Below are 72,089 nucleotides of genomic sequence, written 5' to 3' on the forward strand. Positions count from 1 at the left end.
ACTCCATTGGACACTTCCTTCCAAACAGAAATGGAACCTGGACATTTTTCATTTATGATTCACCTTAGGAACTAAAGGTGGTTTAAAGGGCTGGAGAACATGAGTATTATCATTTTACCTCTGGCAAAAGAGGATGGACAAGTACACTTCTGTTTTTCTTTCAAATAATCAAAGCAAATTCTACTTCTGTAGATATCAACAGGGTGAAGGCCACAGCAGAAACAAATCCATTTGTTAATCAATCAGTTACGTTATGGCTAACCAGAGCTCAGACCTCACCCCCAACACCACAGAAGCTGAATTATCCTATAGGTGAGAGGAAGGAAAACAGACAGGAAAATATTCTAAGATAAATATTTTATATAAAATATTTAAGGCATGTAGTAAACTACAAAGGTCAACGGGAGAAAATTATATAAATAATTTGAAATGGGTAGACAATAATTTGAAGAGAAAAAAAAAACTGCTTTATGTTTATCTGACTTGAGAGTGGATTTCTTGTTCTTATCTTCTTTTAAAACATTCCAGAAAGAAAATATATTCAGGCACGGTAGAGATCCATGAAATTCTAGCCTTTATCATTTCCCCACGCAAATATTCATAGGATATTTTCTTAGAGTCCTTATTGCACAGAAGAAATTTGTGAAAGGCCAAAAATTATAAACTTCCCCTAGTAGCACAATTTTAACCTTAGGTTGGATGACTCAGAGTACATGACTTGGAATGTTCTGAATGTGAAATACAGCAGTAGGAAGTACAAGTGGGAGATGGTACAACGTGGTAAAATGAGAACTGTAAGTCAGTCAACAAGCATTTTTAAGCAGTTAGTGCCAGGCACTGTGCTAAGCACTGGGCTACATTTGCAGTCAGAGCATCTGGCTTCAAATTCTCTTTGCCACCTTCAACATGTGTAACTTTAGGTGGGGGGTGGTACCCCCAAGGCCTCAGTTTACTCATCTGTAAAAAGAGTGGGGTTGAACTAGTTAACCCCTAAGTTTTCTTCCAATCAACCAATCAACATGCATGTATTAAGTGCTTGTGTGCCAAGCCAGTACCTGTGGTTCTAATTCTAGCCCTATCATCCTTCATTTCCAGATGACTTAAAGCCTTGAGTTCAAATTTTCAATTGTTGTCTCTATTCCATGGACTGAATATTATATCCACGAAGAGAAGAAACATCACATTTCCTGGCTTTAGGAAGGAGAGAAAGGGAGTGTGTGTGTGTGTGTGTGTGTGTGTGTGAGAGAGAGAGAGAGAGAGAGAGAGAGAGAGAGAGAGAGAGAGAGAGAGAGAGAGAGAGAGAGAGAGAGAGTATTCTGGCTGTTCTGCATTCAAATTGAACCTCAAACATTTACAAGCTGTGTGACTGACCCCTCTCTGTGCCTCAGTTTTCTTATCTATAAAATTAGAGAATTGGACTGATGACTTCTAAGAATCTATCTTTCTCTAAATCTTTGTTCCTATGACCCAATGATCCAATGATATCTTTAATACTCCCATCTGGGAGCTAATAAGTGACCTAGAAATGGAAAAGAGGAAAAAAGAAATGGAGTTAAAAAAAAACAAACACCTTTTCCAGAGTTGGCCCCAAATATGTATTAGTATTAGGATCCAACTGTCAAAACAACATGGGAATTCCCTGAGCATACTTGCCTACAAGGGTCTTCTCAGTGGGTAGGAAAAAAAAATAGTAATATAAGAAATACTTGGGGCAGCTAGGTGGTGCAGTGGATAGAGCACTGACCCTGGATTCAGGAGGACCTGAGTTCAAATCCGGATTCAGACTCTTAACACTTTCTAGCTGTGTGACCCTGGGCAAGTCACTAAATCCCAATTGCCTCACAAAAAAAAGAAAGAAAAGAAAAGAAAAAAAGAAATACTTGAATCCTGAATTTTACCCCATATAAACCATGTCTTGGGGTCCTGACAACCCAGGGTAGTGGAAAGAGCTCTAGGAGTCTGAGAACTTGGGTTTAAGTCATGGTTCCAACAATCCATAATTGTTTGACCCTGCACAAGTTGCTTTCCCTCTCTGAGCCTCAATTTCCTTCTTTGTAAAATACTTTCGTGGCCTACCTTGGAGGGTTAGGGAGAGGATCAAATGAGCAAATGTAAAGTGCTTTATAACTGTAAAGCTCTCTATAAATGTCAGCTGTTAATTTTTACAGAGTTGCCACTAGCCAGCAGTTAATCACAACACTGAGCTGATGGGTAAACCCCAAGTGCAGAGAAGAGTTGATGCATAAAACTCCATTATGTAGGATGATCCTAAAGTTATAGGCCAATAAAAATCACTGCTGTGTTTTCTCTGCACCCAGCACAGCTGAAAGAAAAACAAAACTGAAAAGTCCAATTGATGAGAAACTGCCTGTCTGCTTTTGGTCCCAATCTGGGATTTCACTTAGGTGGTCTGTCTTGCCACTAGTAAAGATAAGCAACTGGCTTGGTAATTCTGGTCCTAAAGAGTTGCTTGGGGGAACTGAGACGTTAAATTAGAGTGCAATGTAGTGGACAGACCACCAGGCTTGGAGTCCTAGGACCCGAGTTAGAATCCCATGTAGGCTATTTACTTCCTGTGTGACCTTGGACAAGTCACTGTGGACCTCAGTTGCCTCATCTGTAAAATGAAAGAGTTGGGCTAGATGGCTTTTAAGATCCTTCCAATTCACTATCTATGGTCCTACAATCAGAGAATGAATGACTTATGCATGATCCCATAGCTCAGAGACAAAACTTTAACCTGGTTCTTCCCAGCCCCTCTTCGCATCTGTTGTGTCTCACTGCCTCTTGTATTCATCTTATTGTCTGCTAATATGGAAATACATTTATAAGAAGGGAGAACAAAGCAAAGTTATAAGATCCACATTGTCTTTAAAGGGGCAAAATAATAATTGGCATTATATTAAACTTTAAATTTGGCAGAGTAAAAAAATGCTTTTATTTAAAATTTAAAAGGTTAAAATTGGTAAAAAAAAAAATGCCTTTCAAACATTCTTACTCCTGAAGTTTGAAACCACTACCATGTGAGCTAAGAACTACTAGCACCCCTGTTTTACAGGTGAAGAAATTGAAGCTTAGAGAAAAGAGGGAGCTTGTTCATTAGCACACAGCTTGTGAGCATCCAAGGCAGGATTTGAACTCAGGGCTTCCTAATTTCAAATCCTAAACACTATCCACTGTGCCACCCAGCCCTTCCAGGTGTATCTGTGTCTGATGGGTGCTGCCTCTCCCTCTCCCATTATTCCTACTTCTTTTTCCAATAAAAACAATAAGCAAAGTGGGTCGGAGCCTACTCCTCCAAAAGCAGTATGTTGGGTTTAGATTTCCCCAGAGGAAAATAATCATAGCAGATAATTACATGGTATTTTAGGCAACTGGTTTTGTTTCTTTTCTTTGTGTCTCTGATAACTCACCCAGCAAACAGCAAAGACTTACAAAATGCTTGTGAGTTGATTAATTTATTTACCTCAGTAAATTCTAAGACCCTTGAGGGCAGGAATTATTTGAGTTTCTTCCTTGTATTCCCAGCCCATAAGCCAGTACATACTAAGGGCTTAATTAATGGTTTGGGGTTAATTGATTACAAAACACTTTGTGTCAACTATTTTATTTGAGCTTCACCACAGTCCTGTGAGGTAGGTGCAATTATCAATCCCCCTCCCTCCTTTTAAAAAAATATATTATGAAACCAAGGCTCAGGGAGACTGGAAATATTAATAGTTACAATGTATGTGGTTCTTAAAGATTTTACAAAAGGCTTTGCATATATCTCACAACAAACCTCTAAGATCCTATTTCCATTTTATAGATAAGAAAGCTGAGGTTGCAAGGTTAAGTAACTCACCCAAGGTCACAGAGCTAATTAGGCAGTATTAGAATGTGTATCTTTCTGACTCCTAAGCCAGTGCCCTACCCGTTGTACCTCCCAGCGTCTTTGTACATTTTGTACCAGGTTTGCATCACCATGCATTACCTGATTGATACTGGGCACTACAACAACAACCACCACCACTAATAACAAAAACAATAATAGTAATTGACAAAGATGAGGATGATATTGACAAATCCCTTTTAGAATTTGCAAAGTGATTTACCCACTTGATCTCATTCAATCTCCTTGTACATCCTTCGCCTCTCTGGACTAGCTGGCACCCCCTTCCCCCAGCCCTTACAAACCCTACAGAAGAGGGCCTAAAAGCTCTAAAAATGCATTCAGAAAGCCTTGGCAAGTCTCCGATTGGGATCCATCTGAAAATCTGCTTACGCCAGTCATACCCTTCTTCATACTGAATCTATTTTTGGAGACTTGATGCTTGTTTTCCTGGAAGAAAATATTTAAATGTGAAAATAATGCCAGGAGCAAATCCACAATAACACCCAGCTTACAAGAAATGGAGGAAAATATGCAACGTAGAACCTGAATTCACAGAGGCATTTTTAGAAAAAGAGCTACTATTTGGCCCTCAGTGATTAACTAGGCACTGGAAATGCCTTGCTTTGTGAAGTTGACGGGTTCCTTACATTCACATAAATATTATATTCCCACTCTTAAAATTACGATGGAGGTTTATAAATGCAACCATTAGTTTCATGTGTAATTATATCTTCATGTTTAAATAAGGAGAGAGAGAAGAAAAAGAGGGGAGAGAGAGAGAGAGAGAGAGAGAGAGAGAGAGAGAGAGAGAGAGAGAGAGAGAGAGAATGAGAGAGAAACATATGCCTAATAGCAAGCAGAGAATGTCTACAAAAACTGTTCCTCTCACATCTCCATGGAATGTCATGTTGTGCGGAGATTTTGAGATAAAGTCCTCTGGCCCAGCTGTTCTTAGGTCACACCCAATTCAAGGCCACCCCCTGGCTTATCTCTAAAAACCTTCTCACTCCTATGATAATATAGGCAAGAAGAAAATAATACAAGCTACCCCAGATGTTTAGCAAAAGTTTTTTTTTTTCTCAAAAAATATGTGGTTTGAAAATGTTATTACCATATTCATAAAAACAGGGATTTAGATCTGAGAGGGGCCCTAAGATTCATCTTGTCCAGATTTCTCATTTTACAGAAGAGGAAACTGAGGTCCACAGAGGTGAAACTGCTTGATGAAGGTCACTGAGGGATTAAGTAACAGAAGCAGGAAAGGGGTGAAGGGACTGGGGCCCACGAGGGTTGGGATTATATTTAGAATCAGATGACCTGAGACTGACTCTCAGCCTTGCTCTTTAATATTATAATTTGGGGCAATCTCTTCATCTCTCTTGGCCTCAATTTCTCTTTCTGTCAAATGAAGATGACTTCTGGCCTCTACTCCAATTCTCCATCTATGATTCTGTGAATCTTGGTCCTTTGTCTCCAATACCAGAATCAAACAGAACCAATGCAAGAGCCTTCACTATCTATGAAAGCTTTTGCTTGAATACTTCCAGGAACAGACAATTCACTACCCCATAAGGCAACTCCTGTTGGTTTGGGGCACCTATAATTGTTACTCTTCAAATTGAACCAATATCTGAATTCGTTGGTATTTCTTGCCATTGGTAGAACACAACATATTATAATACACATTAATTATTGGGAAAGACTCTGAAATCAGCTAGGCTGAAAGGCACACAAGTTAATGAAAGAAATAAGAAGGATGTTTCCATGTCAGAGAAACAAAGGCTCATTTTGGGGGCTGGGGGGGGTGGGGGGTGGGGGAAGAGATGAATACGAGGCCTTCCTTCCATATATCTCTGACTGGCTTTCCCTAAATTTCTGGCTAGGGTAAGGGCTGCCCCAACCTACCATGAACGTCAGCCCAGGGGAAAAGGCACTTGTAAATGGTGGTTCAGAAAGAACCTCAGTCTCATTCTCCCTTGGCAGTAGTGACAAGGGAGACTAGAGGGATTCAAGAAGAATGTAAAACCCTAGTCAGCTAGGTTGAACAGTACATTTGATGTCAGGAAGACCTGAGTTCAAATCTTGCCTCAGACACCTTAGCAGCTGGGTGATTCTGAACAAGTCAGGCAAACCTTTGCCTTAGTTTGCTCATCTATAAAAGAGGGATACTTATAGCACCGACCTCACAGGTCATTGTGAGGATCCAATGAGATCAAATGTAAAAATGCCAAATAAAGGCCAGCTATTAAATTCCACATTCTTTGTACAAGCACTTTCTATAATGATTTGCTTATGGCTCCAGTTGAAATGGTACAGCAAGGCTTTAGGAGGCAAGAAGGTCTAGAGTATTAGATCTTGAGTCAGAAGACTTGGGTCTGAATCCAGGCACTGAAGCTTGGGCATTTAACTTCTGCAGGTCTCCACTGCCTCATTTCTCAAATGTGGGGCCTAAGCTTGATGACATTAAGGTCCCATAGAACCCTCTATTTATGATCTTATCATCCCCCAGGGCCTCAGTTTCCCAATCTGTACAATGAGAGGCTTGGACCCAACGAGTCTTCATAAATCAACCCTAATCTATGATTAGGAAATTCAGTGCTGTATGCTTCAAAGAGCAAAACCAGCCACTTTGCTTGGCAGGAAGGAACCAGCATTTCTGATGCAGAAGCTGGTGTTCCCACCCAATCTATATAAGGAGACCTGACTCAGGCTGTTTTGCAACAATATCATTGATAACTTATAACCAAACTCCACCATGAAACTGTGAAAATTCACTGTGACATTCTCTGGCCAACCATCCATTCCTGATATTGTTGCCATGGGATGTTGGTCCCTGTAATATTGTTTCACCTACCATGGTGTTTTTAAGTAGAACCAATAAATAGCACTGGGCAGGATGGGCCTGTACATGGAAAAGAAGGGGCTTCCACTGAATTGTTTCCAAGTATCATACTATTTTTTTCATACTATTTTTTGAGAGTCCAGATACCATTGTGAAGGAATCTATAGGTCCAGGAACAAGATTTTTTTTTCCTGGGATGACCTATGCAGCTATGAATGGGCAGGGGTTTCCCCTAGCATCCTGCCCACAATGAGGTAATTTTTAGGACATTTTAAAAATCTTTCTTTGATCTGTTCTGCATTCACTGAATATAACCTTTTATGTCACAAAGACATTGGTGGAAATTGAAAAGGAGACATTCTGTTGGTGGAGACAAAGTCCAAGGCTCTGTATTTTCAGGTGACCTTTTTGATATTTCATCTTTCTATGGAATAGTTTCCAAGGATGTGTAACCAAAACCCAATGACATCTCTGCATATTGTTCATATGCATTCAGAGCTCTTGCATCTCTGGACTGGTACTTCCTGATTCCATCAGATGAAAGTTAGAATGATAGCAATCAGCCAAAGAGCCTTCATTCATCACAGTCATTTTTTTTTTAAATCTCTTGGTGATTCTTGAAAATCTTTTCTTCCTCTTTTTTTTTAATCTTTAAACAAAGTTCTGTGCTAAGATGGGAAAAAAGATCAAGTCACAATGACATATTCAGATGTTACAAAAAAGATTCAGAAATAAAAAGAGAGAACTTTACAGAAGTTTACTTTCTAGTAGACTCAAAACTCCTTGTGGTAAGAGATTCATTTCAGTCTATTTCCCCAGTGCCTGGCAAAGAGGAAGCACTTACTAAATGCTTGGAATGTTGCTGAAATACCTTACTATTTGGGAAGACAATTTCTGAATTCAGCAACACTCAGCTGTCCCTGGGGAATCCACTAGAGGAATAGGTGCTTCCTCTGTGGTTTCACTATCTCCAGTACAGGGTGAAAGCTCCCTTTCCCTAGGCTTGGTTGGAAAGCTGTCTTCTCCTCTCAGGCTGTTCTGCCGTTCCTTCAAGGAAGCCTGAACATCCAGCGCCAACACGATTAAGCGGTAAAGTTGCAACATCACAACAAGGAAGTTCTTTGCAGCGAAGAATACCAGCATCTGGTTGATCACTTCAAAATAGGTCATCAGGATGAGGCGGACCACCAAAAAAGGCCCATCCTGGATGAAGAGACTGATTCCAATGTTCCACACGTCAGCACTATATTGGCAGAGGAACAAACTGGTGAACCTCTTAGATGTCACAGTTGAGGGGCAGACAAAATGCTGTACTGTAAACACAAGATAAGGCCATTAGTATACATTCTGGGGGCAGGGGCACAGACAGTGATAGACTACCAACTGCTGGAGGACAGAAACTATTGCATATTTGTCTTTGTATCTCTAAAGACAAACTCTCAATCAGATGTGTTTCATTATCCTCTCCTGCAGAGGTTCCTGATACTGTTACTGTATCTTTAAAGACAAATGGGATTTTGTGAAAAGGGCATTTTAGACTGGTGGTTTGGAGTAAATTTCAACTATCTTAATGTTAGGTGTTTTGCCTATGGAGGCAGGCAAAATTATGATGTATGAGAAACTATGAAGAAAAGGTAGAAACCTGAGTAAAGAGATATAAAATGTTGAATTGGTTGGTATGATTTTAAGGTGTTCTAAACCTTGTATGTATTTCACACATCTGAGCCTTGCTCTGGGAAATAATGTTAACAATGGATTCTTTAAATTTTGGCAGTTAGGATACTTATGATTTGACCCCTGACCTAAGATACAGAGGGGAATTATTATCAACCAATAATTCAACACAACTAGATAATTCACACTCAAAAATGATATTCATATTAACTTTTCATTCAAACCCTAAACTAATAAAGTGCATAGAAAACAGTTTTCTAGTGTACTTCCACTTCAGAGCATTACTTGCCAGGTAATAATACTCAAATGTTCATTTGGTGTGGGATACCTTGAAGTGTGTAAAAGAAACAGAAGACATCGTTCTGACCCCACTCCCTAGGATTTTTCAGTTTAACTCTGCCTAGGATAAATAAACAAGTACAGGGATACAAAGCAAAAAATGCAATTGTCCCTACCCAGGAAGCTTATGATATACAGGAAATAAAGCTAGGGCATATGTATAGGGAACCTCTGAAGAGGACTTAGGGATAGCCCATACCTCATCAACATTAGCAATGAGAAGTCAATCAATGACAAAAAGGGTGACTGGGGACAAAAGAAGAGGACCAAGTCATCAGTGTCAAGGAAGCTGGAGATAAAGTGTCACAATAGAGAAGGTTAAAGGTGTTTGATGCTGGAGAATGCTTAATAGATACTACCACCCCAACCCACCACTCTCCACCCAAAGTTCACTACAAAGCTTCATCTATTTATATCTAGGGAACAGTTTTAGTGTAGTGATGAAGAAAAAAGTTCTATTTCAAAGAGTTGCAAAGTAAGTGGAAAAGAAAGAGGCCCAATGGATGGGAATCCCAAACTTCTCACTGGACATCTCTAAGCAGAGATTGAGTGACAGCTCCCTGCATATGCTCTAGAAGGGACATTTTCCAGAGTAGGTTTAAATGGCCTCTGCAATCATTCCATCTCATAAGATCATTGTTCTAGAACTGGAAAGGACCTCAGAGGCCATCTATTGCAACCCCTTCATTTTCCAGATAAGGAAATTAAGGTGCAAAGAAGTTATATGACTTATACATGATCCCATGGGTAGCATGTGACAGAACATTGATTTGAACTTGGCCCTCTTTCTACTGGACGACATCCCTTCCAACTCTGAGATTCTAGGTTTCTGTGATTCCCTATTCTGTTCAAACAAGCAACGTAGCCAAGGGAGTATAGTGATATGTAATAACTTTGCATCAATTCAATAAATCAGTCATTATTATTAATATCCCTGAAAGTGTTTGGAAAGGAAAAAAATGAAAAAATGATCATTAACATGATGCCAGTGATCTAATATAAATATAAAGGGCACATGGAGAAACAGAAGGACTTGGAGCCTAGAGCTAATTACAGAATGTTGAGTCAAGAGATTCTGAGATGGCTCTAAGCTTCACAGTTTGTAAAGGGAAGAAACTAGGCTCAAACCCTTGGCCAAGTCCAGCACCCTACTTTCACTACATTCTATGGGAGCCATGGAGGGTACTCAGCATCATTCAGTTAAAATAAGTAGGACTAGGAAGAAAACCTATCTCCCCAGGAGACAGGCTATGGCATAGTGGAAAAGAAGAGTGACCCTGGTTTCGGGGAAGACTTACTTTGGATTTGGCCTCTGAAATATACTAGCTATTTGACTAGAGTCTATTTTCTTTATCTTCTTGGGTTTCAGTTTTACCTACCTATAAAATGAAGATAGGTCATACCTACGGTGCCTAACTTTCCGGGAAGTGTACTAGGGGGCGAAATGGATAGAGCAGTGGCTTTGGAGTCAGGAGGACCTGAGTGCAAATCTGTCCTCAGACACTTGACACTACTATCTGCGTGACCCTATTGCCTCAAACATACACAGCATTCCCAGTCATCCTGATGTATATCTCGCCACTGGAACCAGATAACTCTGAAGGAGAGAGTGAGGCTGATGAATTTGCACAGATTTCTCTACTTAAATCCAATTCATTGCAAGTTAAGACATCACCTTCCAATGTCATGGTTGTCATGGTCCTCTTTGAGAACAACGGACTAACAACAACATTCTGGGAGAGAGGAGGTAACTAAAGAGGGCACATGAGATAAATCTCTACATGTGTTGTTATTTCAAAGTTCTGCCCTCTCTAAATAGGTCTACACTCCAACAATGGCCTGAAAGATAAGACAGTCTTAAAAACCAACTGTCTGCTCTTAGTAAACATGTTTTTCTAATGTAAACCAAAAAAAAAAAAAGGCAAGCTTCTTCATGATGATCACAATGGTTGTTTTATTGTTTTGTCTTCATTTCTTGTTGTATTTCACAGTTTAAAGGGAAGACTGGACATAATTACCACACAAAAGGCAATTTAATCAACAGCTGAAACTTTTTGTTTTAATTTCTCTCATGTAAATTGAATTCAGGGTCAAGGGTAGAAAATAATCCCTTTCATAACAACTGTGGCTCCCATTTGGGCCTCCTGAACAAAGCAAGTAACTCCTTCTAATGAAGCCTGCAAAGATTCTCTGGTGGCTTCAAGTAGTGCCAAAAGAATGTGCCCTTTGCTGGGAGGACAATAGCGGCTGACTCAGAAGTCCCATTGCTCTCCATGCCTCCCACAGCTGCATGACATTATCATCCTGAAAGTTTCTAAAATCTCCTTCTGAAATAAAAGATTTTCTCAGCGAGCCTTCAAACCACAAGATGTGGCAAACAGCAGGGTAAGTGCCTGTGGGCAGCCCAGCTGGGGCCTGGCATTGGCCCTTCCTAGCAACTGGTTGGGTAACGGTCATTTGAGAGACATCTGGGGATGATGGGGCCTGACTTCGACAGCAGGAAAGCCTCTGGTTGGGTGGGCACACATCCAATGGCCCCTGCTTTGGTTCTCTAGCAATATACATGTTTGGAATTCCAGCTTATAGCTTTGTTTTTCATGTTCCTGGCATGAACTTGCCATTAACTTAAGGCATGAAGAGTGTCATCAATGAGAATTATGACCTGAAAAAATGAAGGGTGTCAAATTAGTGAGCATGAGGGATAATTGATGGACAGCCAATGAGATTCATTGGCATCCATGCAATCCTCATTACAACCCCCAAGCAGTCATTAAGAACCTACTATGTGCCAAGTATTGGGTGTTAAGTGTTAGTGAAAAGGGGGAAAAGGCCCTGCAGGAGCTCACTTTCTAATGGCAGGAGACAACATTGCAAATACTGGTATATATAAGATCTATACAGTGTAATGGGGAGGAGTATAAAAGGCCTCTTGCAGAAGGTTAGATTCTAACTCAGGCTTGAGAGTAAGCAAAAAGCCAGCAGGCAGAGATGGGGAAGGGGCTTACAGTTTAGAGGACAGCTATCAGGCTCTTGTTTTTTGTTGTTGAGTTTTGGTCCTTGGTTTTTTGAAGAGAGCTAATGGCAGGAGTTAGGGAGCTATAGGGTTGTGTGTGAAGATTCAAGGAGGCAGAAGGGGTGTAATGTATAAAAAAAGATTCAAAAGTTAGGAAGGATCCAGGTTGTGAAGGGGCTTAAAATCCAAAGAATTTTGTATTTGATCCTGGAGGTAAAGGGGAGACAATGGAGTTCATTGAGTGGGGGTTGGGGGAGGGAGGGGTGACATGGTTAGAACTGATCTTTAGGAAAATCACTTTGACAACTGAATAGTGAATGGATAATAATAGGAAGAGGCTTGAGTTGAGAAGACCAACCAGCAGGCTATTGCAATAATCTAGGCGTGGAGTAATAAGAGCCTGCTACAAGGTGGGAGTTATTTGAGTAGAAAGAAGGGAGGTGGGAGAGATGCAAAGGCAAAAATGATGAGACCTGGCTATGACAAGAGAACTTGAGAAAGGCCTTCATGTTATTGGAAGGGGAAGACAAGAGTGACTCGGGATAAGAGAGCACAGAAGAAACAACTCTCCTAGCTTTAAAGCTAGAGGAGACCTCAAAGGTCATCTAGTGTAATCTCATTTTAGACATGAGGAAACTGGGCAGGGTGGGGTTTACCCCTACAGATGGGGTAAAGTGTATAGGTTTTTTTTATTTTGTTTTGGTTTTTGTTTTTTTGTGGGGCAACGGGGGTTAAGTGACTTGCCCAGGGTCACACAGCTAGTATGTGTCAAGTGATTGAAGCTGGATTTGAATTCATGTCTTCTTGAATCCAAGGCCAATGCTCTATCCACTGCACCACCTAGCTGCCCCAGAAGTATACAGTTTTAAAATGGGAAGACCTGAGCTCTAATCCCCCATTGGACTCTTAATATTCATGGGACTTGGAGCCAATCCCCTCCCCTCTTTGGCCCTCAGATTCCTCAAGTGTAAAATGAGGGGAGTTGGAGAGACTTCTAAGGTCTCTTCCAGTTTTCTATCGAAGTTCCTTTGTGCTGGGAGGGTAACTTGCCCAGGGCCCTGTAGGTAGAAGGTAATCAGAGGCAAGATTAGAACCAAAGTCCTAAGATGTATTGTGAGCTGCAATGTTAGAGGGAGAAGTCTCATTGATGAGATGACAAATTCAGCCAAGCATCAAAGTATCCTTTTTGAGGTTTCAACAAAAGTACTACTATCTTCTCATCAATTCTGGCAAGTGTGCATATGAGTATAATGACATTTAAGGATTATTCCCTTTTTTAGGAGGCCTTTCTTGAACCCCCAAGTTGCTAGTGCCATATCCTCTAATGTTAGCTTCCATCTACTCTGCGTGTGTGTGTATATATATATATATATATATATATATATATATATAGTCACTCCATCGATATGGAAACTCCTCAAGGGCTGGGATTGTTTCCATTTCTCTTTCTCTTTCTGGAAACTCACAGTTTCTAGAATACAGTAAATAATAAATGCTTATTGATTGATTGATTTTAGCAAAAGGGTATGGTATGAGATGTGATCCATGGGGACTTTGGGAATTACCCTGAGTTTTTTATTCAAGGATGGAATCACAAGATATTTTTGCAGAGTTGGAAGGGACCTCAGAGGGCATTTCTTCCAATCCATATGCAAAAGGAATCCCCACTACAACATATCTGACAACAGATTGGCATCTAAACTCTGATTGAAAACCTTCAATGAATGCCAAGTCTCTCTTCCTTAAATGGTATGTGTGTACGTGCACTGTCCCCCCCCTCCCCCACACACACACAAGTACATGGGAGCCATTTGTTTCAGAGACATAAGCTCTGTTATCTCCAGGCTGGAATCAAAGGGGAATTTTAGTGATGGAGAAAATAGAGTGAATGAGGGAAAGGGAAAGAGTCAAACCAAGGCTGGGGCAGACATGAGGGAAATAAAGACTCAGGCAGGCCCTGGGAGATGGCCACTGTGGGATAGAGGGGCCCTGAATACTTGGGTCCAGCCCTGGGTCATCAGTATGGAAGAGAGGTTAATAGATTTGGGATCATAGGAACCAGGTTCAAATCTTGGCTCTGTCCCCCCCACCTTCTTGCAGCATTCCCTCTCAGTGTCCTCATCAGCACAATGTTGGGGTGGAAACTAGATGATCAATTAGGTTTTTTATGGCCCATTATCTATCCAGTAAGTGGGGAGTCTTAGGTCATTTGGGGCTCAGGGTGAGCAGTCTGGATCCATTCTATAAGAGATCCAATTGGATTCCAAGGGTCCTCCCTGTCCTTACTCACATTCCCTCTTGAAATCACTCCAAATCAACACTTAGAGAAGAAAACTAGTGAGTGACAATTTCCAATATTTCAATGCTTGGGCAGTGATAATGGCTCCCTTGCCATGCCTAGGACCACAGTAATAGTAATGACAGAATAAGGGATGCCATGCCGCCCTCAGGGTCATTGTAATCATTTGTTTCTTTGGGTTCCCGGCCAATTCAATTAAAGAAATAAGAGATGCCTACTATGTGCAAGGCATTATGCTAGGTACTAGAGATACAAAGGCATAAAAGCAGCCCATGTCTTGGGATGTTACATTCAGAGAGAGAGACACACACACACAGAGAGACAGAGACAGAGAAGTAGACAGAGACAGAGAGACAAAGACAGAGAGACAGAGTAAAAGAGAGAAAAGAGAGACAGAGAGAAACAGAGACAGAAAGATACAGAGACAAGGAGACAAAGACACAGAAAGAGAAAGAGGAGGAGAAAGACAGAGAGACAGAGACAGAGAGAGAAAAGAGAGACAGAGAGAAACAGAGACAGAGAAAGATATAGACAGAGACACAGAAAGAGAAAGAGGGAAGAGAGAGAGAGAGAAAAAGGGAAAGGAAAAGAGAAAGGGAGAACTTGCATATAAGTAAGTAAAGACAAACCATGTACAAAGCAAAGAAAACAATTTCAAATGGATGTATTGCTAATGGGATTTCAGGAATGGCCATGAGAAAGAGGTGGTAACTGAGGAAAGTACAGGAATCTGAGGTAGGAGTAAAGAAGAGGAATGCCAGGTATGCAGTCCATTCAGGAAGAGGCATGGAAGAACTTATGACACGATCGCTCTAAAAAGCATAGAAATAATGCCATAGGACAATGCCTGGAGCAGCAAAACCCACAGAAGAATGTGCTGAAAACATCTGCTGACAAAGAACGGCTTGGAAGGTCAGAAGGAGGGAATTGCTGTGCCAAGACAGGAGTGGAGCCCAACCCCACAGTCACCCTGACACAGATCCAGTCCCAGGAAGGCTTTGCGAGAGAAAGAGACCCCTAGAGCCTCTGAATCAGCTGAAGCGCTAGTGTCATCTGGAACTAAGCTCACAGTCTGGTGAGAGGGCTGAGCCCTGGGAAGGGGTAGATTACAGGGGTCTATGCTGGTGCTGAGGCAGAACTGAATAGCAGTGGCCCAAGTGGGGGAGGGGCACAGGCTTGTCGGAGTTGACAACCACAACACACAAAGCTGGTTGATTAGCAAGTTGGTCTGGGGTTATCTACAGACCAGGGAACAAGCCAGGCAAGTGAAGAACCTGATCCTCCTTAAATCATACCACCTGGGACTTCTGAACCTTGGGACACTGCAGCCTGGAAAAAGTGTCCCACTTTAAGGAGATAAAAGTCAAGTAAAAGAAAGGCAAGATGAATAGACAGAGAAAGGTGAGGACCATAGAAAGTTTCTTCAGTGACAAGGAAGATTGGGCTGTACTTTCAGAGGAAGATGTCAACATCAGGGCCCCTATATCTAAAGTTTCCAAGAAAAATATGAATTGGTCTCAGGACATAGAGATGTTCAAAAAGGACTTTGAAGCTAAAGTTAGAGATGTAGAGGAAAAATAGAAAGAGAAATGAGGGTGATGCAGGAAAGACACGAGAAAAAAGTGAACAGTTTGAAAAGTCAAATTGGCCAAATGGATAAGAAGGTACAAAAGCTCTCTGATGAAAATAATTGCCTAAGAATTAGAATTGAACAAATGGAAGCTAGTGACTTTATGAGAAACCAAGACACAATAAAGCAAATTCAAATGAATAAAAAAATAGAGGGCAATGTGAAATAGCTTCTTGGGAAAACTGCTGACCTGGCAAATAGGTCCAGGAGAGATAATTTGAAAATTGTTGGTCTGCTTGAAAACCATGATCAAGGAAAGAGCTTAGACATCATCTTCCAAGAAATTGTCAGGGAAATTGCCCCAATATTCTAGAAGCAGACAGTAAAATAGAAATTGAAAGAATCTACTGATCACCTCCAGAAAGAGATCCCAAAAGGAAAAGGCATGGAAGCAAGAGATTGAATGTCATTTACAGGGGAAAGCAAACACTAACCTGCGAGGTCAAGTGGAAACTGTAGCATGCTCCAGGTCCAAATGGCAAGTATTGCATAAACAAGTCCAGGGTTATTTCTGGAAGAAATACAATATTTGAGGATGTTCATAAAAACATTGCAAAACACTCAAAGAAACACAAAATCTTCCCCACCCAGACATGGCTTCATGGAATTTCTTTTGGGGGGGGGAATGAGGGGTGGTCTATACATTTAGAGCTACAAAACAAATGTGCAATACACTGATGATATGCAGCAGTGAGATAAAATGATGACCTTTCACCTCATTGCTTCAAAGATCCAATTTATTACAACTGATCAAGTTTGGCCTAAGGATTTTCTCTCTTGCCCTCTGTTTCCTTCCCTATAAAAAGATGGAGCAAGACTAGATGAGAACCGATGACTCTTACGGCCCTAAATCTTTGGATGTGTGGAATAAAGAAGTTACTAAGTCTATTTTATATGAATGGCACAGTCAATGGAGAATTGGCTTGGAGATCAGAAAAAAACCTCACATAAGAGATAATGAATTGAATTTCATCTGGGTGATTGATCCTTCAACCAATGTAAATCATGAGCTTACTATAGTTATAAAGATGGTCTTTGACATCAGAATATTATGAAATGAAGATGAATGACTTTGATTACATTAAATTAAAAAGGTTTTGTACAAACAGAAGCAGTGCAGCCAAAATTAGAAGGGAGGCAGAAACCTGGGAAACAATTTTTACAGCCAGTATTCCTGATAAAGGCCTCATTTCTAAAATATATAGGGAACTAAATCAAATTTATAAGAATGCAAGTCATTCCCCAATTGAGAAATGGACAAAGGATATGAACAGGCAGTCTTCAGATGAAGAAATCAAAGCTATATATTAACATATGAAAAAATGCTCTAAATCACTATTGATTAGAGAAATGCAAATTAGAACAACTCTGAGGTACCACCTCACACCTATCAGATTAGCTAATATGACAAAAAAGGAAAACAATAAATATTGAAGAAGCTGTGGAAAAATTGGGACACTAATGCATTGTTGGTGGAACTGTGAAGTGATCCAACCATTCTGGAGAGCAATTTGGAACTATGCCCAAAAGGCTATGGGACTGTTCATACCTTTTGACCCAGTAATTCCACTACTAAGTCTGTATCCCAAAGAGATCATAGAGGAGGGAAAAGAACCCACATGTACAAAAATATTCATAGCAGCTCTCTTTGTTGTGATAAAGAACTGGAAATTGAGGGGATGCCCATCAATTGGGGAATGGTTGAATGAACTATCTTATATGAATGTAATGGAATATTATTGTGCTAAAAGAAATGATGAGCAGGCATATTTCAGAGAAACTTGGAAGGACTTACATGAACTGATGGTGAGTGAAAGGAGCAGAACCAGGAGAACATTGGACACAGTAACTAAAGATCATCTTTGACAGTTAGTATGACTGAGTAGGCCATTACCCTATAGTCAGTCTTGGAATGAGCCCTCTCTGAAGTTGGTTGTTAATTTGTTTCAGATGTTTCTGATTCTCTGTGGCCCTATTTGGGGTTTTCTGGGCAAAGATAAAAGTGGCTTGCCATTTCTTTTTCCAGATGAGGAAACTGAGGCAAACAATGTTCAGTGACTTGCCCAGGGTCACATACCTAGCAAGAGTCTGAGGCTGGATTTGAACTGAGACCTTTCTGACTCAAGGACTTTCATTTTTTCCATTGCACCACCCAGCTGCTCCAACAATAATCACACCAATTTTAATTACAGTGAGAAAATTAAGGCTCTAGGATTTGCCTAGATTTAGGGATCTTCTTCCTCTTCTTTTTCCCCTTGCCTCCAAATCTTCAAGTTCCTCAACTAAACAAGTATTCCCAATTAAGAGGAAAGCAAGATGCAAATTCCTTCTCTTCTTGTCCCTGCATCACAATCAATGGATGCGATCATATTTCTCAGCATTGAAAAGCTTCATGAACAGGTTGGGATGGTTTTAAAGGGCTCATTCCATGTACACCAGCAATTATAAACATAAGCCTTTGTGTGCGCCAATGACACGTGAATCCACCCAAAACATGAGTGCATTTGGGAAGCCTGGGGGTTGGGAAAGGTCACAAAAGAATTCAGAAGTCATTTTGGAAAGGACAGTTGAGGTGCCGGGATGTTTGAGGTAGCCAGATCTGAGGTTTGAGGTTAAAGAGGAGACAGTACACAAGCTAATTCTAAGCTGATGGAGAGAGAAAAATGATAGAAATAAATCATTAATACTAGATGGCATCTGATTAAAAGTTCTGAGAGAACTTCAGATGGAAATTGCCCAATACAGGTGGGTTGCTGATGTGACTCCATTTGATGTGTACTGTTTCCTCCACGTTGGGCAAGATGAAAGAAAATTTGATAAAAATGACTGATCAGAGGTGCAAATGCCAAATATGAGGATCCTCTTCCCCTTTGTCTCCCCGCCCCCTAAAATTATCATTCATTGGTCTAAAAAATAGTATAGTCTTTGCAGAGGAAAATCATGCTCATTCAATGGGCTTGTTTTATATGTGTTCATAAATAATAACAGTTCACTTTTCTATAGCACTTTACAATTTGCTTTAGAGATGTTATCTCATTTGAGCCTCACCAATAGCTCTACAAATTAGATTTTATCCTTTTCCACATTTTATAAATGAGGAAACTGATGCCTGGAGACATTTTGACTCTCAAATTTTTGACCAGGGTCATATCATGTTATAGTTATATTTATGTTGCAATATTTTAGTATAACTTTTAAGTACTAAATTAAATACATAACTTTCAAAGTTGTCCTGCTTGTCTGTGCTTCCTTCTCAAAATCCTTTGTTCTCTTCTGAACATTAAAAAAAATGCTTGAATGATCTTCTTTTGTTTCTTTTATTTTTGACAATACTGCCTTAGCTTCTTCCTTCTTTCCCCCATTAAAAAAAGAAAGAAAAGCACAATCCTTATACCAAATAAGTAAAAAAAATTAAAAATCCATACATTTGCTATTTCCCCCAAATGAACAAACATTCTAATAAGATCTATACCCGGGATGTTAACTAGGCAATTGTCATTTTTCTGGCTGGAGACCTGTTAACAGTAAGCTATTTCTGGCACTGACCCTCGCATAGGTTTAATTTGGCACTTTTTAAAAAAAGAAACCAATATTTTTGCCTCTGCCTCCCCACTTACACTGTACCCTGGGTCTGGAATGTCTCCTTCCCAGGCCTGTCTGCTGAATTTCTAGCCATTTTTTTCCTCACCCCAGTAGGAAGGCCCCTCGGATCTCCCTCCTCCTTCCCAGCAACCATCTCATAATTAGACAAGGCCCCCTTCCATGGCCCCCCTGACAAGAATTCGCCATGGCTTTTTGTGAAGACCTCCAGTGAGAGAGAATCAAGCACATGTCAAGAAGCCCCCTTCTACTTCTGGATAGCTTTCCTGGTTAGGAAGCCAAAAGCTGCATCTCCGGAACATCCGCTCGTTGTTCCTAGTTCTCTAATCCCTTTTGCATATGACAACCCTTTGAGTACTTCAAGTCAGACATCACATCCCCTCACCCGCCCTTTTCCAGGCTAAACTCCCCAATTCCTTCAACTGAGGCTCCTGTAACATGGATTCAGAGATCTTCACCATCCTGTTTGGCCTCCTCCGGATACTCATCAATGTGCCCAGAGCTAAACACAAAAACTCTAGATGACTAGTCTGGCCAGAGCAAAATGCAGTGGGGTGCCCATGTCCTTATGGTTGGAAGCTATTGTCTCTCTTGGGCCTCTAGGTGACCCCATAGTGCACATAACACCAAGCCTGGTGTTGGGAAGACAACTTTCTGATTTCAAATCTGGCCTTGGACACTTACTAGCTTTGTGACCTTGGGCAAGTCATTTAACTTGTTTTGCTTAGTTTCTTCATATAGAAAATGAACTGGAGAAGGGAATGGCAAACCACTCCAACATCTTTGCCAGTAAAATTCCAAATGGGGTCACGGAGGGTTAGACATGACCGAAAACAACTGAACAACAAAATGTTTTCTCTTAATGTGGCCAACCAAACTTTGCATGAACTTTTTAGGCTACAGGAATATTGTGAGGATCAAATGAAATAATATATGTAAAGTGCTGTGTAAATGTAGGCTAATACTGGAAGGGTCTCAGAAAGGAGTCTAGTCTAATGTGTACCGAACAAGACTCCTCACATTTGTCATCAAGGCTTTGCTGGGAGACATCTAGTAAGAGCAACTCACTACCTCCCAGAGCAGTTCCTTCCTACTTTGGAGGTGTTCTAATACTCCCTAAGAGAGTTTCCCTGTGAGTGAGCCAAAACCTGTCTTTATGCCACCCCCAGCCACTGATCCTAGTTTTACCCTATGGGGAAGGAGGAAGATGTAGTTGGAGTTTCTGTTTCCAAGGGCAACAACAACCTCCATTATTTCATGGTACATTTAACCATCTGCCTTTCAGTCCTCCTAAGGACCTTAAACAAACAGGACATCATGAAGATGATTCCAGCTCATGTGCCAACATCTTTTGCAGAGAAAGGTAGGGAAATCCACTAAGGAACTTTACAAGATCATCCAAATGAAGAGTATACATATATACATACATATATACACACATCTTTGGGGTGGCAAAGAATAATATTGGGGTTTTTGTTTTTGTTTGGTTTTTTGTTTGTTTGGCAGAGCAATAGGGGTTAAGTGACTTGCCCAAGGTCACACAGCTAGTAAGTGTCAAGTGTATAAGGCCAGATTTGAACTCAGGAATCCAGGGCCGGTGCTTTATGCACTGTGCCACCTAGCTGCCCCCAATATTGGTTTATTTCAATGTGAGGCTGAGCAGAGGGAAGAAGGAACCAAGGATGGATAAATCATTTGTCAGGTGATGTGCCAACTGCTAGGAAAACAAATATCAACAGAAAAAGAATAGTTCCTGCCCTCAAGGAGCTTAAACTCTCATAAGAGAACACAACACATAAAAGGTTGGCCTGGGAAGAATGAATATCCTTATTTAAGGACATGGTGTTGAAGTCTAGAAAAATCAAGAATAGGGTCGGGAGTGGGGTGAAGGCAGGGCAGCCTGAGTCCCTTCATAAAATGGAAGCTCCGCATGAAATTCACCAATGACAGGAAGAGGAATGGCCTTGTAGAGGACTATGCCAGAGGAAGCAGTCAATAGAAGGGAGAGGCTATCCCAGGGGTAGGAGACCTCAGATGCAGAGAGAAGACCTAGAATTAGCCAGCCACAGAGAGGGCCTCAGACATATGACACTAGCTGTGTGACCCTGGGCAAGTCACTTAACCCTCACTGCCCTGCAAAAAAAAAAAAACCCAAAACCAAAAAACAAAAAACTAAGCTCTTGGCAACTGGTCCCATCACTTCCAGGCAAATAAAGGGAGGAGAACTAGAATCAGTGTCAGAGTTTATATTCTTGGGATCACAGATCACTGCTGAAGGTGACTACAGTCATGACATTAAAAGATGCTTGCTCCTTGGGAGGAAAGTTATGGCGAATTTGGGCAGAAACGTCATCGTGCCAATAAAGGTCTGTATAGTCAAAGCTATGGTTTTTCCAATAGTAATGAATGGCTATGAAAGCTGAGAGATGCAGGATCGGCATTTTCAGACTGTGGTTCTGGAGAAGACTTTGGAGAGTCCTTTGGACAGCAAGGAGTTCAACTCAGTCAATATTTAAAGAAATGAATTTGTGTTATTCACTGGAAGGTCAAATACTGAATATGAAGCTTAAATATTTTAACCACATAATGAGAATATGCAGCTCACTGGAAAAGATCCTGATGTTGGGAAAGATTGAAGGCAAAAGGAAAATGTAATGACAGAGGATGAGATGGATAGATAGTATCACGGAAACAACAAACATTAACTTGGACAGATTTTAAAGTTAGACATGACTGAACAACTGAACAACAACTTTCTTCTAGGTTTTAGTCAAAAGTCATTAAACGTGAAGTTTTGTTCCACCCAGGCCGGCAATTTCATATGTGTGGGAAAGAACTTGTGTGGAAATTCCCTCTGCTGATGCAGATTAGGAAATCCCTGGTAACTTCTACTTTTAAAGAGTAGTCTGGGGCATGGAGAAGTTCAGTGTCATGACCAGAGAACATATCCAGTAGGGAAATGGGCTACATCTTGCCTGAGAGGAAATGACTTATTACTCTTGTAGGAATCAGCTGAATCAGCCGTCTGTATGTGCCATTAGATTGCACCAGGTCTCTCCAAAAAAAAAAAAAAAAAGAGCTCTGCTGACTGCAGGAAGTAAAAAAAAATATGATAAATAATATGAATAGGGTGAAGTAGTTTCACAAATCTCAGAAAAGCAAACATTAGTGGAGGGGGATTTCGTCAAGCTAGAAAGACGACATTTTAAGGCAACTAGAATGAAGGCGCAATGGAAACAAAACCCACCCAGAGTTATGAATCAGGCTGAAGATCAATAGATAAATGAGGGAATTATATAAATGTGTGCATGACAAAAAGAAATAGGGAGACTTTCTTAATATTTTAAGCTCTAGGTTTTAGAAAACACACAGGATGCGCCACACATTGCCCATTGAGGCAGAGAGATTTGGACTGAATGTCCTGTAAGGAGCTACAGATCCTCATGCATGGATTGAGATCCAGAAAGGACCGTAGAGCTCATACAACCCAACGAACTCATCTTATTTACTAGAAAACTGAGTTTCAGAGAAGTGAAGTGAATTGTTCCCAATTCCATAGGCAATAAGTAGAAGAACCAGTGTTTGAAACCCAATCCTCTAATTCAAAGTCCAGCACTCTTCTCCCTTTGCCACGTGGAGTCCAGTTCATAATAACTTTTATTCTTTTGTTAGGAAGTCTTTTCAGATGAGGCCTTTGTGACTTCCACTCCTATGGTCAATGTCATGAATAATTCCCTTCTTGCCCCACATGCACTCACCCCATCTCTACCACGTGTGTATTCTGCCCAAGCTGAGGTTAGTTATGTTTTCATGCCCAGATTTTGTCATTGGCATTGATATCCATTCGTGTGCTTTATGCTTGAGGCATGTGAGCTACAGTAGAATGAACTACTGGATTTGGAGTTTGAAAACTTGGCTTCCCATTCTGTTCTCCATATTAACTGAATGACCTTGGTCTAAGTCACTTCTCGCTTGGCCTCAGTTCCATAATAGTATAGATTTAAAACTGGAAGAAATGTTGAAGGCCATTGAGTCCTCCTAGCAAATGCTTCCATGTTTGAGGCCTTCCTGCATATGAATGACCAGGATGTTGTCAACCGAGTTATATCTATTGTGATGACTTTATGAGTGAGGTTTAGAGGTGGGGGTAGGGGAAGGGGGAGTGAGCTTTTCTGGAGAAGACCTTTTAAGACAAAGTTTGCTCTACAGGCTCAAATATCCATGAAAAATAAACACAGTGGAATCCTGTAGTTAGTCACATGATGATGAAGATGGGGCCAAGCATGAACTCTCAATTGTGAAAGCAGGTTTGCTCACTTCTCATACACTCATGCAAGTTGTCCTTAATCTCTGTGGTGATAATTCTCATTAAAAAATTATAAAATGGAGGATTAGGTAAATAGCTCAGTGGTTAATGATTTTCTCTTGTTAAGCTCTATTTTTATTTTTGGTAATAATATGGTCTGAGGTTGTTGGTTTTTTCTCCTGCTCTCCCCCACCCCCATCTCTCTCTCTGTCTCTCTGTCCCTGTTTCTCTGTGTCTCTCTCTCTCTCTCTGTCTCTCTGTCTTTATCTATGCCTCTCTGTCTCTGTCTCTCTGTCTGTCTCTGTCTGTCTATCTCTCTCTGTCTCTGTCTCTCACTGTATGTGTCTCTCTGTCTCTCTGACTCTCTCTGTCTCTCTCCTTGTCTCTCTCTGTCTGTGTCTCTCTCTGTCTCTCTCTGTCTCTGTCTCCCTCTGTCTCTGTCTCTGTCTCTGTCTCTCTCTCTCCCCCCTTCTCTCCCTTTGTCCTTAAGAAGAGATGTTTCAGTATCCTCAAGTTTGTGAAATCCCCCAGCAGAGACCTTATCTGTGTAAATTTCATGTGGCCTAGTCCTGTCTTTGCCATCTTTGTTTTGCCTTTTCTACTTCCACTGTAATCTATTCGAATGTTAGCCTCTTGAGGGAAGGGACCATGTTTTTCCTTTTTTTATGTAAAACAAAAACACCTTTTTTTGGTTTCTCCAGTGCTAATCACAGTGCTTGGCAGCGAGTTGGTTTTATGTTTTATTTTGTTTAAAGATTGATGCCTGATTGACTGATCACAGAACTGATCACAGATAACCACATTATTTTATAGATGAGGAAACTGAGGCTCGGAAAGAGTCAATCATCTATCCAAGGTCTCACAAGTAATCAATGTCAGAGTTAGGACAGAAAATCAGGTCTCATGACTACCATTCCAGTGGATTTTTCATTCACAAAACTGATGAATTCAATGTTAAATAAATGATTTAATAACGTCATTTTCATTGTTTAGTGGAAAGTATATTGGACTTGGAATGAGAAGATGTAGATTCTTCTGCCAATAACTGTCTATTTGACTTTAAGCAAGTTGTTTGACCTCTCTGGGTGTAAATGAGAGAGCTGGATTGACACATGGGGTTTAGAGCAAGAAGGGGTATTAGAGATTTTTTTAGGCCAGGAGTTCTTAATTGTTTTTTGTATCATTGATCGTTTGGGCTACCAAAGAAAGCCTTTGGACACCTGCCAACCAGCTTAAATGCATAAAATGAAATAAACAGGGTTACAAAGGAAACAAATTATATTGAAATAGAGTTACCAAAATATTTTTTAAAACCAAGCTCATGGACCCCAGGTGATAAATCCCAGATCTAAGCCAATCTTCCCACTTTATAGATGTGGAAAGTGAGGCCTAGGAAGATAAAGTGACTTTCTTAAGGTGAGCAAGACTAGTAAGTAGCAGGATTGGGATTTAAACTCAGATTGTCTAAGTTTAAATCCAATGTTCTTTCCTATATCCCACTGGAGGATGGCTCAGGTACATTCAATTTCCAACATTCTCTTGTTCTGATCTATGGGACACCCCATGAGACTTGGTTGGGTCTATAACAACAAAACTAAAATTAACACTTTGAGACCAAAATATCAAACATGATTCTTCTTTCTTTTTTAAAAAAGAATCAATTTAATGAGCTGTAGGAAAATTCATATAAATAAAAAAAAAGTTTCCCGTGAAGGTGAGCCAAAGTGACTTTTTATTATAATTGGGATGATCTTGTTTACCCAGTAAATTAAAATATAAAGGTCATTTTATTTTTGTTTCCCCCCCCCCCAAAGTAGAGCATACAATAAGCACGCATTTAGAAATCAGCTTCATTCCAATTTATTTTTATAGCATTGTGGAAAATAACCCAAGCTCAAAGTGTAGAAATTCAAGAACTGAGACTTAAATCCCAATGGTAAGAAAATGGTTCCATAAACAGATGTGATCATGGGTTCTAAGTTTATTGGCTAGTGACAAAAAAGAAAGAAGCCTACCACTCTGCCAACTCAATGCATTTTAATTTATAGACTTCTGCACCAAAAAGCTTTTGGGCACCTTGAACAAAAATGACTAAAACCAAAATTTTCTATTACTAAATGTTATTTCTAAACTACTAAACAAATGTTTAAAACCAAAATTTATTTGCCCATTTTCCCTGCCCACTGGGGAATATTTAATGCTTCACTATAGAGAAATGCTTCCTTTCTCCAAGGAAACTTAGAACTCTGATGTAAAATTAGAGAGATACTGAGCTTTAGGGTACATGGTGATCTGATTTAATATTTCTCTCTCTCTCTTTCTCTCTCTCTCTCACACACATGCACACCTACACACACACACACACACACACACACACACACACACGCTTTTTTTTCTCTCTCTACATATTTATGTATATATAGTCATATAATTATTTTATATAATATATAAAACACATATGCAAATATCTTCCTATATGTACATAGACAGCAAGATGTGCACATATAAATATTTGCACATATGTGCATTTTATATATTATATAAAATTACATAGGGAATGTACCTATGGTTTCAGTATAAGAAACTCTCAAGTGACGAAACTCCCTCCACCAATGTAGGTCAGCACCTTCTCAGTAGAAGATGGCTCTTGAACCGAGTTTTGATGGAAACTAGGGATTCTGAGAGGTGGATATGAGGTGGGAGTTTATTCCAGGCATGGAGGACAGCTTGAGTAAAGACAAGGAGATGGGAGATGGAGTGCTGTGTGTAAGGACCAGCAGTAAGCATCATGACAAGGTATACTGAAAAACCCATGTCAGTGCCTGATATAAAATGATTCCCCTTTTCAGAAATGGCCCAAGTCTTCCCAAGAATGCCTCCTCCTTACCTCACATTTTGTTCTTCCAGGGTCTCACTAGTAAACTCAAGTATGTCAGCTGCAGTCCCCACAAACATGAGAAGAAGCTGAGATAACTGGTCCCGTGTGATTCCTCCACCAATGGGTAGAAGCCATCTTCCAATAATCAGCATTAACAAGAAGGTCTGGTGGAGTCCCAGAGTCCAAACTTTTTCACACACAGTCGATAAATTATTGACAAAATCTTTGGCCTATTCAATAAAAACACCACATACACAGGAGGGTCACAAACAGCTCCCTGGAGAGAGATGCCATCAACCCAAGGCGCTCTCCGCCAATGCTTTTCATCAACATTTCACTCTAAAACTGAATTAAAATTGGACTTCTTAGGGCTATATTCTTTAGTTCTTTTCCACTCAGTGAAAAGTGATCATTTAAAAGTATAAGTGCATTCTATTTCTTATTTCAGAAGACACTAGTGGGTAACAAAAGTAAAAAACCAAGAGCCAAGATAAAGGTCCCCTCTTCTAACTTGTAGCTACAAGTCATACCAAGCTACTGAATTTGCTAGTTGGCTCTGGACATTGTGGTGTTTTTGCAGCTAATTATATAATCATATATTCAAATCTCTGCTTTAAAGCTCATTCTAAATTTCCCATTGCCCCCAGGACATGGTCATCATACAAAAGAAATAAACTAAATCCCCTGCCCACCCCAATCCAAATTCCAAGTAAGAGTTGTGGAAAATCGAATGTTATTTTTTTTAAGTTTATAAGTCATCAAATCTAGATTTTTTAACAACCTGGGAACATTTTCTATGCTGCACAATTCCCAAAGATCTGGTCTCTCTCCTTGCCTACTCCTATGGCAGCAGAGGACAAACAAGCACCTAGAGAGAAGCTGTGGCTTGTACAACAAAGACCAAAGCTAGAGGAGACCTTGGGAGATCCTGTAGTCCAGGGCTTTCTCATCTTGTTGTGTCCTAAATAAATCTACAGAGTTTCCAGAGTCATGTTTTCAAATGCAGAAAAATAAAATATATAGGATTATAAAGGAAAATAATTACATTGAAATATAATTATTTAAATATATGTGTGTATATATGTATATATACATACACATACATATATACACATATATACATGTTTGCATACATATACGAAAATATATAAATTTAAAAAACAGATTGATAGTTCCCAGGTTTAATCGCCCCAGAACCAGTCCAATGCCCTCATTTTGAAGATGAGGAAACAGGCTCAGAAGTGTGAAATAACTTGTCCAAGGTCACACTGAAGGTAAGGGGAAGGTAGGTGGAGCAATGGATAGCACCAGGCCTCAAGTCAGGAAGACCTAAGTTCAAATCTGGTGTAAGATACTTACTAGCTCTGTGACCTTGGACAAGTCATTTAACCTCTGCCTGCCTGAGTTTCCCCATCTGTGAAATGGGAACAATATTAGCATCTAACTCCCAGGGTTGCTGTGAGGATCAATTGAGATAGTAATTATAAAGTGTTTTAGCACAGTACTTGTCGCCTAATAAAAGCTACATAAATATTAGTTGTTGCTATTATCATCATTAGTAGGGCCAATCTTTGATCCTAAGAACTACAACCTTGTAACCTGTGCTGTATCCACTTATATTAGTGACTTAGCCCCTCGTTACCAAATGAAGTTCATCGGCAAGTTCCTTCACCTTTCTGAGACTTGGTTTCCTCATTTGTACAGTTAGTATCACACTTGCATTTGTGGTTTAGTCATTTTCAGTTATATCTGACACTTTATGACTCCATTTGGGGTTTTCTTGGCAAAGATACTTGAGTGGTTTGTCATTTCCTTCTCTAGCTCATTTTACAGATGATGAAACTGAGGCAAGTGACTTGCCCAGGATCACACAGCTAGGAAGATGAGTCGGCTTGATTCCAGACACAGCGCTCTATTCACTATGGCCCCACCTAGCTGTAATACCTGACCCAAAGGGGCTCATTGAGTAGGGGAGCATCACATTCAGAACTATGCTTCAGAAAAATCACTTTAGCAGCTGAATGAAGGATGGATGGGATTGGAGTGAAACTTGAGACAGCAAAACTGACCAAGAGGCTACTGCAATAATCCAGAAGTGTAGCGAGGGGCCAGTCCCAGGGTGGTGGCTATGTGAGTTTGGAGAATGGGACATATATTAAGAATGTGGAAGGTAGAAACAACATGACAACAACAGATTCTATATATGGGGTGATTGCAAGAGAAAAGTCTAGGATGACCCCGAGCTTGAGAGCCTGGGGGCCCTTGGCAGGAACAGGAAAGTCAGCAGAAGTAGCTTGAGAAGAAAGAGAATTTGTCCCTGTTTTGGACAAAGTGAGTTTAAAATACCCACAAGACATCCAGGTTTAAGATCTAGCCAGTGCAATTGTCATAGCCTGGGGAAGAACAGAAGGGTGGACTGTTTGGAGATCATGGTGAGGATGAAGAAGAGAGTTAGGGGTTGGACGGCATGAAGAAAGATGGGATAACAAGATTATGATCAGATGAAGCAATTTCAGTATTGATCAACATGTAAGTATAATGGAATACTTGTCGTCCCCTGGTCATTGTAAGAACAAGGACTGTGTCTCATTCAAACTTTCTATCTTCCCCACCTACTTAGCCCCATGCCCTGCACACAGTAGGTGCTTCATACATATGTGAAGGGTGAAATTCAGAACAGGAGAGATGAATGTGATTTTTTTAAGCTGGTTACATGGAAGTATGAGAACAAAACTCTTAATTACCTGGTTGGTAAATTTCTGTTTTATAGGTTCTGCCATCATAGAACCCATTCTCCCAATCAAGCACATTCTCCCAGTTTGGCACAGTGAGTGAATTCCAGCAATGAAGTTATGGGAGGACCTAGCATGGATGGGCATGGATGCTTCCTCGTCCTTAACGACTTCACTGGAGCAAACATTCACCTATCTATCTGGCCAATCAGTTGCCAAATCTTGCCATTTCTAATTCTGTTATCTTTCACATCTTTCCCTTGTGTCCACTCACATACCCTCAACATCTCTCACTTTGATGATTGTAACAGCCTCCTAATCAGTGTCCTTGCCTCAAATTTCTTCCCACTCCACTCCATCTTACACATTGCTACCAAGGAATATTATTTACATGCAGCTGTGACCAGGTGATTACCACTGTCACCTAACCCCAGTGGATCCCTCTTGCCTCTAGAATCAAATGCTTCATTTTTAAAGCCCTAAGCCATCTTTCCCTCCTGTGTTCTGTGATCTGGCAAAAGGTCTTTTCTAGGTTCCTCAGACATGACCCTTCATCTCCCATCTTCCTCCCATCAGCCACCTGCATACCTGGAACACACTCCTTCCTTACCTCTGCCTGAGAGAATCCTTCTCTTCCTTTAAGAAGCAGTTTGGGCCCCATCCCCCACATGAAGCCTTTTCTCATTTATTGGATTAATCTGCCCTGTGTAGTAACTTTATATTTATATTGCATATGCTTTTATATGTCCTTGTTGCTTCCCCGAATAGAATGTAAGCTCACTGAGAGCAGGAATTAACTTCAGCCTTTGTTCTTGTATCCCAATCAACTAGCACCGTTCCTAGCACACAGTAGGTGCATGGTAATTACTTGTGGATGACTTAATTCAATAAGAAATCCATTTGAATATTGCCATAAAAAGCCAACTTACCTCTTAGGCCTAGGCTTTTCAACAGAGGAAAGAGAAAAGTCCCTTACCGTCTCAAGGAGAGCCTCGGCGCCTGAGTTTTGGCTTTTCATCAGCTGAGTTTGATTGAAGTCCCTCTTGCTACTGGTATTCCGGGACAGTCCTTCGGCCTGGTTACTACAGTACTTAAATACATATGTGTACATATATGTAATATAACATAAATATACATTACATATACATATTTATATAAACCCAAATAATAAGTAAACATCATCGCCAACATCTCTCTCATCTAATCCCTTCTGACCATTCAACAGAGCTGCCACCTTATTTCAGGTCCTTTACACCCCTGCCTTAGATTACTGCAATAATCTCCTAACCCATTTACATAAATGGGGTTTTGCACAAGATGTTTGAATGTGATGGTTTTATGAAATCCTGAGCTTCTCCATGAAGTTCCTTGATTGTAAGACTACCTTCCTGTTGACCACCATGTCTTGGTCAGTATCCCATCTTGGGTAACTGAATTCAAAAAAACAAAACCAAAAACAATGGGAGATCTTGTTTGTAAGCCTAAGTACATTAGAGAAAGAAAAATTATAAGTTTGAGATGAGAAAAAGCCATTTTGGTTACTGAAAGGGGGCAGGAAGAGTATTAGAAAGACAAGAATATTTTATATAAAATAACTACATGGAGGCTTTGTGAACTTGGTCAAGTCATGAATTCTCAGTGCTCTGGAAAACCCTCCAAGAATATAAATGGAAGAGCAGGTATTGATCTGTACTTTTAAAGGAAGTTTTCTCTTCAGAAAACTACCAAAACTAATGAAATCACAGGTCTAGAAAAATATAGACATACATGAAGTTCCTGGTCAGAGAATGGTCACTCTCCAAGGGCCAGCTGAGCTAAGCAGGGAACAACTCATCACTGGTGGTGGGAGGGGGTGCTCAGAATCCTACGGGACATCAGAAGACATCTATTCCAACCTTCTCATTTTGCAGGATGAGAAAATTGAGGTATGAAGAGGTTAACTTACTTGCCCAAAGTCACACAAGAAGAAAACAGCAGAACCAGTATTAGAATTTTGGTCCCCCGACACCAAGTCTAGCAACTTTCCCACTATACCACGTTTTGGCTACGGCCACCCACAACACAAATGACACACAATGAATGAAAAGGGAGTGATGGGTGCAGTCCTTCCAAATGGTATTTAGGCAATCTATCCTACTAATTTAACCACTGATACTCTTTGTGTGCTCCTTATCCAACAACTAATGAGTTGATATGTTATTGAAGGGAATGAGCCATAGCAATACTGACATTCTCTCTATAGGTAAAACTGGAAAATATAAATGAATGAAGAGAAATGTCTGAGGGAGTCAGTGAGAGTACAGCAAAATCAGGGTTAACTGACAACCTGGGTCCTAACCCATAGAATCCCATTTTCAATTGTTCATTGGAAAGACCAGCAGGTTTGAAATCAGAGTATATACCTGAGTTCAGGTAGATCATGGTTCTGCTAAAAATGGAAAGTAGTTAGGGGGAGAGTTAAGAGCATTGGATTATATTAGGGTGTGTAACTTCTCTGGGGGTCATTTTCCTCTTTTGTAATGTGAGGGGGATAGACTGGACCTGCACAGCCCCTTTGTGGGTTAGCATTAGAGTGAAGAGACTTTGATTTTCAATCCTGTGAAGTAGAGGTCTCCATGTTGTATGGATTGTCTATGGTCATTAAATGGAAAAGTATGGACAGAAGGAGTGTGAGATGAGAACATCTGGATGGCTTATAATTTGAACTACTGGAGGGAGTATGTACCCTGATGAGATCACAGATCCATTGCAGTGTCAAAGAGCTGACATATCTCCCTAAATGAGAACAGTTCCACAAAATGTAGATCAATCACTGTCCAGCTCCCTCCAAGGCTTAGCCCAAGAGCTCTATCTTATGTGAGGCCTTTGCTCATTGTCCTAATGCCCCAAAGCTTCGAACTTCCTTCCATTCCCTATCCTCCATTCTTCCATTGAAATGCATTTGTATTCTCTCTACATCTACCTTGAGAAGCAGCTGGTTGTGTAGTGGGCAGATACCTCAGCTTGGAGTCAGGAAGGGTTCCAGTTCTGTCTCTGACACACCCTGGCTATGTGACCTGGGCAAATCAATTAACCTCTCAGCTCTCTAGGCAAATCTCTAAGGCTAGAAGTTGCTGAGAAAATGCTGACTTGGAGTTTTCTCATGCTAGCTAGCTCACACAAGCTCACAAAAGCCCATTGTTATATTTTCAGTATGATCATTTACCTTTCTTTCTTTCTTTCTTTCTTTCTTTCTTTCTTTCTTTCTTTCTTTCTTTCTTTCTTTCCTTCTTTCCTTCTTTCCTTCTTTCCTTCTTTCTCTTTCTTTTTTGTGGGGCAATTGGGGTTAAGTGACTTGCCCAGGGTCACACAGCTAGTAAGTGTTAAGTGTCTGAGGCCAGATTTGAACTCAGGTACTCCTGAATCCAGGGCTGGTGCTCTATCCACTGAGCCACCTAGCCGCACCTCATTTACTTTTCAAAAATTGATAGATGTTAAAAATCAGGACTTGATTTATGTTTTGATGATTGTCTAGACTTCAAAAAGTGATGGAGAGAATGTTAGTGAAGCAGATTAAATTTAAAAGTATTCTGCAGATAGTTTGTTTTCTCCCCCACCCCAAGATGGTTGTTAAAAGTTTATCAGCATTTACCCTATGGTTATACCAATGAAAACAAAAGTTCAGATAGCATTTTGTATTTCCTTGTCTATATAAGTGATTGCACTTCCCACCACCCCTAAAACCCCTACTAGAAAGTGAACTCCTTGAAGGGAGAGTTTTTCTATTTTCTTATTATCTCAAGAGCCCAATATAGCCTCTAGAACATCTTGGGTGCTTAATAATGCTCGTTGAATTGAACTGAACTAAATACCAACTGAACTGAATGAAATTCCATCCAATCATTGTGTCTGATTTCACTGGAAATGCCCATTATAATGTTCCTAGGGTTAAGACAGCCTTAAGGCAAATTGGACAGATTAAATGTGATGGTCCCATGTCCAGTGACATTTTTTTTAAAATTAGGAAAAGTCTTTTTCTTAATAAGGAGGGGGGAAGGGGCTTTTGGGTTTAAATACTCAATCCAATGTGTTGTTCATTTTTCTCCTGCCTGAAAAAATTGTACCCCATCCGTCATTTGGTTGGAGGCCAAAATTTACTCTACCAGAAGTGCAGTGAAATCATATTTGGGTTTCCATTTTCACAGGAATTTGTATTTGTGAGAGAACTCATGTGTGTGTGTGTGTGTGTGTGTGTGTGTGTGTGTGTGTGTTTAATCTAGGCAGATGCTCAGGATGCAGGGAGCAGAAAGAGGAGAGAGGCGTGGACCAGAGATGAAGAGCAGCCGCCACTGAAAGCAGTGTTGCAGCCAATGCAAATTTTACAAGCTGGTGAAAAAAAAGAAAAAGAAAAAGAAAAAGAAACAACAGCTTTTGTGGGTTTGAGGAATTTCAAAATTCCTCTGCAAAGCTAACCTATATGTGACATATACACATCCAGGCACGCATTCACACATTTAGAGATCTTGGAATTTCAGGCAGAATTAAATTGAAAAGAAAACAACCCTCATCCTGAAGTTGTTCAAAGTATAGATTTCTTAGTTATTCCACTGTTTTTCATTCCTCTTCCCTCTGAGGGCAGACAAAGAAAGGCAGTAAAAGACACTATTTCTTTCCTCCTTAGAACCTCAGATTTTAATAGGTGAAATGTCAGGAATAATTAAAAATTATTCACCAAAACCCCAATCCCTCCAAAAAAGAGTGCACCTAATGGAACCAGTTCTGGACCCCAGTCATAGAGCAGCCAAGGAAATAAATGACGTTCCAAAAGACCAATCCTCTGACCAGACCAAGCAGCCTCCCGAATGAGGGTTGGTGAAGCCCCCCCCCCCGCCCCCAAAGTCCTGCACTGAGCCCTGCAGTGAGCTGTATTTTGAAATGGAAAATCTAGTGGGATTTTAAAATGTATGTCAATAACAAGATCTAATCATCTCATTTCCCCCCTTTCATTCCATCTCAAATCTAAGTGAACTAGGGAAGTACAGAGCTTTGTATTGATAGATCCCCATTGCCAGATGTAGGTGATTAGCATATTACCCAGTCTGTCTTCCTTCTCTATGGTCATTATATTTTTTAACAAAAATTCATGGGAATCGGTTTCAAACTGAAGATCCATCAGGATTTCAATGCACACTATTTTTGACCTCTAAAATAGAATTATTCATCGCTATTTTTAAATTTTACCTAACTTTTTTTATTTCATAGTATGTTTCATTGATTTTCAGTCATTTGGGGGACAAAAACAACAATGCTGTTCTCCCAATCGGCCCTTCACCCTTGGTTCAAAGAAATACAATTAAGCAAGAGCACCTTATAGTGACTGTGTCTTACAATGCAACCTCATTCTGCCAGGATGGTATAGGGTTAAGTAATTATCACTAAGACCTGAGTTCAAATCCTACCTTAGATACTTACTAGCTGTGTGTCTCTGGACAAGACCCTTAACCTCCCTCAGACTCAGTTTCATCATCTGTAAAAGTGGGATAATTGTAATAGAACTTCCCAGGGTTGTTGTTAGAAGAAACCAAAATAATAAATGGAAAATTCTTTGCAAATTTGAAAGTGTTATATAAATGCTAGTTATTATTCTTTTCCCTCACTTTCCTATTTTGGGTAAAACTCTTAGTGATAGAAATTTAGAGTCATTTCTATTAATCAGATATGTATTTGATGAATGTGTTTTTATTTGTGTGTATGTACGTGTGTGTGTGTACGTGTGTGTGTGTGCGTGTGTGTGTGTGTGTGTGTGTGTGTGTGTGTGTGTGTTTACTTCCTTCCTTTTGTCTGGCATTCAAAATGAGGATGCTCCCTCTTCTGTTTTGTTCTGGCTTTATTCAGCCATATTTCAGTTATCATACACTTTGAGGCACTGCATTTTAGGAAAAACGTTGATCAATTCCATGATATCCAGAAGATAGTAGGATCTTAGATGAAGAATCAGAGGGGACTTGGGGATCCTTTTCTACTCCAACCTCCTTATTTTATACATGAGAGAACTGTGACCCAGGGTTATTAAGAAACCTGCTTTGGGGCAGCTAGGTGGTACAGTGGATAAAGCCCTGGATTCAGGAGGACCTGAGTTCAAATCCAGTCTCAGACATTTGACACTTACTAGTTGTGTGACCCTGGGCAAGTCACTTAACCTTCATTGCCCCATAGGCAAAGAAAAAAAAAGAAAAGAAAAAGAAGGGGAAAAAAAGAAACCTGCCCAAGGTTCCACAGGTAGTAAGCTTCAGCAGTGGGATTTGACTCCAGGATCTCTGCCTTGAGAGCCAATACTCTTTCCATTAAAATATATAGAGAACTGGAGAGAATGTCAATATGTTGCCTGAAAAGGAATGTAATACTCTTCTGGGCTGAAATTATGAATGGAATGACTTATTCTCCTTGACTGTCATTGAGCTATTAAATGACTACCACTGAGTTAGTACCAATCATTATGACCAGGGTCTCCAAGACAAGTCAACTTCTTCAGGCAATCTGACTGATTTGGGCTGGAGAGTCTTTACTGGTAAAGGCTGCATTTCTAGTTACTATCTTAATTACCTCAAGAAATTACCTGCGTCTCATGATGCATTTCCAGGAGCCATAACGATGGTACAATGCTAATCAGATAGAAAAATATGGCGGGCGAAAATCTGCGGAGGCAAAGAGAAACAGTGTCATTTTGAGCAGAACCTGCCTATAGGAAATGTCCTTGTTCTAGGGGAAATTGTGTTATGTGATTTCTGCCATATGGATTCCAGAGAAACAATACAACTGCAAAAGACACTCGCAGCGCAGCTGCCGTTCTCACTGAATTTCTAATCAAGCTAAGAAATGTTCACTTTGATATGGTGTCATGGGACACTGCCAACGAGCTATAGGAACAAGACTTAGACTTTGATTCAAAAGTGTATTATGCCACCTAAACCCAATTATAGCCATCTTTCCTAGATTAAAAAAAATGCCATGTAACAACAAAGCTGGGTAATTGATGTCAATTTCCTTGTCTAAATAGTACTGTGCCTATAGGACTATTTTAATACACACACATGTATGTATATAAAAGCACAATATGTAGATATGGGTATACATACACATATAAGCAAATATGTGTATACATGTACATGTGCATGTATGAGTATACATTTGTATATATTTATTGTATATATAAATTTGTATATTTTTATATAGCATATATGTGTATATAACACAGAGAGAGAATATCATCTACTTTTGTTTGAATTTGTCACTAATAAATATATATGCATTAAAGTATATGTGTATTCACATGTGTATATACATGCACACACAATGTACACCCACCTCCCACCTGTGATATCATTGGTGTAGAGAGTTTTAGTTGCCTAAGATGATTTACAAAAGGTCAAATAGTCAGAATGTGACAGGAAGAGGAATTGACACATGACTCATCATGACATCTAAGCTGGCCATGAATCAACTATGCTGTGTTGATTTTCATATATTTAGATATATTTAGTGGGCATCATGTAAAATGCATATTAAACACTGACTAGATGCCTATGTATGTGTGTTTATATATACTAAACTCAATATTTATTTAAAGTCATTTCCATTCATAGTTTTGAGCTTGAAATATCCTCAAAAACATTAGTTAAAACCAAAGAAGATGAAATGACAAAAGGTTACATCAGGAAGTTTCATTATTTTTAACTTTTGCTTAAATATTTAAAGGATATTTTTATTCCCCACATTCTAAAAAAATCTATAATGCATGTGATGGTTAAATTTAACATTACAAATTAATTATATAAGAAAAGACAGGGTGGGGGGAGCCAAACCTTTCAACAGCTGTTAGTTATTTTTATTTTTATTTATACAGATTTAAGAAATGCAAACAAAACAGATGATTATATACAGGTCTATACACACATATAAACATATACAAAGGAGGCAGCTAGGTGGCATAATGGATAGAGCACTAGCCCTAGAGTTGGGAGAACTTGAGTTCAAATCCACCTCAGACACTTACTAGCTATGTGACCCTAGAGGAGTCACTTAACCCTATTTACCTTAGTCTCTTCACATGTAAAATGAGCTGGAGAAGCAAATGGCAAACCACTTCAGTATCTTTTCCAAGAAAACCCCAAATGGGGTCACAAAGAGTCAGCCACAAATGAAAACAACTAAACAACATATATGTGTATAAATATATATGAAAATCTGCATGTGTACATACATCTACTACATAAATACATACATGTGTAATCTACATACATCAATATACATATACATGGGGGCAGCTAGGTGGCACAGTGGATAAAGCACCGGCCCTGGATTCAGGAGTACCTGACTTCAAATCCGGCCTCAGACACTACACTTAACTAGCTGTGTGACCCTGGGCAAGTCACTTAACCCCCATTGCCCCACCAAAAAAAAAAAAAAAACATACATATACATACACACATATATATGTATATATAATAGAAGATATCCACACAGACACATGCTTGTGACTTGTGACTCCACTCAGTATGATCTGTCCCAGCTTCGAACTTCTTTCATTAACATTGTGACCATTGGAGTGGCGCCACCTGCTGGAGAGTTCCTGTAGGAAAGCTCCGCCATGAGGAGAAGGCATCTGAGGGCAAGCCATGTGGCTTGGGCGGTCAGTTCCTTGGCATCAGGAAGTGACATTTTATGTTTCCGGTTTAGACAGGAGGCTTCTGGGAGGAGGAAGGAAGCGTTGGGTCCTTTTTGTTCCTGACCTTGCTATGGCGGGTTGGATGATGGGGTCTCTTAGAAATAGTTAGATTTTTACCTTTCTCTGTGATCATTAGATCCTAATGCTCTTTAATAAATACTTAAAAGTCTAAACTCTTGCTAAAGCTTCTAATTTATTGGTGACCACTTGTTAGATTTTTAGACAGTATAGCTAGATGGCAACTTTACAACATGAAGTAGCACTCATCTATAACCTGGGATCTTAAAAGAGTTACACTGAGAGGTTGCGTTACTTGCCCAGGATCACACAGCCAATCTGCATCAAAGATAGGATTGACTTTTGCAGACTCCAAGGCTGCTCTGCTAATCACTGAACCATACTACCTTTCATGTATTTAGCTGCATTCAGTGAATTAAGATATTTTGCAATAAATTTTAAATTAAAAAAATTAAATACAAGTTCACAGAAATATATTCTGTGTGTGTCTAGAAAGGAAAAAGGTTATTATCTCAGATCACTCTCTTTTCATTAGATAAGTGGTGGGGGAGTAGCTAAGGAAGCAAAATGGTGCATGCACCACCAGATTCAATAACAGATGATGGGTTTATTCTACTTAACTGTTTTTCTTTGTTACAGCAGTAGGGGTAGAGCAGGAATACTTAGAACTAACTGCAATGTAAAAGCAAAAAGTGTCAATATAATTTAAAAACAAAACTGAAAATGGGCCAAGTTCTTCTAAATCCTCTCCTAATGAGTGGCTTCTGGAAGTTTTAGCTAAGTTTCCGTGTGTTTTTAACAGTAGAAATCCAGAACTCCCCCTACTGACATCTTCTTCCAATATTCCAGGACTGTGTTCCCTCTATCTTGCCTCAGACAAATAAACATCATACTGTAACAACTCCAGCATTTAATCTCTTGGAATCACTAACTTGACATAAAGTATGAGGTTACGATTTGTAATGCCTGCTGAAAGCCTCCATGGGACCTGCTGACCTGCTGGGGGGGACATCAAAGCCCCCTGCTTCATAGGCTTCACATAACACATCAAGAAGAAAAGGAGCCAGGATTATGAGATCTTTGACCTCAGGTATCAGGGGAAACATAAGGAGAAACCATTTCCCTTGTGCTAATGGGAAAGGAAGTGGATTTTAAGTGCAAGGGACAGTTGGGATATGAGAGTCTTTGTTTGAAGATTCCAGCTGTTGGCTGACCTACAATTCTACAGCTTCTCTTGGGGACAGCGAGCAAAACTATGTCACCAAATATCAGAGCTGGAAGGAATCTCAGACACCATCCAGAGTAGCCAGTATATGAGCAAGAAGGCACTCTAGGAACTTCTCCCTTAGTGGCCATCCATTTCTGGCTTGAATAGCACAGCTGTGTATATGTATGTGTGTGTGTGTGTGTGTGTGTGTGCGCGCGCGCGCGGGGGGGGGGGGGGTTCTTACTATAATTATTTTTTCCATTTGAGACAGCTCCAATTGTGTGTAAGCCTTTCTGTATCTTCTACCAATTGCTCCTAGTTCTTCCCTCTAGGGCCAAGCAGAAGGTTGATCGCACTTCCCACTTCCAAGAGGGATCATAGTAGGCATTTAATAAATGCCTGTTTCCTTCCTTTGGATTTTTGCTATTGTTATTGTTCAGTCATTTCAGTGGTATCCAACTCTTTGTGATCCCATTTAGAGTTTTCTTGGCAAATATACTGGAGAGGTTTGCCATTTCCTTCTCCAGCTCATTTTACAGATGAGGAAACAGTCACAGGGTTAAGTGACTTGCCCAGGGTCACACAGCTAGTAAGTGTCTGAGGCCAGGTTTGAACTCAGGAAAGTGAGTTTTACTGACTCTGGGCTCTACAGCACCATCTAGCTGCCCATCTCCCTATAGCCCATGGCTTCTCTGTATTTCTGATTTACATTTTCTGAAATCAGATAAAACCCTGTGATCTTTGTAAAATTCAGATGAACAGCTATCTAGCCATGTGTTGCCCCATAATTTACATATGATTTTAGTTTTTTAAAAAAAACATTATGTCAGGGGTCCTGTTGACACCTCTTTCAATTATGATCCATGAAAATTAAGAACAAGCTTATACTAGTAAGGTTTATGATGGCTAGCTAAGTAAAGAGTTGGTATTTGTTTGTTTGTGGTGTGTGTGTGTATGTGTGTGTGTCTGTGTGTGTCTGTGTGTTTTGCCGGGAGATCACTCTTACTGCATACATTATATAGTAAAAAGAATAATAGACATGGAGTCAGAGGGATAGGATTTATAGCCAAGCTCTTCCTCTTACTAACTGTGTGACCTTGGACAAGTCATTGGGCCATTGATCTAGACCATGAAGTGAGCTCAGAGACCATGGAATCCATTAGATAAGACGATAAGAACTACAGAGGTCACATCAATTCTGGGAACCTCATGTTTCCCCTCTCTACAATAGGGTGTGTGTAGGAGTGGGCTACATCAAAGCTTCTTAAACGGTGGGTCACCACCCCACATGGAGTCACATAACTGAATGTGGGGGTCGTGAAAAATTTGGCAACAGTAAAAGGTGATGTATACCAATTTTCTATGCCTATATACCCAGGGTCACATAAAAATTTCTTGGGTATAAAGGGGTCACGAGTAGTAAAAGTTGAAGAAGCCCAAGCTTACATATTCTGTAAGAAGCCTTCAAACTCTAAGTCCTATGTTTGTAGGAACTATAATCCCGTAAATTGAGTGGTCATCACTGGTACTTTAATCCCAATTCTAATCATCTAATTAAAGTGGGAGAGCTGACTAATATTTGTGCAATAAGGCATCCTGTCACAGTGGCAATATGTCTAGCATCAAATTATATCTCAGTTTATAGTCAATAATTTAGAAATTCTCTCCTTATAAACTGAAATCAGCCTCTCTTCTTCAAAGACATTCTCTTCTTTATACCCACTGGACTTTGGCACAAACTGCCCCCAATCTATGGTTTCTCTCTGCAGTGCCCCCTGTTGGTCATAAACTGTATGAGGTGAAGGTAACATCTGGGAATTTGTCAGTTTAGATTATGGCTATGCCCAAACGTATTTATAACATGAAACAATATTTCAGTAAGTTATGATCTAGCCAACATGAATCTCGTGACACTCAGTAAACTGTTCCCAAATCATATGTTACCTTCCTGCCTCTCACCACAAGGTGAGTATTTGCAGAATGTGTTTTGGAATTTAATGTGTTTAGGAATTTTTAATACCTATAGACACATTATTTCATTTTTTCGTTAAAAATGTTTCTATTTTAAACCACGAACCAAAGATTCACACAAATTACAAAGGATTATGCATAAAATGTGAAATTCCAAATGATTTATTATTTGCTTTTTTTTTTTCAGGGCAATGAGGGTTAAGTGACTTGCCCAGGGTCACACAGCTAGTGTCAAGAGTCTGAGGCTGGATTTGAACTCAAGTCTTCTTGAATCCAAGGTCAGTGCTTTATCCACTGAACCACCTAGCTGTTCCCTACCATTGGCTCTTTTAATTGTTTTACTTTGTTTTACTTCCTTTTTGAAAAAGTGTTTATTAAAATTTTTTTAAATGAATGATTTCCTTCCCTTTCATCTCTGACTTCTTTCTTTCCTTTCTCTGTGTATATGTATGTCTCTCTGTGTCTTTTCCCCCTCAGAGGTACCTTGACATAGTGGTTAGAATACAAACTTTGCAAATCACAAAGACCCCAGGTTCAAACACCAATTCTGAGATATAGTGGCTGAATAGAGGCTAGACAAGACCAATTCCTCAGTGCCCCAGGCCCTCTATGCACTCTCTGAAGTCTCTAAGTGGGAGAAAAAGCACAGATCTGCATCAGTATAGGGAGTTTCCTGTGCCACTGAAACTACAGGTCTAGGCAAAGTATATTACTTTCATGTTTTTACTACTGTTGTTGATGTTGTTAAAGTCAGAAAGATGTAACTTCACATACTACCCCTGCCGGGAATCGTTTGATGCCAAGAAATTCATTTAACTATAATATGCTCCCAATTAATTCTTGAGAATGGAAGTCCTTAACCTTTCCTGGGTCTTGGATCTCTTCAGTGGTTTTGTGAAGCCCTTCTCAGAATGTTATAAAATGCATAAAATAAAATACACAGGACTACAAAGGAAGCTAACTGTATTAAAATAGTTATATGCACACACACACATATATATATAGATGTGTATATACATGTGTGTATTCATACATATAGATGCATGTGTATGTTCCTGGGCTCCAGGCTAGGAACGCCCACTCTAGAATTGTTCTACTAGCTTACATAGACCAGCTGCAATCAACACTGGTAGATGGAGTTCATCACACTAAGAAAATCACAGATCATTTTGTATCATCATTATAATAAGCATGTAAACTGTTTTAATTTTGCTCTTGTCAGTCTTCATGACTTTATATGAGTCTATCCATATTTCTTTGCATTTGCCATTTCTGACCATACTGACTATCATTTCTCAGGGGCCTTGTACCACACAAGTAGGATTGGTACCAAAAATAACAATTGACCCTTAATTTCAACCAATTTCTGCCATACTTCATAATTGGTGAATTTTCTTCACCACTACCTGGAAATTAATGCTAGTTCTCCCTATTTTTATCACTCACCAAGAAAAGGAGCTAGAAAATGAATCTTTCTTTGATCTAAGTAAAGTTTCTCCTACTTTTTCTGCCTTTTGTTTCTTTCTGATGATTTGCCCATTTGCTAGTCTCTTTGCTTAAGTGTGTTGGCATCAAAACCAACGTGCTAATTATGGGCAGAAATTTTAAAGGTCTAGTGAAACCACATCATTTTCGTGATAAGGAAACTGGCACATAGCTGGTGGGTTTTGTTACTATCTAAGTATAACATAGCGGAGTGACCAGAGGCAGCAGGACCATTTATAATGCTACAGCACAGACTAATAAGGGGAGGGGGAGAATTAAGGTAGTATCAGTCATCACATGGAGAAATGGTAAGTAGAATGCCTATATAATTTCTGCATTTTTACCATGATCTCTCAAGAATTTGGGGACATAAATACTCAATAGAAGGGTGTATGTGATTAGAGCATCTACATACACTAATAAGTGTGCAAGAGCCATCTGGAAGAGCTGTTCTTCCAATTAACTTTTCTTCCAAAGGTTATAGAGAATTCCACTTATATAGACTAAAGCATTAACGAAGGCAGAATATGAACCCCAGGGCTCTTACTTGTGAGTTCCACTATATGCTGGGGTCATGTGTAAAGTGGTCTAATTGATATTCCTAGCCTCCGTCTCTCTCCTGAAATCCAGACAAGCATTTCCAGTGACTTCTTAGAAAGCATGTTTGTCACATGGGTCTACTACCGGCACTTCAAATTCAGCTTCTCCAGAATCCAACCCATTACTTCTTTGCCACACCTTAGCTTTTTCTGACATCTCTTTTTCTTTAAAAAAAATTAGGAACTATAAAATCATCCACAAACATAAACATATATCAAGAAAGACAGATGAAGAGAATATGTATATGAAACAGGGACTCTATTACACAGGTGATTTGTAACAAACCCTACACTTGACTTGAGACTGTCACCATAGGAAGGTGAATTAGAGCTCCTGGGGGAAACTGAGGCTGAACAGAGGGAGAAGGCATGCACTTATGGAAAAGCTTTCAGGGAAAATTGGGAAAATTACCACAGGGAAGACAAGAGTTAATAATGAACTTCCACTGAGGGGAAAGCCTCCCAGCCTCCCAAGGCAGTCACTCACTGGCAATAAGCACTTATTAAATGCTTACTGTATGCCAGGCACTGTGCTAAGTGCAGTCCGTCGCCCTTTTGAACAGCTCTCATTTTTAGGAATTTGTTGCTGCTTTCTACCTTCCATCTACCTCTTGATTCTGCCCTCTGGCTTCCAGAAGAATCAATCAGATCCCTCTTCCTTGGGACAGTCCTTCAAATTTTGAAATGGCCACCAGGTACCTCCATAAGTCACTAAGCAGTCAGTCAATAAACATTTATTGGGGGGGGTCTCCTATGTGCTCTCAGGCACTGGGCTATGTGCTGGGGTTACAAAGAAAGGTTAAGAAGAGGCTCTGTTGGGGGCAGCTAGGTGGTGCAGTGGATAAAGCACCAGCCCTGGATTCAGGAGGACCTGAGTTCAAATCCGGCCTCAGACACTTGACACTTAACTAGCTGTGTGATCCTGGGCAAGTCACTTAACTCCAATTGCCCCAGAAAAAAAAGAGGCTCTGCTCACAAGAAGCTCACATTCTAATGGTGGAGACAAAATGCAAATAGCTATGTACTTGATAAACAAGAAATAACAGAGGGAAGGCATTAGAATGAAGAGAGATTGGGAAAGCCTTGCAAAGAAGGTAGGATTTTAGCTGAGACTGTAAGCAAACCAGGGATGCCATGAGGCCCAATATTCCTTGATTTTTAGGAGAGAAAACTGTTTTGTTTTGTTTTGTTTTTGCATTCTGTAACTGAGAATAAACATCATGAACTAAAATTGTCTCTTTTCCCCTTCCCCCTTTACATCCTGTTTTCATAGAATGTGGTCAATCCTTTTACCCCCTTATGCATGTCAGTGTGCCATATCCTTGGACTTTTTATTTTTTGCACGGCAATTAAGGTTAAGTGACTTGCCCAGGGTCACACAGCTAGTGTCAAGCTTCTAAGGCAGGATTTGAACACAGGTCCTCCTGAATCCAGGGCCAGTGCATTATCTACTGTTTCACCTAGTTGCCCCATATCCATGGACTTCTATAATTGCACAGCACCCCCCCCCGGGACCAAGTTTCATGTGCCCCCTCCCTCTTCAACTCCAACTCCAAGAATCCTTATATACCTCCAAGGCTCAGCTCAGATACCACCTCCCTCCTCCAGGAAGCCCTTACTTTTCATCGGTGCTCTCTCACTTCATAATTGCCTATTTGTATGCTGTATTCTCTCCATCAAATGTAAATTGCTTGAGGTTCAGGAATCTGTGTGTATGTATGTATGTATGTATGTATGTATGTATGTATGTATATGAATATACATATATATGTGTGTATATGTGTGGTGGTGGTGTTTTTGTTGAGTCACTTTTCAGTTGTGTCCAACTCTTTGTGACCCATTTTGCGTTTGCTTGTCAAAGATACTGGAGAGGTTTGCCATTTTGTTCTCCAGCTCCTTTTATAGATGAGGAAACTGAGGCAAGGAAGATTAAGTGACTTGCCCAAGGTCACACAGCTAGTCAGTGTCTGGGGCTAGATTGGAATATCAGTCTTCCTGGTTCCAAACCCAGTGCTCTATCCACTACACCATCTAATATATATGCTGGGTCTATGAGCATGGGCCAACAATAACAGCAGAATTCCCTTTGTCTTCATCAAAACTGAGTAATCCAGAGGAGTCAAGTCAAACTAAGAAGCATTTATTTAATGCTTACTATGTGGAGAAAGCCAATGGACCCTTAAAGGGTCAAGGGAAGGGGATATTCTTATTTTCCTTCAGAGACATGTACTGAAAAATACTTTTTTTAAAACCACAGACAGTACAATTTAGATTTATCTTGGAAAAGTTGGTAAATGAGGATGAAATAGAGGTAGTGATGTGTATATATGTGTATATATATATATATATATGCATTATATAAAGAAATTTGCATGTCTGAATATATATATGTATACATAATATGTATACATATAAGTAGACAGATATAAATAGATCTATAGATAGATCTATCTCTATCTCTATTTGAATCTAGAGCTCCTAGCATCATGCTTTTCCCATGGTAGGTACTTGAAAGGTCTTTGTTGAATTGAATTGTTTGAACTGCTTTCATTTCTTTCCCATGTCCTTAAAAATCTAGGCTAGCCCCTGACACTAGGTCACTTGTGGAAAGAACATTAAGACCCTTCCCTCACTTAATATGAGTCTCATACCAATAGGAAACTTGGCAAGTTTGAGGAAAGTGCATCAGGAGAGTAAAGATTAAATGAAAAATTCAAGGAACAAAGTGTTTCACTTTTCCTCCAAAAAAATTCCTAAAGTCTATGCAGAAGGTTATTTTGTTCAGCAGATAAACAAGAGAGGAGTGAAACAGAGACAGAAGAGAGAAGGGAGAAGGAGTCGGGAAGGCGGAGGAGGTGCAGGAGGAGGAAGGAGAGAGAAAGAGAGAGAGACAGAGAGAGAGAGAGAGAGAGAGACAGAGAGAGAGAGAGAGAGAGAGAGAGAGAGAGAGAGAGAGAAATGAGATGAGGTGAGGTGAGAGAAGAGGGTGGGTCTTGCTGTAATTTCACTCTTTCCATGGTTTTAAGATTCTGAAAGTTCTGGGGTGTGAAGAAGGCTCCAGGGCCTCCGGTTCTGTCCTATTGCCAGTAAAGTCAGGTTAGATTATTGCATCTCCTTCATTCCCACATACTTTCAAGAGAACATGCTTCAAACTTGTCAAAATCTTGGTAATTTTTCTATCCCCTGAGGAATATTTTACCACTGTTGGCTGTGAAACAACTGAAATATTGTCTTCTATTTGACTTTACTCAAATGGTATGTCACAGATCCATTGGATTGTTGCCCAGAGAAAAGAAAGGAAAAACAAGAAAAATATGGCAGGGAGATACCGACTTCCAGCTCATAAATATGAGGGTCCATGAACGAAACTGCAGGAGCAAAAGTAAGATTCCCTCGCATAAATTTCTTGAGCTTAGCCAGGTAAGGCATCAGCTCAGAATCTATCTATCTTATAGGATCCCAGCATGTTAAATCTCTACCATCTGGCAAGTTAGCGGGGTTGATGTAATATGGCCTGTCTCTGACCAGCTGAGCTCAGCATCTTTAGTTCCATCTTTTCTTTCCAAAGAAAAGTGGGAGGAACTTTTCTTGGATGACTATAATATATCTGGTGGGTTTCAAGGGATTCCAGTAACACTTTCTTCTCTAGCTCTCTTGTCTGTTCCTCAATACACTGACTTGGTCTCTGAGCATGGTTCAGCAGCAACACGGCAGAATTCTCTTTGTGTTCATCAAAACTGAGTAGTCCAGAGGAGTCAAACTGAGCTGAGAAGTGTTTCTTTAATACTACTGTGTGAACATAGCCAATGGACCCTTAGATCAAGGGAAGGAGATGGTTTTAATTTTTCTTCAGGTATATGTAATTTAAAAAGTTTATTTTTACACAGATTTAGATCTATCTTGTAAAAGTTGGTAAATGAAGATGAACTAGTCCTAGAGATAAATAGTATTATTTTTTTGTGTGCGGGGCGGGGGGGGGGGGGGGCAATGAAGGTTAAGTGACTTGCCCAGGATCATACAGCTAGTAGGTGTCAAGTGTCTGAGGTCAGATTTGAACTCAGGTCCTCCTGAGTCCAGGGCTGGTGCTTTATCCCCTGTACCACCTAGCTGCCTCCCACCTCTGGCTTCTAATTAAAGACTTCATGGAGAGGGAACCTTCTGTGTCTCAAGGCAACTCATTCCACTTTGGGATAACCTCAATTGTTAAAAAGTTTTCCTGATATTAAGCCCACTTTTTGGTAACTTCTGCCTATTATTCCTGATTCTATTCTCTGAGTTCAACTTTTTGCTGTTGTTGTTTCATTTCAATTGTGTCCAACTCTCCGTGTCCCTGTGGGATTTTCTTGGCAAAGATACTGGAGTGGTTTACCATTTCCTTCTCCAGCTCATTTTATAGATGAGGAAACTGAGACAATGAGGATTAAATGACTTGCCCAGGGTCACACAGCTAATCAGTGTCTGAGGCACGATTTGAGTTCTGGTCTTCTTGAATCCATACCCAGAATTTGTTCTATTTGAACTAAGGTGCAGCTAGGTGGCACAGTGGATAGAGTGCTGGACCTAGAGTCTAGAAGAACCTCAGATACTTACCGGCTGTGTGACCCTGGCAGTCACGTAACCCTGTTTGCCTCAGTTTCCTCATCTGTAATATGAGTTGGAGAAGAAAATGACAAACCACTCTAGTATCTTTGCCAAGAAAACTCCCAATGGGGGCACAAAATGACTGAAATGACTGAACAACGATAGCAAATCCCTCTTCCCCAAGACAGCCCTTCAAATATTTAAAGAAAGCTCTCATGACCCTCCTGAATCAGCTTTTCTCCAGACTAAATACAGCAGTTCCTTCAACCAAACCTCAAATATAGACTCAAGTCCCTTCTCCATTCTAGTTACCCTCCTCTGGACACTCTCTGATGTATCAACAGGCTTCCCAAACTGTGGAACCCAGAACTGAACCCAAGATTCTAAACAGGCTCTCATGAGGATAGAGTACTGTAGAGTTTTCACTTCCCTACCTCAACCCCTCCTAATGTAGCCCAAGTTCTCACGAATCCCACTGTCCACTGCCCTGCACTACTGACTCGTGTTGGGCCATATCCTTTTATTTTTCCCACAGATGCGATCTCTCCATGCCTCCCCCCCATATTAGACTTGTCAAATAGGCCTTTTTTTGTATCCAAGTGCAAGACTTTATATTTATCCCTACTGAATTTCATCTTAATAGATTCAGCTCATTACTTGAGCCTGTCAAGATTGTTTTAGATCCTGACATAGTCATGTCCCATGTTAGCTATCCTTCCCAACTTTGTGTCATCTGCAGATTTGATAAGCACCCCATCTATGCCTTTATCCAAGTCACTGATTAATAAAATAATGTTAAAATACACATGAGGCTATGTAATAACAGATCCTTGGGGAAATTCACTAGAGACCTCCAGACATGTTGACATGGACTCATTAACAACTAGCATTTCTGGAATATATCTGACTGGACCCTCATTTCATCCATCTTTTACCATCTTCATCATATGAATCATAGGAAATACTTTATGAAAAGCTTTGCTGAAATCTAGATAAACTTTATTCACTTCAGTCCCCTCACTTGGTTTATTAATAATACTGTCAAAAAACAGAAATTAGTTTAATCTGGAATGATCTGTAAAGATAAAGACAAATATTAAGATAAAGGTAAACGTAAACGTAAAAGTGAACATGAAGATAGAGATGAAGATAAAAGTTAAAAGTAAAGAAAGAGGTGATGTTCTCACTGTCCTCTACCCCACATGACATCACCTCTTTAATGATCCATTCTAAAGTTTTCCCCAGAATAAAAAGCAAAGTCACTGGTTTGCAAACTTTCATCTATTCCTGTTTGTTCTTCTTTGAAAATTGGTACATTTATCCTTCTCGAATCTGAGATTTCATAACTTTGTTGTTTTTTGGTTTTGTTTTTGTTTTTTTGGTGAGGCAATTGGGGTTAAGTGACTTGCCCAGGGTCACACAGCTAGTGAGTGTTAAGTGTCTGAGGCTGGATTTGAACTCAGGTCCTCCTGACTCCAAGGCCGGTGCTCTATTCACTGTGCCACCTAGCTGCCCCCAGATTTCATAACTTTGGACAGTCCCTTCAGTGGCCCAAGTCTCAACTCCTCTAGAGAGTCAACAAGCACTTATATTAAGCCTCAGAGCTACACAGAAAGCTCAAAATATTACCTCTAGATCAGGGACTCATCCATTTTCATGTCATATGTGCTTTGAGCAATCTAATGAAGCCTATGGGTCTCTTCTCAGGATAATGTTTTAAATTGATAAAATAAAATACAGAAGACTACAAAGGGAAGCAACTATATTGAAATAGCTATCAAAATATTCTAGAATAATACATCTAATGGCAGGTCAAATAACTAGAGCAATTTCAACGTAGTAATGAGCATAAATGATATTTTGAGATAAAGTAAAGTAATATGAAAATATCTGTGAATTCTATTGGTAAAAAAAAATTCCCAGGTGATGCTCATATTTGGAATAAAGGATAAATTTCAGTTAGGGATTAGGTAAAATAAAAATGTAATTTAAAATCCAGGGTCCTCCTGAAATAGATCCATGGATCCATTGGAATTCTCTTAAACCCAAGTTCAGAATGCATGTTCTAGACCTTGGCAGACAATCTTCATGATTTGCTCTACCCCCAGATTTCACCACCTGCTTTCTTGCCGTCCTACTCAGAAGCCTATAGAAAATTAATGAGGTGGGTCTCCAGACAGCAGCCAAAGAGCCCATCATAGGACACATAATGGAAGCCTTCCCAGCTAACTAGGAAAAGGCACTCTGTTGGCACAGTCTTCAAAACCCAGAATTACTTCCAAACCATTAGAAGGCATTGAAGTAGGACATGAATGAGCTTATGTAATGTAAAAGAAGCTAAATAAATGCAACAAGCTAATTAAAATAACCTTGGATATGGCTTTTGTCCAATGCTTTTCATATTTCTGCAATATGTCCTCAAGTGTGCTTCCCTTCCCTCCTCCTATACCATACTTTTTAATAAGTACTTAGCAGAGTGTGAGGTAAAATTCTAGTCTACAAAGGATTGTCTTTGCGGACTCCATTGTGCTCAGCAAAATGAGTAGAACTAGGAAATACTAAATGGGCCACTTTAAAAACATTTGTAAAATTTCCTCCATTAGCCTGAAGGAAGCCTATATGCCACCAATACAAAGTAATGTAAACCAAAAAAAAGGCATTGAACAGTGGCTGAACTCAGATGAATTGCAATGACCAATCTTGGTCCCAGAGAAAAGACAGTGAAACCCATTCTTCTTGTGAGTGGGGAATGGGAGCAAAATGTTGGTTATTCCACCCCCTCATTTTATAGATGAAGAAACCGAGGGCCCAGAAGTTATGATTTGACCAATGTCAGGTAGTGAGGTGGGAAACGAGAGAGCAGATTTCTACATCTAGGTCCTTTGACTCTAAATGCCATCCTGGTCCTTGTCAGTTTTGTTTCACTATTTTTCTTTTTTACAAGGGAAGGAGTTGGGGCAGCTGGGTGGTGCAGTGGATAGAGCACTGGCCCTGGAGTCAGGAGGACCTGAGTTCAAATTTGGCCTCAGACACTTGACACTTACTAGCTGTGTGACCCTGGGCAAGTCACTTAACCCCAATAGCCTCACTAAAAAAAAAAAGAAAGAAAGAAAAGAAACCCTGCTATAGAAACCCTTCTATTCAAGTGAAAGTGACTAGCCTCATTTTCTGACTTGGTTACAGTTTGTGAATCTTGGTGTGTTCAACTGGTGTAAAAAAATGAGTGGATGTTAACACTGAGAGTAAAGTGGTCTCACACCCAGATCATTGACATATGATAGATGAGGAGAAATGCAAGCTTCCCCCCAAGTGCCCCCTGGATTCGATCCAGCAAGTTGGGCAAGTTGTCTCCCACCACTGACTCCTTGGTTGACCGGGAATGGGAACGTCAGACAGAACCAGCTATTAATGACGACATGCTGGATGGAAGAAGTTAGGAAAGACACTACTGAACCATAGCTTTGGGATATAAATGAGACAAAATGCACGGATTCAGAAGGTGCCGGAGACAACAACTAGTCCAACCCTGACATTTTTACAGAAGGGGAGATTGAGGCCCAGAAAGCTATAGTGACTTGCCCATTGGCTCACTGGTAGTAAGTGGTATCAATTAACATTCAAGTTCTTCTCCCTGAAAGAGCCATCAAGTCGTTTAGACTCTTCACCTCTTCCAAAATCAACTGATTACTGTCAGCAGGTCAATTCTACACTATTTATGCTGCTGCTAAAGACTTCATTCTCTTACTGCTGGAAATACATCTCTGTCTTTAATCAAGTACTTTGTAAAAACAAAATCAATATTATATGACCTAGGTGAGAAGAGAAAATCACACACACACACACACACACGCACGCACGCACGGGCACACCTGCACGCACTCCCACCTGTTCCTTTTCACTTGTTTCTTTAACCCCATGACTTGTTTATGCAGCTAATTGCTTTTCCCTTTGCGGATTCCAAAGGCAGCTTCTATAAGACTTTGTGTTTTGGGGGAAGTTTTGATTTGGAACCAAAAGACCTGCATTCATCTTTCAGCTCCGTAGCTGACACCCTGCGCGAATTTGGGGAAATCACTTAACTTCTCTAGGTTCTAATCTGTAAAATGAGGCAGGCAGACGGGATGGCTCAAAGAACTGGCCTATCCAGCTCTAAATCTAAAATAAACTAGGATTCCATGCTAAGCCACTTCACTGTTGGAGGCTCCCATTTCCTCACTGATAAAATGAGAAGGCTGAACTGGATGGACTCTCCAGCCCCTTTGAGATCTCTGCCTCTGACCCTGAAGTCCCTTACCATCAGCCAGGGCCAACCAAAACATAACACACTGCTGATGGGAGCAAGAACATTCTGATCGCCACGGCATTAAGTCAAGTTGAAACCTTGAAAATGGGATGGCACCTCGTTGTGAAAAACAAAACCTATTCAAAGACACAACTAGCATGTGGCAGAAATAGAATTCAAACGCAGGTCCAGTCATTCGAAATGCAGAACACCACCTACTTTCCACCATTCCATACCTGCATTCCCAGTGAACCGAATAAAGGCCCCAGTCATTCTCTTCTAATCATTTTCTATCATGTGATTTGGCTTTTAAATGTTTACTTTTTTTTTTATTTCAAAGTGTAAAAGCCATGAATGGGCTCTCAGGGAATTCCTAGAATCTGGGGTTCATTTATCCCACCTCCATTTCCATAGTTTTTGTTTTTCCTTATTCTTAAACACCAAATGTATTACAGGCATAAGACTATAGGATGTTTCTAGTTGAAAAATATAAATAAAAATCCTTGAATGGTAGACCCTGAAAAAGTTTGGATGAAAATAGGTCGGGGGCAGGGGGCATGCAAACAGTCACAGAATTCCAAGTACTTTGGTCAAGTTGGAAGGAGCAGAGTATATGGTAGGAGGCAGCCTAACAGTAGAAAAGGAGGCCCATGCTCCCCTGGGATGATAGTTGTTTTGTTTTGTTTTGTGGGGAAATGAGGTTTAAGTGACTTGCCCAGGGTCACACAGCTAGTGTCAAGTGTCTGAGGCTGGATTTGAACTCAGGTACTCCTGAATCCAGGGCCGGGGCTTTATCCACTGCGCCACCTAGCTGCCCCCTCCCCCCTCATGATAGTAAGACATAGGTCCTGAGCTACTCTGCTATGACTGACTGGGCGGGAAACAAGAAAAGTCCTCAGAGAAACCCAGGTGCCTGGTCCCCAGAGAGAGTCACAGGGAAGTCAGGGATAGCCAGTGGTCAGCAGAGGAATCAGCCTCTATCCTGACTCAGCTTCCTAACCCTTATGACCTCCTTAAAGCACATTGCTTTCCTTGTGTGGTTTCCTGCAACCAAGCTGGTATGCAAGAGTTGGGGGGGGGGGAGAATGGATTCAAGAGAGAGAGAAATTGGGGGGATAGAGATGGATTGTTAAAAAGATAAAAAGAAAGAGTGAAAGAGAGGGGTAGAAAGGAAGCAAAAAGGGAAGGAGAGAAAAGGAAATGAGGGGAAAGGGGAGAAAGAAAAAGGAAAGAAAAAAGGGAGAAGAGCAGAGAGGGGAGGGAGAAAGAAATTAATGCCAGAAAGGGGAGAGGGAAGAAAAAGGGGATGAGAGACAGAGAGAGAGAGAGAGAGAGAGACAGACAGAGAAACAGAGACAGACAGACAGACAGACAGAGAAACTGAGAGAGAGAGAGAGAGAGAGAGAGAGAGAGAGAGAGAGAGAGAGAGAGAGAGAGAGAGAGAGAGAGAGAGATCACAGCTCTCTAAACTTAGGGCACAAGCGCACACAAGCTCTCTTCGTGCAGCAGGGACAGAACAAGCCCCTTTCCCTGCATCAGGGTCACTGCTTAATGCCCCCCTCCCCCGGCCGCTTCTTCGTAGCATTCGCAGACCCGAGTCCCGGAACTCCCGCCTGCGCCCCTCGGGTGCCCCGCCGAGATGCGGAGTGAGGTCTGGGAGCCAGGGATGCGCGCCAATGGCACAGGGTCAGCCCTGTCTCTGCGCCCCTTTGCCATCCCAGGCTGGCCGCGGAGGCGCCCACCCGAACGGGTCGGGATGGATTGGGGAGGGTGGTGGGGACGGCTGCGGGGGGCCAGTGGAAGCTGCCGGGGGCATCGGGGTGGGGTGGGGGGGCGCGGGTGCTCACCCGGGGTAGCCTCGGCCGCGGCGCTTCTTCAGCGTGAGCACCGTCTCCAGGACGAGCGGGAGATGAAGAAGTGTGAGCAGCCAGAAGCGGGTCTCCCTCTTCACCTCGGTCACCCGCCAGACGCCCACCAGCGAGTGAAGCACGAAGAGCAGCCGCGTGGCCAGGGCATTGAGCAGCACCAGCGGCTCCATGGCCCCGCGGCCAGCCCGCCAGCCCGCCGCTGACGGATGCTCTCTGCAGGGAGGAACCGAGGGCTGGCCAGATCGCTAGGTGCCCCGACGGGGCGGCCCGGCCCGCAGCCGCCCAGGGCCGCCCGCCTGCCGCGTGGAGCAGTCCAGCAGCTGGAGAGGCAGCGACCCTCCCCCGTCCAGCCGCGCTCCCTTCCTCTCCGCTGCAGCCGCCTCCGCCGCCCCCGACGGCCGGTTATAAGGCCGGGGCGCTCGGCTCGCCCCTCCCCCCAAACTTCCTGACAACTCTTTGGGAGCCAGTGAAACACACACACGGGCGCGCACACACAAACACACTCAGAGACACGCACGCACGCACATGCACACACGGGACAATCTGAATGGAGCCTTTCCAGGGCGCGCGGGAGGAGCGTTGGCTCGCCCCGCTCCTGTACCCCACCCCTGAGCCCGGAGCCAGCTGCTCCTACTGCTGCTGCTATTGTTACTGCTGCTGCTGCTGCTGCTGCTGCTGCTGCTAGCTCGATGACCTCCTCCGGGGTCACCCTAGAGGCCCGGAGCCAGCCAGACTAGCAGAGTGCAGTGGGAACCTGTAACTGCTGACGCGTGCTGTTTGCCTGAGTGCCGGGCCCCTCTCGCTTCCCTTCTAACACTCAGGCGCTGACACACAGGCCACCATCACACTCACGAGTATATACCCCCGGGTACATCCTGCACCATCTGGGACAGGGAATGAAGGTGCGGGCAAGAGATCTGGTAGACAGAAGGGAGGTCGTTCTGCCCTTAGAGCGCTCCTTCGTGCCAAGTACTTCTTGACCTCCCAAAACGCAAAACTTCCCCTGGGACTCCTCAAGTTCACTTACTGTTCAACAACCTACAACTCTCACATCTCTGGGGTGGGGTGGGGGGGTATTTTCCTCTTTAATTATAAAGGGTGCCGGGAAGTGCCACTGGATTTGAAGTCGCAAATCTGCTACTCCATACAATCAATGAACAATGATTGATTAAGAACCTATTATATATGTTCCAGGCACTGTGAAAGGGCCCAGGTATAGAAGGATAAATGTGAAATAGCTGCAACGGCTGGGGAAAAAAATTAGGGGGAGAACTATTTACAAATTATAGAGAAATGTAAGCTCCTTGAAGATAAGTCTTTGTCCCAGGTGGATAGTACAGCACCTGTCACAAATAGCTACTTAGCAAATGAACGACAAACGAATAATCTTGTTCAGGTTATTCAGTTAACCTGTCTGGCCTCAGTTTCTTCTTCTGTAAAATGAGAGAATTGGATTGGGTGGTATTCAAGGTCCTTCCAACTCTATCTCTATAATTTAGGAACTTCCAGGCTGATCACTTTTCTCACCTATAAAACGATGGGTTTGGGATAGAGGATCTCTGAGGTGCTGTGATGCTCTTGGGAAGCTTTCAAGAAAGTTCTCTCCACCTTGGAAAAAAAGTGTCTTGGAGAAAACAAGGCAAAGACAACACGACTAAGCCCACAGCCTTCCAATACCTCTTCAGATGGTAAGAGACAAAACAGAAAGGATGGTTTGGGATCTTTCCCCAAAAACCTGAGAGTTCCTTGCGTCAAAGAATTTCACTCTGCAGGCCAGGAACACAAATCATGACAAAGAAATTTACTTGCAGGATTATGTTTTTCAGTCCTGTCCTAATCCTCCATCAAATTGTTGAAACTGTAAGTCTCATCCATTCTCTCTGTTATCTGCTAACTCAGATGATTTTTATCAACTTCTCAAGAAGTCTCAGGGTGCAGTGCCCAAATCTATTGTTAAGAACTAACCTCCTTCAACTGATTTTCTTTCCAGAGTGGTAGTAACCAGGTTTTTCCTACTGTATTGTTGAAAAGTGAGTGCTGGTGTCTCAGAAAAGACTTCATTCAGTTTGGAAAAGGGGGGAAATTATTTTATCTACTACAGTTATACTTTTTGACAGGGTATCTTTTGCCCTTTGAGTGAGCTTTGGAAGGGGATGGCTGAGAATCAATGTAGGGACAGCAAAATAAAGATTTTTTTTTTTGGTCTGACATTGTGGTTGCATCAGAGCAGGGAATTCCTAGCATGAAAACTCCCTCCACCAGTATTGATCAATAGCTACTCTTAGAGTTACCTGATCACTGGGAGTTGTGGTGACTTGCACATGGTCAGTCACACAGTTAGGATGCATCAAAGGTGGGATTTGAACCACATCCTTAAGTCCCCAAGGCTAACCCTCTATCATTTGCACCCTTTTTGTCTCTCAAGAAACTAGACAATATAAAAGTTTGAAAAGCAAAACACAGTTCTATTTGTTATTTGGTATCATGAAGTTTCAGCATGGGTAGCTAGGGTGGCTCAGGGTATAGAGCACTGGGACTTCAGTCAGGAAGACCTGAGTTCAAATCCTCCCTCAGACACTCACACTCAGTTATATGATGCTGAGCAAGTTACTTAGCCCTGTTTTCCTCAGTTTAAATGGCAAACCACTCCAATATCTCTGCCAAGAAAACCCCAAATAGGGTCCGCAAATGCCTAAATATCAACAACGTATTTTTCCATACCCTGTTCCCCAGGGTTACTTCCCCAATTCCCACTCCAATTGGTAGACCAGGTCCCCAGATGGCAGATAACTACTATTCCTTGATGGTTCTGGAGTAATCCCAAGGATTGATAGAATTTCTTATAATGTTATTCACAAATCCCTGTGAATGTGCTTCCCAATGATTATACACCAGATTTGATGGCTTTTAGAAAGGGTATTTAGTAGTCATACATAGAAAGGATAATTGCTACAGAAACTATTCTGCCCCCCCATTCTGCCCCCCAAACCAAGGATATACCTTCCTCTTGCACACACAAGGACCATAGGGGAAATGGGTTTAAACGTAACATGAAACTATGTTGGAACAGCTAAGTGGCACAGTGGATAAAGCACCAGCCCCAGATTCAGGAAGACCTGAGTTCAAATCCAGCCTCAGACATTTGACACTAGCTGTGTGATCCTGGACAAGTCACTTAACCCTCGTTGCCCCACCCCCCAAAAAAAAAAAAACTACATTGAAGTACACATGAAGGGAACCTTTGTGACAAAAAAATTGGTAATTGATTTCTGGGAGCCCTCCCCACTCTCCTTCATGGATGCCTCATGAAATTCTTCTTAAGTATAGCCTTCTGTTGGGGTCCAAGGTTTGGTACCTTTCTGGGGTCCATACCCTGCCATGAGAGGTCTCACTTTCTGAAATGTCATTATCTACAGGCACCTTCTGTTTTCAGCCTCTGGTGGCCACTGTTACTCTTTCTAGTTCCTGGTAAGACCTCTGATGACTTTTTTACAATGCTCCCAAATCACATAGTCTCTGGAGCTCCTTCAACAGTAGAGTAGCTTGCCACATATAAATAGATGCAGAGGTGTGTCTGATTCTTTTAACCAATCATAATATTTCCCAAGTACCATCATCTGTCTTCATTTAATGATCAAAACATTTATTCCTTTCCCTTTCATTTAAGATATGCTTCCACTTTGTTTATACTCTTGATTGACTGATTCAATTCAGCAGCCTAGGTCTTCTAATTACCAGACCTATCCACCCTTCCCCAGCCAGAAAACAAGGACTAGCTCATTCAACCCAACCACTGAAAAGTGAACTGAAATCCACCAACCCAATTGGTAGGTTGCATACATCCTTACTCTTAGTATTCCTATGTTCTTTCGAGAATCAACTGAAGCTCAGCCTACTTGATTTTTTTGATTATTTAAACTGCTAAAGCCTCCACCCCATCACTTTTTTGTTTGTTTTGTTTGTTTGTTTTTGAGGGGCAATGAGGGTTGAGTGACTTACCCAGGGTCACACAGCTAGTAAGTGTCAAGTGTCTGAGGCCAGATTTGAACTCAGGTCTTCCTGCATCCATGGCCAGTGCTTTATCCACTTTGCCACCTAGCTGCCCCCACCCCATCACTTTTTTTTTTTTTTGGTGTGGGCAATGAGGGTTAAGTGACTTGCCCAGGGTCACACAGCTAGTAAGTGTCAAAGGTCTGAGGCTGGATTTGAACTCAGGTCCTCCTGAATCCAGGGCCAGTGCTTTAATCCACTGAGCCACCTAGCTGCCCCCCACCCCATCATTTTTAATCTTTTTTGTATTGATTTTAATATTCCTACATATGTATATTTGGGCTCCTCTGATCAAATGTAAGTACGTTGAGGTCAGAAGCTGTTTGACTTTTTCTTGTCATTCCCAGCCACTAGCATAGAGTCTTGTGTATTGAATACTTGATCAATGCTTGTTGGTTCATTGATATTATTGACCCCATGTCGAAAAAAAAAAAGAAAGAAGCAAAGAAGCTTTTACTAGCACCTGCTATGTGCAAGGACTTCACAAATATGATCTCATTTGATGACAACTCGGGAAGGTAGAGGCTACTATGATGCCATATACTTGGAAGCCATCTCCCGTTGGCCTGATAATGTATCTTGCTACTGGATCCAAATGGCTCCAGAGGAGAGAATGAATCTGGTGACTTTGCAAATCACTTAAATCCAATTAATTGCAAGTCATGACATCTGGCATGGCCCTTTTGGAGAAAAAAGGATAAACAACAATAAGAACAATCATTTTACATAGACTGACAGGTTAAATGACTTGCCCAGGGTCAGAAAGCTAGTGTCTAAAGCCAGAGTCAGACTCCAATCTTCCTAATTGTAGGTCCAGTGTTCTATCCACTGCACCCCATTACTGCTTCTAAAAGACATTTCTCATTTAATTGTAACTCCCAGCTTCATAACCCTTCCAGATTTGTAAAAGATTTGTCTCATAACCATCCTGTGAGGTGAATGATAAACATATTGTTCTGCCTATTCTGATCAGGATTTAAGTGACTCATCCATGTTTGGAAGTATGGGACAGTGACAAAAACACTAGATTTTGAAGCAGGGGCTATAGGGTCAAATCTTGGCTGTGCCCTGGATAAGTTGTTTCCTGTCTCAGGGTCTTCGTTTTCTCATCTGTAAAATGATGGGATTGGACTAGATGACCTTTAAATTAACTTTCAGTGCTCTTTTTATGATCTATTAAGGTTCCTGAAGTGGATAGAATCTGACTCTAGACTCTAAGTTGAGCACCTTTTCTGCTTCCAATAGTGATAATAAAAATCTAATAATATGAATATAATGAAATAATAATGAAAGCCCTGAAATAAGACAGCCATCCCTGCCAACCATTGTCCTATATCTCTCCTCCCCTTTGTGGCTAAACTCCTTGAGAAAATCTTCTACAATTGGTGCCCTCATTTCCTCTCCTCTCTCTCTTCCAAACTCTGCTCTCACTTAACTAAAATTATTCTCTAAGTTACCAAGTATCTCTTAATTGCCAAACCCAATGTCATCTTCTGGATCTTCATCCATTTTGTTCTTTCTGCAACCTTCAACCTTGTTGCTCACCCACCTCCAGGATATTCTCTCCTCTCAGGTTTTTGTGACAACTTCTTCTTCTGTTTCTCTTCCTAACTGTCTAACCATTCTTTCTCAATCTTCTTTTCTATATTTTCATTAAGGAAGCCTACTAAAGTGTTCTCCAAAAGTCTGTCCTGTTACTTGATTTCTTCTCTTTTCCATCCATTCCGGCAACTACCGAGGTTTGTGAATACATTTTAAAATACATTCTGATAATTCTATTTCAGTATGATTTATTTTCTTTGTAATCCTATGTATTTTGTTTTATGCATTTAAAAACATGACTCTGGGGGCATCTAGGTGGTGCCATGGATTAAGCACCAGCCTTTTATTCAAGAGGACCTGAGTTCAAATCTGGTCTCAGACATGACACGTACTAGCTGTGTGACCCTGGGCAAGACCCTCATTGCCCTGCCAAAAACAAAACAAAAAAGAAACCACGACTCTGAAAAGGTATACATAGACTCCCCCAAATTGCCAAAGGTTAAGAATCCCTGCCATAGGCTATATCCCTCAATAATTGCATCAGCTCACATGAATTCAGTTATCATTTCTATGCCAAGGGCCCCAGATCTATATATCAACCCTATTCTTTTTCCTTGAGCTCCAGGCTTGTATCATCATTTGTGTTTTAAACATCTCAACCTGGATGTTCTGGAGGCACTCAAACTCATCATATCTAAAACAAAATCCATTTTATTTCCTCCCAAACACTTCCCAACTTGCCCATTACTGCCCAAGATACCATATGCATACACTCAGGCTCACAACTTCATATCATCCTTTATTGATCACTTTCACTCACTCTACATATCCAATTTGATGGCAAACCTTGCCTCTTCTACCTCCATGACATGTTTCTTATAAGTCCCTTTCTCTGACCCAAAACAGCCACTAGACCCTCACCATCCTATGCCTATTGTATCAGCCTGCTGATTGTTCTCCCTGCCTAAAGCCTCTCTCTCCCTCTCCCATCCAACCTTCCCTTAGCACCAGTGAATTTCCTAAAGCATAGGTCTGACCACATCACTCCCCTACTGAATAAATGCCTTTGATTCCCCCCTCTTACTTCCAAGATCAATTCATTTGTTTGGCATTTAAATCTTTTAAAAAATTGACCCCTTCCTCCCTTTTTAGTTTTCTTATGCCATATTAACTTCCATGTACTCTAAGATCTGACACTGGCCCTCCTGGCTATTCCTTGCACAGGACACTTCATCTGCCAATTCTGTGCAGTTTCACAGGCTGTTGCTCAAATCTGGAATTCTCTCCCTCCTCACTTTTTCCTTCTGATTTCCCTGGTTTCTGTCAGTAAAGCACAAATCCTGCCTTTTGAAGAAGGTCTTTCCCTATCTCATCTACTACTATTCCCTTCCCTATGATGTTAATTTACACTTATACTGTATATATCTTTATGGACATGCTGTTGCATAATTGTTTTCAGTTGTGTCTTACTCTTCATGATCCATTTGGGATTTCCTTGGCAAAGATACTGGAGTGGTTTGCCATTTCCTTCTCCAACTCATTTTTGTTGTTGTTTGTCCTTCATTCTTGAAGAGGAGGTGATGTCATGACTTGTAGTGAATTGGATCCAAGTGAGGAAGAGTTCTTCAAAGTCAACAGCCTCAATAATAACCTTGAAAAATTCAGAGAACCATGGGAAGACATATAAACTGATGCAGAGGGAAATAAGCAGAATCAGGAAAATGATATTCACAATTATAACAATGTGACTGGAAACAACAATTAAATGATGATAACAATTGAAACACCTCCAGTGGCAAGATATACATCCGGATTACTGAAGGTGGCCCCTGATGCTTGGGTCAGTTGGGGTTAAGTGACTTGTCCAGGGTCACACAGTGTCAAGTATCTGAAGCCAGATTTAAACTCAGATCCTCCTGACTCCAACTAGTTGCCCACATTTTTATGTACTTGGTTGTTTGCAAGTTATCTCTCCTATTTGCATGTGAGTTCCTTAAGTTCCCTTTCTTTGTATTACCAGCACTTAGCAGAGTGCACAATACATACTACTCAATCAATGAGAGGATACAGACAGAAAGAGAAGCCATTTGGTGCTGCCTTTCTCCAGCAGAGACGTGATCAAAGGATATGAACAAACAGTTCTCAAAGAAAGACTTGTGGGCTATCAACAATCGGATGGAAAGAGGTTCCAAATCAACATAGTCAAGAGAAATGCAAATAAAGTATTTCCTGGGAAACCTAGCAAATTAGTAAAGATAGGAAGAGTCAATGATGGAGGAACTGTGCAAAGACAGGGTCCCTAATGCACTCTTGGTGGAGCTGTAAGTTGATAAAACCATTCTAGAAAACAAGTTGGGATTTTGAGACGAGTAGACAAAAAAAAATCTCATAAAAATCTCATTTAGAATTCCCACAGACAGGTATGCTGCAAGGAGGTTAAATTAAAAAAAATAGCCCCATATATGCCAAAATAATCAAAGTAGCACTTCTTGTAGTAGCAAATAATTGGAAACGAAATAGATATCCATTAATTAGAGAATGGCCAAATAAACTGTGGTGTATAAATGGATGAAATGGATTAAATAAGCCTTTAATTCATCACTTACTGTGCCAGACACTGTGCTAAGTGCTTCACTCATATTAATTCATTGAATCCTCATAACAACCCTCCAAGGAAGGTGCTATTATTATCCCTATTTTACATTTGAGGAAACTGAGGCAGACAGAAGTTAAGTGATCTGCCGAGGGTCACATAGCTAGAAAGTGTTTGAGATTGGATTTGAACTCAGATCCTCCTGACTGCAGACCAGTACTCAATCCATTGCAGTGCCATCCAGCTAATTGTGACAAAATATTACTGTGATGTAAAAAATGATGAAGGTGAAGAATACAGAGGAAAATGGAAAGAGATAAGCTGATTCAGAATAACTGTAAGTGGAGGCAAGAAAGCAATGTACACAACTATTATAATGATATAAATATAAAATCAAGTAATCAGAGGTAATGGGGTCTGTACTAGAGAGGTGATAGTGTCAGAGGAGAGAAAAAGAAATAACAACAAACTGAATGTTGTGTAATCATAATGTCTAAGTCTTACACAAAAAAAGATAAGAAATTTATTCCTTCACTCTGGTTTATTTTTCAAGGGTAGGAGAGTATGGACTTGGAATAATACAAATATTATTGGGCTTAGTTGATGTGGTGGCTGGTTTTATTAAACTTTTTTTTTCCCTTTTAAAAATTTATTATGGGGGACTGCTAAGTGGCACAGTGGATAGAGCACTGGCCTGGAGTCAGGAGTACCTGAGTTCAAATCTGGCCTCAGACACTTAACACTTACTAGCTGTGTGACCCTGGGCAAGTCACTTAACCCCAATTGCCTCACCAAAAAAAAAAATAAAAATAAAAAAATATATATATATATATATTATAAGGAATAGCTTTCTGGAAAAGAAAAAAGTTCTGGATTTTTTTAAAAATAAAAGTGATATAAAAGCAAAATATATTGATAAAATAGTAAAATAAAACTATATATAATGAAACAATGCAAAATAATACAAATGTAATAATCCAATACAATATATTATACTATACTATAACAATATAAAATATTATATACTATAGATTCTGTGAGAAAATAATGGGTTTTGGAATGCCCAGAGGGCTCCCCCCCATCCCATTCAAGGGAATTATATTAAGATTGATTGTATTGACTTTGCTGACTGACTCACTTGAAGTTGACTTGATTGAAACCACACCTACCTGAGAGACTGGCTCTCAGGGGGTGGGTTCTCTGACGTCTGGCATGTTCTGCTCAAGGACTGTCCTCAAGTCCAGTAAGCCAATGGATTTGGGTGATGCTAGCCAATTAGCTTGGAGTGGTGTGTAGGGCCTGCCTCTCATCCAGAACCAGAGGTTGCTTCTACTCTCACAGGCAGAGGAACTTCTTTTTGGCCTGAGACTCCACGGTGGTGGCAGTACCTTGTGCTAGGTATGTAGGGCTTCTGAACTCCACATGTTCTCTCTTTACTAATATTTAATGTGAGATTAAAATTGGATATTAGATCATAAATCTACCCTACTTAACCTTTCCCTTAATTTATCTCCCAGACTAGTAAATGGAAGAAGCTTCTGGTTTTCTAGATAGACCTTTTATTTATTGTTATGGTAGTCACAAGGTGATGTTGATTAGAAGGATAGAAAAGTAGAAATACAATACAAATCGTCTTAAGGCTAGGCTTAGTCTATATTCTGTATCAAACTCACCAAAACCCGAAGGCCACCTTTGGGGAGAGAGAGACCATCTGTGCAGCACAGTCAGGAGACCAGCATAGCAGGAAAAAAAAAAAAAAACTCCCACTTCCGTTCTCTCCTTGCCTTTTAAGCTCGCACTCCGGAAGTGGAGTGCTAGCAGGCAGTCTGACATGCGCAGCAGGCGGACTGGCATGCGTAGCTCATGCCGTCGGTCTCCTCCCCAAAAGGGTGGTCCTTAAAAAAAAAAAACTGGTGTCTCTCCATTATCTAACCGACTGTTAAAACTTTTTACCACATTAATATACTTTAATAAATGCTTAATGCCCCAAACTGGTGCAGTAGCCTCTAATTTCTAAGTAACAAATATATGATAAACCCCAGCTAATTTTCTCTACATTTGGGACAGAAATAAGGTGACCACATCTAATTTTACTTGTCACAGTTTGATAAAATATTATGTAATATAATAATACAAAATGAGATGATATGATGGGATAAAATGGTCTTCTCAGCATTGGATGCACCATATCTATGACTTGTTCCTACACAGGTGACTTCATTTTGTGTGAATACCTTCATGACTGGCAAGCAGGAGAAAGAACTGTGCTCAGGTGCTTGGATGCCTCTTCTACCCCAGACAAGTGCAGCTGCCTCAGTTGTACTTAGGCAAGTGTCTAGTCTTGGTGAGGTCATTTGAAAAAGGCTTGTTGGGTCTCTCCACTTTCTTTTTTTTATTGTTCCTTTAATGTTCTATTTAAATCCTTTAATTTTGCATCCCCTTCATTTCTAAATACATCCCTCTCCTTTGCCTTACCCAGCAAGCCACTCTTTGTACCAGAATAAAAAAAACAGCAAGGTTTTTCAGTAAAACTGACCAACATATCAACCACATCTGAAAAATGTATGCAATGCTCCACACCCACTGTCCCCCACTTCTGCAAAGAAGAATCTTTTAAGCTTTATCTCGCAATTATAAAAATCTAGTTCCACATAGCACTTCTTGGATGCCAGAGAGGGAAGGCTGGACTTGGTTTGAGGGGATTCAGAGGTAAACAAGGCAAGTGGGTAGTGGGAGGAAAGAATATTTAGGGAGCTGCTTCTCTATGGTATTAAACTTTTAGCTTCATTATGTCCTCCTTGGGAGATATCTCCATTCTCAGGAAGGAGATGGAATTCTTTGCTCATATGATCTATCTGAGGATTAAAGATTCTAATCCTGAAACTCAGCCTAATGGACATTCTAAGATTATTTATGAAATAAAATTCAGCTAAAAGCAAAATAGATTCCCATTCATTGGAGAATTTTGAAACTAATTGTGGTACATAACTGTAATGCAATATTTCCATACTGTAAGAAATAATAACCTTGAAAAATTCAGAGAACCATGGGAAGGCATATAAACTGATACAGAGGGAAGTAAGCAGAAGCAGGAAAATGATATTCACAATTATAACAATGTAACTGGAAACAACAATTAAATGATGATAACAGTTGAAACCCTAAAAACTATAATCATAATGAGTAAAATCATTTCTAAAGAAGAAATAGAAAAATTTAATTTTTTGCAGAGGTGGAGTGAATGTAGGTGTAGAAGACTGCGTACCCTTTCATACTACAAAGGTATATTGTTAAATTTGGATGATTTTTTCCTTATTCTTTGTTATAAGGGACAGTTCTCTGAATAGGGGAGGGAGGGATATATGTGCAAATGGAGGTGATATAAAAAGAATTTCAAAGAAATGCTCAGATTCAGGTTGTTGGGTTTTTCTTTCTTTCTTTTAAACCTTGGTGTGTTATGGTTTTCTCTGGGTGGAGGAGAGGAGTAGAATTGTGCACTTACTCCTTAGAGACAACTCGCCTATGCAAATCTGGACCCCCTTAATAAAGAAATAACAGAAAGAATATGGGATTTACATTCAGAGACCCTGGAATTGAGTCCTTCCTTTGTCACTTAATTAGTCTCCCATTTGGAAGACATTTCACCTGGCTGACTGGCTCTTTTGCCACCTTGGAAGAATAGAAGTTTCTTGAGGACAGGGACTGTTTCACATTGTTTGTGTTCTAAGCATCTAGCACAGTACTTTCCACAAAGTTGTGCTTCATTAGTCTACGTTGGACTGGATTCAGCACAGACTGAATGAAATGAAGGAGAGGAAAGGGCAATGCATCATTCTGCTTCCAAAAAGGTTAAGACAGATGTGAATGGGGTCATAATGGAGTGTGCCTAGCCAACATCTGGTAACTCCTAGTTTATTTCACCATCCAGCTGTAAATATTCCCAATTCTGAATTTCAACAGTCATTCGGATGCTTGCTGACATTCCCAGAGAATAAAATTTATAAATACCAGAAGAAAAAGCCAGAAAATTACTGTGTTCCTGGCAGCTCTCCTTCCTGGGCAAGGTTTGCACTTTCTCCTGGTGTCAATGTTGTGTTTAATAAAGCTCTGGATTGGTTGGATTTCCATTTAACTGAATGCTAGGATTTGGAGTTGGGAGTTATTGGGGGGTTTTTCTATGACTCATAGCACATAACCCTATGCTTCCTTCAGTCAAATAATTTTGTTTTCTTCTGTATTGTCCTATTGAAAAGAGAACTTTGATTTTAATTTTTTTCAATCTTAATAGTATTTTTTCCAGTTACACCTAAAGATGGTTTTCAAAATTTGTTTTTATAACATTTTGAATTACAAATTTTTTCTCCTTCCTTCCCTTCCCTCCACCCTCCCCAAGGCAGAAAGTAATCTGATAGAAGTTATATATGTACAATCACATTAAACAAATTTCTGCATTAGTCATATTGTGAAAGAAGAATCAGAACAAAAGGGAAAAACCTCCCAAAAAAGTAGAAATAGTATGGTTCAATCTGCATTCAGATTCCATGGTTCTTTTTTCTGTATGTGGAGAGTATTTTCCACCCTGAGTCCCCTGGAATTGTCTTGGATCATGGTGTTGCTGAGAGGAGCTTAATCTATCACAGTTGATCATCCCATAATGTTGTTGTTACTGGGTACAATGTTCTCCTAGTTCTGCTCACTTCACTCAGCATCAGTCCACTGAAGTCTTTCCAGGTTCTTCTGAAATCTGTCTGCTCATTCTTTCTTTTAGCACAATAGTATTCCGTTACATTCATATACCACAGCTTGTTCAACCATTCCCCAGTTAATGGGCATCCCCTCAATTTCCAATTCTTTGCCACCACAAAGAGAGCTACTATACATATTTTAGTACATGAGGGTCCTTTTCCTTTTTGTAAGATTTCTTTGGGACACAAACCTAGTAGTGGTATTACTGGGCCAAATCATATACACAGCCCCAAAAGCCTTTGGGCATAGTTCCAAATTGTTCTCCACAATAGTTGGATCAGTTCACAACTCCACCAAAAATGCATTAGTGTTCTAATTTTTCCTCATCTTTTCCAACATGAAAAGAAAACTTTGGGAGGGACATTGTATTTTCCCAGAGGTTCTCATACTAAAGAGTGTAAATGAAACATTTTTCCATGGTATTTTTTTATTACACAATCTGCTTGACTCATCTTCACTTCCATGGAGATCTCTCCTGAATAATAATATAACTGGCATTTATATAGTGCTTTAAGTTTTTGCAAAGCACTTTATAGGCATATGTTAATTCATTTGAACAAAATACTGTGCCTCATTTTCTCATTTGAGCCTTAAAAGAAATCTGCATGAACTGTTATCCTCAATGAAGGTGAGGAAATTGAGACTTAGAGACATTCAGTGACTTGCCTTCAGTCACACAGCTAGAATGTATTAGATCTAGGATTTGAATCCAGCTTTTTCTGACCCCCAAACTCAGTACTCTATCAACTATACCACACTAGCTTTCTGTGTATATACCAACTGTTAACTGCAAACTACAAAGGAAGTTTCAAGAAGGACAAAAGTATAACTGACAATAGCAGGTCATTCTATGTGGTCACTGGAAGCATTTTTGGATACACTGTGTAACAGGACCCCTGAATATCTTTTATATGTCATTGAGTCAGTATTTTCACGTTACTCAGTAGAACAGATTAGAAGACTTCATGTCCTTTCTGTGAGTTCACTGTTTTTTCTCAATGGCCCATACTCCCCTTCACCATCAATTAACCAGTCAATAAACATTTATTAAGCACCTGGTATGTGTCAGGGAAGGTGCTAAGTTCTGGGTATACAAAAAGAGACCAAAGATAGTCTATGCTATCAAGGAGCTCACAGTCTAATGCGGGAGACATTATGTAAACAAATATATACAAAGAAAACTATATACAAGATAAATGGGAAATAATAAACAGAAGGAAGACACTGGAATTAAGAAATTTCGGAAAGGCTTCCTGTAGAAGGTGGGACTTAAAAGAAGCAAGGAAGGCCCTCATTGGAGTTGGGGAGGGAGAGCATTCCATAAACAGACAGGAAAAAAAAAATACCTGGAACTGAGAGATGGAGCGTCTTATTCATGGAACAGCAAAGGGTCCATATCAAAGAATATGTAGAGGGAAAGAGAGGAGGAGGCTAAGTTATGCAGGAATTTGAAGGCCAAACAGCCATTTGTATTTGCCCCAGGAAGCAATAGTGAGCCACTGGAGTTTGTTGAGCAGGTGAATTACATGGCTGGACCTGTATTTTAGGAAAATCACATGAGTAGCAGAATGGATTGGAGTTGGGGCTTGAGGCATGCAGACCCACCAACAGGCTGTTGAAGTAATCAAGGTGTGAGGTAATGAGGGTCTGCATCAGAGAGGTGACAGTGTCAGAGGAAAGAAAGAGGAATACTGATTGGAGAGATGATGCAAAGACAAAATAGACAATCCTTGGCAATAGCTTGGGTATGGGGGCGGAGTTAATCCAATAATCCTAGATTTAAAATTGGAAGGGATCTTTGAAGTCATCTGGTCCAAACTTCTCATTTTACAGAAAAGAAAAATGAGGCCCAGAAAGTGAGTCACTCAACATCACACAGGTAATATGTAGCAAAATTGAGATCTTAATTCTCAGCTTCTGGCCCCAAATACAGAAGCCTCTTGGGGCATGCATCTATTGCATAAAAGGTGTGAAAACTTCTACATTCAATATCTGTTCCTCTAACTCCTACACAGAAGAATCAAGTTGCCCACCCCCATTGTAGCAATGGGTATAACGTAAGCCCCTTGAGTGGAGGTTGTCTCATTTTTACATTTGGGGTCTAATTGCCAAGAACTAATCCTGACACTTAAAAGATGCGTAGTAAATGCTTGTGTTGAACTGAAAATGCTCACAAAAGGAACTAGCCGATTGATTTCAGCTGTTTCCTGGCTGCATTTGAGTGAGAAACTTTGTAAGCCTCTGGGTAGGGACAAGGACCTCAGGCTTTTTTCTCCCCGCCATGAACATATGACGATGATCATGGCATGGCATGTTCTGTCTCTTTGCACTTGTTCTCTCTCACTCATACATGAAGGAGCACTTGGCAAGGCTTTTGTGAGTTGTCAGGGTTCCCAAAGCTGGAGCACATATGAGATGTCTTGGACAGCTGAATCAGGTGACTTGCTTCCCCCAGAATGGCAAGTAAAGTAGTCCAAAGGGAATAAGGTCAACTGATCCACCAGCTCTTCTACATCTGGAAGTGAACATCAATGCTGTGTAGAAATTTCTTCAAGTTTCAGTCCACTGTCCCCAAGGACCAAGGTGGTATAGAAAAGAGTGTACATCCTGGTTCAGAGGAGTGTGTTGGTGCCTCTATTTTTGCTCTATATTCACAGTAAATATCCCTTTTCCAAAAGCTCATTGATATTCATTTATTAATTGGTACTGGGGCACTAATCAGTGGTAATTGATATTGGGAAGAACACACCAGAATAGGAGATTAAGCTATTAATATTAATGAACAAATATACGAAAAAAGTATTTACCAAGTATTTACTGCCTGCTTTCAAGAGCTCCTATTCCAATGGAGGAGACAACATATGGAAGGGCTCTTCTATGTTATCATTCTGACTGATAAAACCCTATCTGTTTCTGATGTTAAACCAATTGATAGTGACAAGGAATTAAATGACAAGAATTTCCCTTCCTGGGTCTTTGGTAGCTGTGACTGTAGCACCTGCAGGAGCAATGGTCAGGCTGAATCTCCATGGGGTCTGCTACCCAGGAGGATGGCTGAGAGCACTGGGCTGGAAATGTCACTATTCCCAAGGCTCTTAGGCTCAGGATCCTGAGCTACGTACCATTAATAATCTGAGGTGAGATTAATAAAAACCCCAAGAGACAGAGTTTCTGTATAATTAATAATCAATTAATTAATTAGGCTAGCTAATGATCATTAAGTGGGTGATCTACTGATCATCTTTTGGTAACTAAAGACATCTAATGGCAACAATGAATGCCTTAAATATTTTCTTTGGGAGGGAACGCCCCGACAGGAGAAATCAAGCCTGATTGGTAGACATATTAATGAGGAGATGGGCTAAAAGTTTTCAGAACCTCCTGCTGAGAACATGGCTTAATCAGGAGACTCAGCCACCTCTTGTAATCTGTATAGAGGAATCCATCTCCACCCAGATGACTCTGGTTGGTTTTCTCCTTCAAAAGCCAGGGCACCCTCAATTCCAACAGAGGGGTGCATGGATATAGGCTTATTCTCTCAGGACAAGAATTTGTACAGATTAGATTCTGTTTACACTTCAAACGGTAGAAAGATCCCTTAGTTGTGTGGGGTCCCACCCAAGATCTAGCAGCATGTAGCCCAAGGATTAGGGTAATCTCCTCTATCAGATATGTCCTTCAGAGACTTGCTGACTGACCTACAAGGGCTGGTCCCTGAATGAGGAAAGAAAAATTCTGGATCCCAATTAATAATGTTATTATTATTCTTATTGATAATAATAATATCAATCCTTATATAATATATTGATATTCTCCTCCATCTCCTCCTCAGGGTGCCTCCCAGCTAATCCAGCTAAGATGGTTTGCCTGACATAAAAGCGGTAGTTGGTTGGTATTTGGTGGAGATGAATAGTTCCTTCTCCACAGGAACCACCTCCCTAAATAAATGTTGGCTATAAAGGCTAGACTGGTAGAAGGACTGGCACTCTGGAGAGGCCTTGACATTCCCTGGACTCTCATGCTTGTCTGCATGGGAATTGGTGGTAGTTGGACAGCAGTCACTGCTGGTGGTAATGAGGAAGGTGGTCCCCTTCTCCACAATTTCTCCCCTCAATGATGGCTATGGAGGCTAAGCTAGAAACAGTCCAGTGACTCAGGGGAATACTGCTATTCCCAAGACTCTTAGGTTCGGTGTCCTTGGCTATCTCTATCAGGGAACAAGGGGTGATGATTTGACTTTCTTGGCTCATGCTGCCTCCTCTCTCCTCCTCAGGGCACCTTGCATCTTTGGCTATAACTTGCCTACCATTAGAGTAGCAGTTGTTTAGAGAAAAGACACCCCTAAATCCTCAGGGGTACCCTCAGAACTTTGATGTAGGCTTGCTCAAAGATGCAAATTGCCAGTGAGTGTGAGAACAGGTATTAGGAGCCTTAATATCTAATAAGGGTGTGTGTGTGTGTGTGTGTGTGTGTGTGTGTGTGTGTGTGTGTGTGTAGCTTTTGCTATGCAAAGAAGCAAATTTAGGTTGAATGTTAACAAAACGTTTCTAAGTTAGAGTCATCTCAAGCTGGAATGGGCTTCTTTCTACAACTCTCCTCTGGAGGTCATCAATAAGAAACTGAACGACCCCTTGTAGGGGCAACAGAGAAGGGATTCCCAGTCAAGGAAGTGGGAAACTAGTTGGCTTCTGAAGTCCTATCCACCTCTGACTTTCTGAAATCTTGTAGCTTTGACAGGATACTATCAGAAAAACCTAGAAAGACTTTCATGAGCTGATGCAAAGTGAAATGTACTGTATACAAAATAACAGCAATATTGTAAGATGATCTCCTGTGAATGACTTAGTTATTTTCAGCAATGCAATGATCCAACTCTGAAGGACTTAGGAAAAATGCAATCCATCTACAGAGAACTGATGTTACCTGAATACTGATGGAAGTATATTTTGTTGTTGTTAGTTCTTTTTTCTAAAGTTTTTTGTCTGCTATGTTTTGCACAACTGCACATGTATAACAAATTGAATTGCTCGAGTTCTTAAGGGGGGATAGGAAGAAAGGATGAGAATTTGGAACCCAAAGTTTTAAAAATCAGTATACAATTTATTTTTGCATGTAAGGTGGGGAAAATTCTAAATAAATAAACAATATTTTTTAAAAAAGCAAACAAAAACTTTGTAGCTTTTAACTTTCCTTCGAAATTCCATATTTTAATTTCAAAAACCTCCTGGTAGAATGCCTCTGGAATTGGAGCTATGG

General features: G+C 40.6%; 1 protein-coding gene across 1 annotated transcript; it reads right to left on the bottom strand.

The window, feature by feature from the left end:
• Nucleotides 1-5,919: 5,919 nt before the first annotated feature.
• On the bottom strand, nt 5,920-54,088 carry TMEM26 (transmembrane protein 26). Its single transcript, XM_043986180.1, has 6 exons — nt 53,882-54,088; nt 35,783-35,861; nt 30,164-30,277; nt 26,465-26,685; nt 16,106-16,182; nt 5,920-8,029 (listed from the first exon to the last, which is right to left on the bottom strand). The coding sequence occupies exons 1-6, from the start codon at nt 54,070-54,072 to the stop codon at nt 7,617-7,619; spliced, it is 1,095 nt and encodes a 364-aa protein (XP_043842115.1). The 5' UTR covers nt 54,073-54,088; the 3' UTR covers nt 5,920-7,616.
• Nucleotides 54,089-72,089: the final 18,001 nt, after the last annotated feature.

This window comes from Dromiciops gliroides, chromosome 2, assembly GCF_019393635.1.
Source record: "Dromiciops gliroides isolate mDroGli1 chromosome 2, mDroGli1.pri, whole genome shotgun sequence".
NCBI lineage: Eukaryota > Metazoa > Chordata > Mammalia > Microbiotheria > Microbiotheriidae > Dromiciops > Dromiciops gliroides.

What these genes read in the sequence shown, in the direction of transcription:
- TMEM26 (XM_043986180.1), bottom strand. Translation starts at nt 54,072, where the DNA reads ATGGAGCCGCTGGTGCTGCTCAATGCCCTGGCCACGCGGCTGCTCTTC. An exon ending in CGCGGCCGAGGCTACCCCGG is followed by an intron (nt 35,862 to 53,881) that starts GTGAGCACCCGC and finishes TTGCCTCCGCAG; the next exon opens with ATTTTCGCCCGCCATATTTT. An exon ending in AAATGCATCATGAGACGCAG is followed by an intron (nt 30,278 to 35,782) that starts GTAATTTCTTGA and finishes TATGTATTTAAG; the next exon opens with TACTGTAGTAACCAGGCCGA.